The sequence below is a fragment of the Eucyclogobius newberryi genome, unplaced genomic scaffold (genome assembly GCF_026437365.1).
Source record: "Eucyclogobius newberryi isolate DKJ021-1_F unplaced genomic scaffold, fEucNew1.0.hap1 SCAF_2, whole genome shotgun sequence".
Lineage (NCBI taxonomy): Eukaryota > Metazoa > Chordata > Actinopteri > Gobiiformes > Gobiidae > Eucyclogobius > Eucyclogobius newberryi.
In genome coordinates, this window is record NW_027315834.1 from 46,307,573 (window position 1) to 46,364,424 (window position 56,852).

The 56,852-nt window shown below is 43.0% G+C and overlaps 3 protein-coding genes across 3 annotated transcripts; all 3 read right to left on the reverse strand.

Moving 5' to 3' along the window:
* Nucleotides 1–4,689: 4,689 nt before the first annotated feature.
* On the reverse strand, nt 4,690–23,922 carry LOC140366993 (protein mono-ADP-ribosyltransferase PARP12-like). Its single transcript, XM_072453271.1, has 12 exons — nt 23,603–23,922; nt 19,080–19,215; nt 17,564–18,566; nt 17,200–17,250; nt 14,602–14,725; nt 11,267–11,432; nt 10,351–10,471; nt 10,182–10,272; nt 10,033–10,105; nt 8,893–9,023; nt 8,652–8,803; nt 4,690–6,323 (listed from the first exon to the last, which is right to left on the reverse strand). Exons 1-12 carry the CDS (start codon nt 23,869–23,871, stop codon nt 5,920–5,922), a joined length of 2,721 nt encoding a protein of 906 aa, XP_072309372.1. The 5' UTR covers nt 23,872–23,922; the 3' UTR covers nt 4,690–5,919.
* Nucleotides 23,923–25,662: 1,740 nt separating this feature from the next.
* Nucleotides 25,663–40,129, reverse strand: LOC140367184 (protein mono-ADP-ribosyltransferase PARP12-like). Its single transcript, XM_072453539.1, has 11 exons — nt 39,745–40,129; nt 36,952–37,087; nt 34,051–34,519; nt 31,901–31,945; nt 31,054–31,180; nt 29,774–29,933; nt 29,430–29,547; nt 29,210–29,347; nt 26,700–26,909; nt 26,446–26,648; nt 25,663–26,088 (listed from the first exon to the last, which is right to left on the reverse strand). The coding sequence occupies exons 1-11, from the start codon at nt 40,011–40,013 to the stop codon at nt 25,663–25,665; spliced, it is 2,301 nt and encodes a 766-aa protein (XP_072309640.1). The 5' UTR covers nt 40,014–40,129.
* Nucleotides 40,130–41,788: 1,659 nt separating this feature from the next.
* Nucleotides 41,789–49,833, reverse strand: LOC140366994 (troponin I, slow skeletal muscle-like). The gene is made up of 7 exons (XM_072453272.1): nt 49,811–49,833; nt 48,961–49,002; nt 47,168–47,209; nt 46,948–47,079; nt 43,553–43,642; nt 43,304–43,486; nt 41,789–42,447 (listed from the first exon to the last, which is right to left on the reverse strand). Exons 2-7 carry the CDS (start codon nt 48,979–48,981, stop codon nt 42,346–42,348), a joined length of 570 nt encoding a protein of 189 aa, XP_072309373.1. The 5' UTR covers nt 48,982–49,002; nt 49,811–49,833; the 3' UTR covers nt 41,789–42,345.
* Nucleotides 49,834–56,852: the final 7,019 nt, after the last annotated feature.

Sequence of the window (56,852 nt, forward strand, 5' to 3'; positions counted from 1 at the left end):
TCCACGAAATTTAACACCACATTAGAACACTAATGGATGGTGCTTTAATCTGATCAGAATATGGAAATATATGGGTATTTATTTGTTTATTGTATTAACTTTTCAATTCAATTTCAATTCAATTCAATTTATTTTTGTAACGCCCAAAATCACAACAACAGTTGCCTCTGAGGGCCACAGTGAAAAATGAATCAACAATGTCTGTGGTGGCGATGGAGTCAAACAATGTCTGTGGTGGTGAGGGACGATGTCCCAGAGTCCTCTGTCCTTAGACCCTCTCGACCCCTTCTCGGCCAGGAAAAACAAAACAAAAAACCTCCTTGGGGAAAAAAGTAGAAACCTGGAGGAGTTCCAGAGTGAAGGAGCGATCTGACTCCCACAGACGGACAGACGGACGCGAGGGAGACTGGAGCTGGACCCACTCTTCAGGCAGATGAGGGACCGTCCATGCGGGGCAGGGACCACTTCACCAGGAGAGGGGCATCTGGGTCCACAGGTCCTCAGGAGTGAGAAAAAGAAAAAAGAAGGCGGTGAACAGGTTACAAGTGGAATTAAAAATTAAATATTGTTTGATAGAATAAGTAGTCAGAAGAAGAGGATAGTGCTCAAGCTGCCATACTTCCCCCAGCATAGTTGCTTCTAGGGCAGCGTAGCTGAAGCTGTGGGTTTATATTTCTGTTTTTAACTAGTCTGACCATAAGTAACTAGTCTGACCATAACCCATTTCAAAGAGGAACGTTTTAAGCCTGGACTTAAATGAAGAGACTGTGTCAGCATATTTAACATGGGTCGGGAGCTGATTCCATAACACAGGAGCTTGGTAGCTAAACGCTCTACCTCCTACAGTACTTTTAGAGACTCTTGGCACCACCAGAAGGCCGGCATTCTGAGAGCGAAGAGCTCTGTTTGGATGATATGGTTCTATAGCATCTTTGAGGTAGGATGGGGCCATGTCATTTATGGCTTTGTAGGTCAGGAGTAGAATTTTAAATTTGATTCTAAACTTGACGGGGAGCCAGTGAAGAGACTTCAGCACCGGCGTAATGTGCTCTCTTCTTTTAGTTCCTGTTAGTAATCTTGCTGCTGCATTTTGAACCGGTCGAAAGCTTTTTATGGAGCTTTTAGGACACGCTGCGAGCAGGAGTTACAGTCTAATCTAGTCGTTACAAATGCATGGATACGTTTTTCAGCATCACTTTTAGGCAGGATTCTTCTGATTTTGGCTCTTGTTGCGCAAATAAAAATAGGCTGTTTTACAAGCTTGATTTATATGAGCTTTAAATGAGAGCTCCTGGTCAAATAAGACTCCGAGGTTTCTTACAGTAGAACTGGAGGCTACACTGACATTGTCCAGTGTGACTATCTGCTCAGATAAAGTGTCTCGTAGATGTTTAGGGCCAAGCACAATTACCTCGTTTTTTCAGGGTTAAGAAGCAGGTAGTTAAGTGTCATCCAGGTTTTTATCTCCTTCACACAAGTACTAAGTCTGTCTACTTGATCGCTCTGATCAGGTTTCATTGATAAATACAGCTGAGTGTAATCTGCATAGCAGTGGAAGTTAATGCCATGTGACCTGATAATGTATTGATTATCAGAAAGCATATAATGGCAGCATATAAAGAGTAAACAGAATTGGGCCGAGTACTGAACCCTGTGGCACACCGTAAATTAATTAAGAGCTCTGGTTTACATTAATACATTGGTACCTATCAGATAAATAGGGTTTAAACCAGCTGAGGGCTGTTCCTCCAACACCTACCTCACATTTTAACCTCTGCAGTAGAATGTTGTGGTCGATGGTGTCAAACGCTGCGCTGAGGTCCAACAGAAGCAGGATTGAGACCAGTCCATCATCAGCGGCTAATAAATCGTTTGTGACTTTAACCATGGGCGGAGCCAGGCCCTAGCTTTGGGGCTTGAGCCACGGATCTCTGTCCAAAAGCCCCGGATCTTTTAATCTTTTAAAAATGCATCATGATGTCACTACGTGGATAGCGTAACAGGTAGAGGGTTGGGTTGGAACGCAGGTGACCAGGTAATTGTCTTTACCCGTTTCATTGGTTATTTTTGTTGAACTGATGTATGATTGGCTGCATGTAGAAAGTGGGCGGGAGCGTAGAAAGTGCGCTGTGTTTACAGCACGTCACGCAATCTGACCAATTTGGCCTTTTCTATCATTTAACTGAGGTTTTGCAAAAAGTGAAGGGCATAAATAAGAGCAGATCGACTGGAAAAAAGAGACATTCAGAACATGTGCTGAAAAACAAAGTTTATCTAACGTAGAATCGACAACAACAGCACATGATCGTTCAAACCATGAATTCATTGTGGTTGTCGGTGAAGCAGTGGCTCAGGTTTTATTCATCTACAAAGCTAAAGCAGAGAAACTACAGGACAAACAGCTCATGAGGCAGGTGTCTGCTAAAGGTAAGACTTTTGCTTTCAATAAAGATTAGTCTAATTCTAAAACAGCACTTCAGTCTCAAAGGGCTGACTAGTCTAGACAGCAGAGCATCAGCCTGTGGACCTTAGTGTTGTGAGTTCAGGCCCTGTCAGGGGATTGTTTTTCATATTTGTTTTGTCACTGATTGTTTTAAAGAACATCAAGATGTACAATTTCTTGAATAACTAAATGTCACCTCTGCTGTTCTGTTCAACGTTTTTTGGAGGGAGGAGCTCTCTCAGAAGGCAAAAAGTCTGTCTTTGCCATTGAAGGGTTACTGTCTGTAACTGCACTAAAACCACATCATATTGGCCAGAATGAACCCCCTCCCTTTCTTTTTGGGCTAAGCCCCGGATGTTTAGAATGTCTGGCTCCGCCTCTGACTTTAACTAGTGCAGTTTCAGTGCTGTGGTGGGCTCTGAACCCTGACTGGAAAACTTCAAATAAGTTATTGTCCTGCAGGTGGCGACAAGCTGTTTTACTACAACTTTTTCAAGGATTTTAGAGACAAAGGGAATATTTGAAATAGGTCTGTAGTTTACCAATAGGTCGGGATCTAGGTTAGGCTTTTTCAGAAGATATTTAAAACCTGTTACCATCCACCTGTCCGCCGGCGCGCATTTTCCATATCTCAAATATTCTCTTACATCATCACTTTTATTTCCGTGGTCAATACCAGCAAGTTACACATCATTTTAAAGCTTATTTTCTCAACAAAACGAATTTCTCATCGATTTACATTGAATAATATTCCCCAAGAAGCAATTGCCAATAGTTTGTAAGAAAGTCTCAACTTTTACAAACGCATGTCCTTTGCTGTTTATGATGGACGAAACGGCTTTAATTCTGTACATCCTTGTACTCAGTCTGTCCGTAAGGATCCATTGAACAACAATATCCAATTGTATTTTTCCTGAAGTTATCCGAATTCGAGATATTGTCAAGTAGACAAAAGTTTTCTTCGTTGACGATGGTCAGGATTAAGGCTCGTCCGGCGCATTTCTCCGTCCATAACAAATGACCTGTTTGACCTATAAGATAATGTTTGGCATCGATCTTTTCCTCACACTGTTACCTACAGAATGAGACCATCCACCAATGTTTCTGTCCACGGGTTTGTTCTCTACAGCCTCCGGAGGAAAAAAATGCGCCGCTTCTGACGCACAAAGCTAACTTCTTTTTAGCCACATAGTTAACGTTAGCAGGGACTTAGCGGTTTGATTGACATATTATTCTAGCCAATAAGAATTGCTTTAGAATGGTGTGCGGAACTAAGGGTTTATTCACACAGAATCCTCTATATTCACGTGCGTAAGGCTGTCAGAGCCTAGATTTTTCTGCATTTGGCGACTAGATTTTACGCATCACGTTTTCTGATTTTATTAGCCTTTTGGACGCGCATTTTGTTAGATATATGTATTATTATACCAATACAAAAATATATTTTTTTCACCTCAATATGGGAAATTCATGGGTAAACTCATATTTACACATTTTAACATACATTGTTTTTAGCAGTTATAATAGGTATTAGTGGCCTGCAAAACATCAAAATGTATGTTTTATGATCATAGAGGAGCTAAAATTGTAATAAAACAGTTTGGCACAGTTGGCACATATTTGGATCACGTGTTCCGAATATACTTTTTGATACAAAAAGGTCAACAGCACCAAAATGCCTGTTCCTAGAGATCTGAAACTTTACACAGTTGTTGTCAACAAGATAAACATCATGTGCAGTGAACAGCATATGCACACAATGAAATATGTCATGCTCAGAACCATTACAAATTGACAATATTCAGGCGAGACTAAAAAAAGAATGTTTTGTTTATATTTGGGCATCTGTAGTGTAAGTTCTGAAGCCCTGACAGTGTGACATGTGCACATCTGCAGAAACTAGAAGGCCTAAGCTTTTTAATGATGCATCACACTTGTCAACAAGTTATATATAGCAACATATATACTTATATACTTGTCAACAAGTTATATATTTTTATATAACATATATATATATATATATATATATATATACATACATATATATATATATACATACATATATATATATATATATATATATATATATATATATATATACATACATATATATATATATATATATATATGTGTGTGATATTATAGCGTAAACTACAAACTATAGTATATAGGTGATACTTATAATCAAAATCAAAACATGACAAAGTTTTTTTTTTTATTTCATTTTTGCACTGAAGTATAAAGAGATACATTCAAAAACATTGTCTGTTTGAATATTTAAAAATGTTTCTCTCAAATAGTCATTCGGTACACACAGATGTTTTAGGTCAATGTTAAAACATTATAATAGTATTATTCTATAAACTACCAGAACAAATTATTCATGGAGTACAAATGTACCTCCTCAGGCTTCCTCTAGAAATACATGCAAAGTGAGTGAGGTCACCTCTCCACAGATCTGGTCTGTTATGTGGCCAGGTGCTGTCATCTGCGTATCTCCATCGTGATTCATTCATTTAAAGTGCACATTCTCGTGTTTTTTAATTCTCTTTTTCAAGAGTGACCTGGGTTCTAAGAACCCAAACGAGACCAGTTCAATCCAATAAAGTAACACATTAAAATATAAAACAAGCTTTATCTTTGATTCTCGTACCAAAGTGAGACTAAAATAGAGCTCTAGATCTCATAAAAAGCTGTGGTACTTAAAATTGTGAACAAATGCAATAGGTTTACCCTGAGAAGTCGTGATCAGAGTAATACACGTCCAGGAGAGAAAATGTGTTCAGCACTTTACTTCAGGGACAGCACTTTGCCAAAGCCGACTGTAACGACTCGAGGGCCTGTTCAGTGATGCTGAGCAACACTAAAGCACCATCACCAGCATAAAAGTGGTACATGACATTTGACGGATCAACACAAAGATTGTTGAAATAAATGGAGAATAAAATTGGGCCTAAAATCAAACCCTGAGGTGCTCCTTTTGAAATATCCTGAAAAGAAGAAGCCCTAACTAATTCAACACGTTTTGATTTGACAAATAATTGGCAAACCAGTTTAAAGTTGCAATAGGGCCAGATCAAGCCCTAGAAATGATCTGATCCGGCCTATGACTTATCTTCCAAATATTGAAAAAATATATGGCCCGGAGGCCTGGCCCTTGGGAAAATGTTTTTCAAAAACCATTCGATAATGCGAATATATTTTTTTTTTAGATCCAGGTCTTGCAGGAAATTGTTCAGAACCTTAAGAGCAGTTTTTCTAGATTAATAAACAAAAATATAAACAGTACAAAACAAAAAACCAGAGGGGGAACAAACGACTTACATAAAAACACCCATTGGTCGTCCTAATTTACAAGTCTGGATAAAATATCATAAGTCTAAAAAGTGTTTCAATTGAGTACCAGCTTTTCAAGAATTCTGGCTACGACGTAGAGTTTAGAAATAGACTGTGGTTGTTTACGTCACTTGGTCACCTTATGCAATGACACATGAGTTTTGGTTGCTAGGTGATGAGGGTGCAGGGGTCGGGCTTGGCGCCGCTGGTGATGGGGGATAGGTATTGGGAGGGGGTACAGCTCTATACTGAACATTAGTGTGCGTTCGAGTGTAGTGAGTTTGTAGCGAATGTTTGTACTGAAGCAGGTACTCAGGGTAGATCTGCTGCTCCTTAAACACCACAAAAATCGAGGGATTGACGACGTTGTCAACGCAGCTGTCAAACAGGTTCACGTCTCCTCCGTCTTTAGAAGGAGGACGCCTGTAGCCGGCGACGCCTTTGGCGAAGTCTCCCACCAGAACCCGAGACACGAACATGAACCGCGGGTCGAAGTCGCCGGTGTAGTCGTGGGAGTAAGAAGCGTCTCGGGCAAAGTAGCTTCCTGTGAATGGAGACAGAACAAAACATTTTGATATTGCTCATTTCTACCTTTTGCTTGTACTTTACTCAGTGTGCTCATGTGCGTAACTGTTTTAATGGTGCTCAATCTGCTTCAGTCTATATGTAGACAAACTCTCCAGCTACAAAGCTAGATGCTAACACTAAGATCCTGGTCGTGATCGTAAGACTTTATCGTGATCGATGGACTGCACTTGCAAAGAGTCTATAGAACCTTCAGATGCTACGCCATCAGCATGTTCAAAATTACGGAATGGAGGCGACTGGACCCACAATGAAGTAACACATTTCACTGATTAACCAACATCAGACTTAAATAGAAAGAATTTGAAGTATTTCTAAAACAACACCAAAAGCAAGTAATTTACAATTTCCAGATTAGAAATGTTAGTTTGCGTTTCTATTATTATCTGGACAGCAGGTTGAGGTAAATAGACCTACTGACCTTCCAGGCAAATTTAAAGCATGGATTTACAAACATGGTATATTCCCAAGAATACTCTGGCCGCTACTTGTCTATGAGGTTCACATTTCTATTGTGGAGTCCCTGGAGAGGAAGGTTAGCAGCTGTCTCAGGCGATGGTTGGGGCTGGAGGAGGAGTTCAAGGTGACACGGACATGAAATGTACTAATGTACAGGGATTCCAGCAATACGAAGGTGGCCCAAGCAGGAGTCGTAGTGAAGACCGGGAGGAAGTGGAGTGCCCAAGCAGCAGTTCAGGGAACCCTGACCCTGAACCACTCTGAGGGAACCCTGATCCTGAACCACTCTGAGGGAACCCTGAACCACTCTGAGGGAACCCTGACCCTGAACCACTCTGAGGGAACCCTGACCCTGAACCACTCTGAGGGAACCCTGAACCTGAACCACTCTGAGGGAACCCTGACCCTGAACCAATCTGAGGGAACCCAGAACCCTGAACCACTCTGAGGGAACCCTGAACCCTGACCCTGAACCACTCTGAGGGAACCCTGAACTCTGAGCCACTCTGAGGGAACCCTGACCCTGAACCACTCTGAGGGAACCCTGAACCACTCTGAGGGAACCCTGACCCTGAACCACTCTGAGGGAACCCTGACCCTGAACCACTCTGAGGGAACCCTGACCCTGAACCACTCTGAGGGAACCCTGAACCACTCTGAGGGAACCCTGACCCTGAGGCTCGTCTGCGCCACAAGGAATTGGTGGGCGTGGTGGCCTGTGGTAGGGCAGGCAATGTGGGAATGTTTCCAACTCCACCTCACCCAAAGCAGTGCAATAGAAAAGGAGGTTAATCAAAGCAGCAGGTCTGGGACAGCAGGGGGCCTGGACCAGGTGGGAAGGAGCTCTGGCAAAGTGAGCCACATCGTATTACGTTCCTGATTCGGGCAGTGAATGATGTCCTGCCGAGCCCTGCAAACATGTTCACTTGGGGTAAGTAGAAGACTCTCACTTGCCAACTGTGCCCAGCGAGGGGGACTCTAGAGCACGTTTTGAGCTCCTGCCCAATAGCGCTCGGTCAGGGTTGTTATACCTGGCGTCACAACAATGGTTGTGAAGCAGATTGCAGAAGCGATCAGCAAAGCAATCAACAACTGCATGCAAATGCACAACACCAGCCATGACATCGCATTTGTCAAAGCAGGGGAACAGAAAAGGGCAGGGAAGAAGGGGGTAGCAACAGGGACTGGCAGCTCTCTGTAGACCTGGAGAAGCAGCTGAGATTGTCAGAACCACCCTGAGGCCAGATATCCTCCTGGTCTCAGAGAGCACCAAGAAAATTGTAATCATGGAGCTGACGGTGCCTTGGGAGGACCGCTTAGAAGAAGCCCATGAAAGAAAGAGCTCCAAGTACGAACAGCTGGTCATCGACAGCCAAGCTCAGGGCTCGAGGGAAAAAATGCATGCCCATCTAGGTTGGGCTGCAGAGGATTTTTGGGCACTCACTCTACAAGGCCCTCAGTGCGCTGGGCATTGCAGGAACCGTAAGGAGCAGAGCCATCAAGAACGTCACTGAAGCAGCTGAGAAAGCCTCGAGATGGTTCTGGATCCACAGAGGTGAACCATTGGGACAGGCGAGTGCCACCTGAACCGCCGTGGTCTGGTCACCTGGCCAAGGGTGTCTGATGTTTAAAGACCCAAAACACTGACGATGTGTTCACATGCATCTCCAGAGGATGTTTTAAAGATCTCTTTGCCTACATACAAGACACAATACTATTTGATTTATCTATTCCATTTTGTGCAGGGCTGCATTCAAAAATCAATCAATAGCCAATTTTACAAATGAGTGTTTTTAAAGCTCTTTCTCTGAGAATAGTAGACACTGACCTTGCCCATAAACCGTCCCGTTGACTCCACACACTCTCCAGTCAAAGTTAGTTTCACAAATGGTGTTCACAAACTTTGGCTCGGTCCCGTGGAACAGCTTCTTCTCCAACACGGGCTGTCCGCCATTTTTGTGTTTCATGTGAGTCTTGTGCCTGTAATTGAAAACGTCAGAATCACATTTATATTATATTCACTATTTAAATACTGTATAGAAGGTTTAGGTTTATTTTAAAACACATACAACTGAAAGCCCTCCCACACTGCTCTGTTCTGAATCCTTTCAATTTGAAGGACTTCAAAAGCAGGCATGGTCCGCCTGAAAAGCACTTGGATTTCCTGATACTCCGGCGAGGAGGGCTGCAGAAGGACTCTCTAAAAACAAGCACATTAACATTACACTAAATTACATTAAACAATTGTGTCATTGTTAAGCGTATCATCCAAATATAAACGTGTATTCTCTCTAAGGACGTTGCAATAGCACAATTTAATAATTTTACAATTATCCACAATATCACTGGCACTATGACCAAAGAACAGTGAAATCCTGAATTCGCTAATATTGTCACATAAACTACAACAGTTTTGGTCTTATTTGGAATGATTGTATGTACTTTTACACACACAAAACCTCTCAATTTATCATTCAGCTCTAAAGTTCAGCTCTAAGGTTCAGCTCTAAAGTTCAACTTTAAGGCTCAGCTCTAAGGTTCAGCTCTGAGGTTCATTACAGGAGAAGGACACAGAACTGTCACTTATACTAAAGAAGGGTAAGGGTTAGGGTTAGGGTTAGGCTAACCCAAGAACAGCTCTGCATTTGTTGATTTATAAAGCTCTCGTTGAGGTTTCGTCTGATTATTTAACATGTTTGCTGTACATCAGATCAGGAATTTGTCGATTTAGAGTCTCAGGACAGTCTTACTTTGCTCCTGGCTTATGGAACAAAACAGAAACGGAACAATTTTATGACTTTTAATGAATTCAAAGCACTGGTTAGAGACGACCCACAGAACAGTGCTCTCGTTTTACATGATTTGATCCCATTTGTGTGCTTTTAAGTATTTGTTACTTTTATTGATTGTTTTATTGATTGTTTTGTGGACTTTGATCAGGATATCACGTGTTTCTTTGTTTTATATTGTATTTTGTATATTTGACAGGGCAACAATTAAAATGAGATGTTCTCTTATTTAGTTTTCCCCTGTATAAATAAATGAGATTTTAAATAAGCATTTGTGACTTTACTTTGAAATATTTCATGATAAAGTACAACGTAATCAATAGGATCTGGCTCTTTCCCCCCATCTGAGAGTATGACATCATCAAAACAACCAACAGGGCGGAGCTTTATTGATCACGTGGACTGTAAAGCCGCTTCTACCTTAAATCCAATCTGAGGGATGTGCGTTTTGTCCCAGTAGTCCGGCACGGCGGCGGAGCGCGGGGGGCGCTTTCTACGACACAAAACAGCCACTATAACGACATTCGCTTGGCACGGTTCACATTTGCAACACGTGAACGCCGCCGTACCTTCTGGTTTGCACTTCCGCGGCGGAGACGAAGCGCGGCCGTCTCCTCACCAGCCTCTTTGTGCCGTACCGTACGTTTGTCTGAATCATGTCTGAGGAATTCACAGGGCAAATTGAACCCACAGTTAAACAGTGTCATTCATTCATAAGGTTTACCGCTGCACGGTTACCTTGGAAACGGAGTTCATACGACTGTGAGCGTGCCGTAAACCTCACCACGTCCTCGTTGTTGTTCAGATACAGCTCTTCTAGTTCTTTACTGGTGATGGAGGCTGATCCATGCTGGCTAGTCTGCAACGCACAACGCACAATTATCCAAAATCTTAAAAGGTGCACGCTAGTTTTTGATATTTGCGGCAAACGTATTGACATAGAGCACCTTTAACTTGTAATTATGTTTGATCAAAAAAAAAAAAGTGGCAACTTTTTTCATAGTTTGGCCGGGTTATAGCATTATATATATATATATATATATATATATATATATATATATATATATATATATATATATATATATATATATATATATATATATGTATATATATATCATTAACACATTATTATATCATTTTGTTTGTTATTTTCACTCTGATGACCACAAGAGGGCGCTCTAGGCTCTAAGCGGCGCAGAATAAGAATCTGCACTTCCTCTTCCTCTGGAGTTTGTGGAGTTGTTTAGAAGTGACACATAAGAAGAAGAATTCAATGGATTTAGTGATTTGGGGTAAAACTGATGCTTTGGTAAACTTGTTAGCATGTTCTTTATGCTATAGTTATCTGAATAACTGTTCATATGTTACGTTAACATACCAGACACTTACCACAGTTCTGTCTGTGCCTCATGTAGCTGAAGGTGTTAGCGTTAGCATACGTACACCTATTCACCATGTTCTTTATATTATATGAAATTGCATTTCAAGATTAAATATCTGTTCTTAGTCTTGGATTTGATCAAATAAATGTCCCCAAAAAATGCGACTTATACTCCAGTGCGACTTATATATGTTTTTTCTTCTCTGTTATGCATTTTTTGGCTGGTGCGACTTATACTCCGGAGCGAAAATACGGTAAATTGCCAGGGTTTACCACAGCGGCATACTGGTGCCACTCCCCGCTCTCGTCCTCCCAGTACCAGAGCCAGTCCGTCGTGTGGATGAAGTCTGGCTCCAGCACAGAGTTCAGAGTCGAGAGACGCCTCACTTTATCCGACCCTGATGTCATCGTGTCGAAGTGCACAGGAGGACTGGTCGTGCTGCGGGACAAACAATAATCTGTGACTCTTTCGAAAGGAGGAACGACAACGTCAACTGACACAATACGAGAACGACTACAACCTAAAACCTGGAGATCTGGAGACGTTTTCATAGACATAAAGCCAGAAATATAAAACAATTCTCTGAATGGCACTACCAAGAGGATGGGACGAGCCTCAGTTGCCGCCGGAACTAGAGCTTCGACCGGGTAAGGGCGGGTCGACCGGTCCCTCCTCCGATGCGTCAACAGGAGCCGGGCCAGGTGCTGTTGGGGTCTTAGCGTTGACCTGGTGAAGGACCTGTAGGTGCCGGCCCTGACACAAGCTGCAGAGCCTCTCGATGATGCACTGCGCCGCCATATGTAATGGGGCGTAGCGCCAGCACCGTTTGTTGTTCTTTATACACCCGGCCAGCTGTTCTTGGCTGAGCGTGGCAATGCCTGGGCACCGGCTCAGATGATGGCTACGGTCGTCGCAGTAGGACGGCTGTCTAGCTTTGCCTGGGGTGTCGCGCGTTGGCTTGGGCAGACCTTCTGCCCCATAGAGCATGGTAATGGGAGGCTTGAACCCCGCGCGTTCCCCCGGGCGCACGTCAGGCGCCCTCATCATTTCTTCGATCGCGCTTTCAGCCAGCTGATGGGGCTGACCCAGCTCTTTGTTCAGGGCGACCATGGTGGCGCTGTAGGGTGTGGCGGAGTGAACGAAGGCGTTAGCTGTCATCCTCACCCCCTTTGCCTGTAAATGAATCACCAGGACCTGATACTTGAAGGTCTCAGTACTCCCCGGGGGCAGTACGTTCCCCAGGGCGATCTTCAGACGGGCAAAGTCCCCAGGGTCACAGCGTATGAGCTTCGGAACGCTCAAGACAGGCCCCTTGTACGGTTCATCTGCACCCCAGGCCCGGGGGTCTCCCGGACCTGGGGTGCCATTCGCAGCTCGGAACACCGAATCGGCTCGGTCGGAGGTTTCGGTACCACAGGTCTAATAGCATGCGGCGAACGGCCGACATGCCGATAATATATCCGACTCTGCTCTAGCTTGAATGCTCTCTGCAAGTTTCGCAACTGATCGACCATCATACCGGTGCCTGACCCTGGGTTCGGGGCCTCTTCGCTCTTGCTTAGCCCTGGCCCGGATGGGAGTGGGGTAGGACGAATCCGGGGTCTTCCCGGGGGTTCAGGATACGCAGGCCCAGTAGCCTGCCGTGCATGGACCCGAGACTCCTCAAGCACGACCGTTCTCAGCAGGCTTCACAGCTGATCACCCACCGTGGTCCCGGGCCCTGAGTCCGGGACAAGGCCCGGTCCCCTTGTGTTTCCCCTGTCCGGTCTGCCAAGGTTGGGCTGGAGCAGGGAAAGTAGGGACCGGCCCTTGTCCCCCGGCGTAGGACCTGGGTGGGGAGAGGGGAGCCATATTTGGGCTTCCAGGTCAGCCGATCTAGCAGCCAGGCGCTCCTGGAACTGCTGCATCCTGTGCATCCCGACTTTATTCTCCGAATCCAAGGATCAAAGAGAGGAATGCATTGCCATGTGACGTCCTCAAGCCAAGGCTCAAAGACAGAACCCCAGCGCTGTGCAATGACATCAATGGAGATCATAGCAGGGAACGCCGGGACATCACAAGGCACCCAAGCCTCGAAATAACGGGCCGGACACGGTCAATGAAATTGACCAACAAACAAAATCAGTTTTGACCGACTCCAAAATCAATGCTCCGGACATAATGACAGACGCAAATTTTTCGCCGTAATATATATTTTTAATAGGCAAAAACAGCGCGGTGAACATGCCCAAAGGCGCGCTGTACTACAGGCCACGATTATTGCTGTAGTTATACAGCGGAGGAAGGCAGCGGAGCATGTGCGCGCGCATTTCTATCGCTTAAGTTTCGTTTTGACAGACATGCCGCTTCGCAGTCTTCTCGCTTCTCATTGGCCGAGCGGTGTCCGTGATCTAATGTCGATGAAAGCGGGCATCTGATTGGCCGCTGCGTTTGGTTGCGTTCGGTTGTACTCGGAAATGCCCGTCTAATTTTGCGCCAAAAGTGATATCGAGGTTGGCGGGCGTCAATCTCCTCAGTTCGCAATTCAGTCTTTTTAAAGTTGTTTGCAACAAAAGCTGTAATTTTGCACATTAGTGACAATGTCAATGTGGAAGTATCCAAGGGCCCCAAGGGCCCCGCCCCCTTTGGAGTTGTTAGCATCGGGGCAATGTATATATGTTAGTAGTTTATTTTGTAGGCTGTGATTTTATATATTCCACAAGATCTTCTTGTGTCAAATGCTGTAAACAGTATTTATTTTGTATCTAAGAAACATTATTATATTAAATTAAACAGTTTTAAAGATCATGATCTCTGGTTTATATGATTCAGTATTTGTGCTCTTCATATCAAATAACAGATAAAAGTACTTTAAATTGTTTTACATGCTAATAACCAGGTTTAAAACAACACATTTATCTTGTTCTTATGACGCCGTGATGCCGCGCGCGCTTATGGGCCCCTGAAATTGCTGGGGGCCCCCTAACTTTTTTAGGTAGGGGGCCCCCCTGGCCCCTAACTTTGAAAATCTATTTTCAGCCTGTAAATGATAACGAGACATGTTAATAAAAGTTCATTTTTCCTTAATGATGTTATTCTGTTTTCCTTTCCTTGTGACCGATTCAGAATTAGCCATGACAGGTACCAAATGATCGGTACCTGTCATGTTGACAGGGACGTAAAAATAATTATTTCAAGGCCTGGGCACCCCTATGATGCATGCTGTCACACCACTAATTACAAGAGCACAGGATCCACGGGGGCCGCGGGCCTTTTGTACAATTCTATACAGAAGATCTCTCACATATTTTTGTATTAGAGAAGGGCAATACAGGCAAAAAATAAATGAAAGATTTTATATATACAATACTGACGTGTGTAAATGTCTTAACGCCAACGTACACCAGGAGTATTTGGGCATGGCATAGGTATTTGTCATCAAAAATATCAAGTATCAAAAATCAGGCACTAATCAATACTAAAATGTACTGATTAAAAAAAGAAAATGTAGAAGAAATGTATGGTATCAAAAGCTGTATTGAGCCTGTTCCTTAGTATTTTGAACACTACAGGCAAAGAAAAAGCTACAAAAACACAAAAGCTGTTCGTTGACCCGAGGTTACTGTACCTGTAAGTGTTGTCGGGGTCACCATAGTCCCTCTCGATGGTCTCGTTTTCAGCCATAGGAGTCCACTGGCCCTGTTTGATCTCCCATCTGTACGGCATCTTGTCATGAGCTTTGAAACAGCGCTCTGCGATGTACAACAAAAGACAGTAGTTCTGTTACAATCTCACCTTTCAGATACACACACACACACACTTTTCTTTTCTCAATCATCTTTCATCATCGGTGTCACCTTCATCAACAAATGGGTCATGTTTATTTCCTTAATATGTTAAATATGTATTTGAACAAATGGAAACTGAGGGGAGTGGCCTCCTGCCTGAGGGGAGTGGCCTCTAGCCTGAGGGGAGTGGCTCAAATAGTCCGTATCCAGGGTGAGAAGGGTCGGCTGTGATCAGACCTGTTCGTCCCTGCAGAGATGGAAGTTCGCGGCCGGTTCACCTTCTCAGCAGAGCGCACAATGCGCTGTAGTCTCTGTTTGTCCCTGACTGTGGCTCCAGCGTACCACATGGTGATGGAGGAGGTGAGGATGGACTCAATGATGGCCGTGTAGAACTGCACCATCATCTCCGCTGTCAGATTGGCTTTCCTCAGCTGCTGCAGGAAGTACATCCTCTGCTGGGCCTTTTTGATGAGGGAGATGATGGTGGCTCCCACTTGAGGTCCTGGTGATGATGATGCCGAGAAAGCGGAGGGAGTCCACAGTGGAGATGGGGGAGTCTGAGATGGTGAGGGGGGGCTGGGGGGCTATGACTTTCCTGAAGTCCACGATCATCTCCACTGTCTTCTGGGCATTGAACTCCAGGTTGTTACCGCTGCACCAGGACACCAGCCGCTCCACTTCCTGTAGACAGACTCATCCCCGTCCGAGATGAGCCCGATGAGGGTGGTGTCGTCATGGTGATGAGGATGGTGTTGTCCGCAAACTTGATCAGTTTTACGGAGTCGTGGCTGGAGGTGCAGCAGTTTGTGTACAGGGAGAAGAGCAGGGGAGAAACTACACAGCCCTGTGGAGTTCCTGTGCTGATGGTCCCAGTGTCTGAGACATTCTTGCCCAGCTGCCTCCGATTCCGTCAGGAAGTCAGTGCTCCACCTGCAGGTGGAGTCAGGCACGCTGAGCTGGGAGAGCTTGTCCTGGAGCAGAGCAGGAAGATGGTGTTGATGCAGATCTGAAGTCCACAAACAGGATCCTGGCGTAGTTTCCCGGGGAGTCCAGATGCTGCAGGGTGAAGTGGAGTGCCAGGTTGATTGCGTCATCCACAGACCTGTTGGCTCTGTAGGGGAACTGCAGGGGGTCCAGCAGGGGGTCCAGCAGGGGGTCCAGCAGGGGGAGGTGAGGGTCTTAAGGTGGGGGAGGACAAGGCGCTCAAATGACTTCATGACTACAGACGTCAGTGCCACAGGTCTGTAGTTATTAAGTCCAGTGATCCAGGGCTTCTTGGGGACAGGGACGATGATGGACGACTTGAAGCAGGCTGGGACATGGCATGACTCCAGGTGGTGTTAAAAATGTCTGTGAAGACGGGGCCAGCTCACCTGCGCAGTGTCTTAAGGTGGCCGGAGGGACACTGTCTGGCCCAGCAGATTTTCGAGGGTTGGATTTCCGTATTTCCTGCACATCTGTGCTTAGTGGAATGTAAACAGCGGCCAGAATGAATGAGGAGGCAAACTCACGTGGGCACCGAAACACCAGGGCATCCGTCTGCGGTGCCATTGTTAAGATAAGATATGTCTTTATTTGTCCACACATGGGGAAATTTCGAAACTTTGTTGGTAATACAACATTAGCCGCTTTTCCACTAGCCATTGGTCCTCAAGATCGGTTCAATTTGGGGCGTGGAGTCTGCTAGGTGAGCTGCTGACGTTACGCAAACATGACCAATGTTTTCTTATAAATAAAACTGAAATCGTACCTGAATTATACTCTTTCTTCATGAGGCCAATCTCATTAATTCCCAAAAATAAGTTTAGTCATTCCATTTTTGTGGCGCTGGGAGGCGTGGCTAAAGCTGGAGTGAAAAAGGCACAACTTCTATTGTCTATTGTTAGCTTTTTCTGCATTTATTTCACAACTTTGTGCCTCTACGCTGTGTTTTAACAACTCTAAATAGAGAAATAGATTTGTTTTGCTAAGTCTGTCGTTTCAACATGAAGTTATCGTCACTGGAAATATGATGGTTTGTCCCAAGATCCAGTCAGTGTTTGGTGAGGAATGATTATTTTGTGTTTATAGCTAGTTTCACCTGACTCTGCGTTCTTTTTTGTTCCCTCATCAGCCCCTGGAAGCTGGTACCGCCCCCCTTCGGACCCCTCAAATGGGGAAGTATGGTTCACTTATGTCAATGGAGACAATCTCGAACCGAGGATTGTCATTTACATATTTTATTGTTGAAAAATGGCTATGCAACAGTTTTTAACTCAACGTGAGTCTGAAATATTTTAATAATTGTAAGTCCAGGGATGTGGGCGTGGATAAGGGGTAGGTGAGAACTCAAATGAAGACCCATGCAGGACACCGATATGGTCAAACACTCATAAAAGTCGATTTTGTCCCCTTTAAAGTACTTTCAACCTCCATTTTTGCTGCATCCTCTCACTTACCTTCATGTATACAGTGCCCCTTGATGAAGAACATGCAGATTTCAGTTTTATCTAGAAGAGAAACGCACAAACAATTAGGGATGGTTTAGTGTTGATTTTCTTTCCTTTCTTTTTTGAGCCAATACCAATATTCGACATTTGGCTTGCTGCTATGATACACTTATACTGATATTTAAAATCCATAGCAACTTATCTATCATAAGTTGAAGTAAAGATCACAAATTAACTTTTTACGGTAATAACAGAAAGTATTGAGTAAACAGCCATGTCTCCACTATTTCCATTAGTACTCAAGACGTATATATATTGTCCATACAAATGATACCTTATGGATATTCTTTTTTAAACTAGACTGTTGAATTACCTCTTTGCCTTCTTTGCGGTCCAATGCTGCTCCCGTCTGCGTTTTGGACCCGAGAAGCTTGGTATGTCTTTCCCGAAGCTCCGCCGCGACCAACGAAGCTTCCAAAGCTTGACCCTTGCCCGGCGTTTTCATTACTGCTCGGAGTAGGATCTTGACCGGCGTCAGCATCATCTTTCCCTTCTCCTCGCGAGTCGCTTCGGAAAGACGCGCCTTCGGTTTCATTCGACCTGCCACCTCTTTGCCCCCTAGTACCTCTCCCACCTCGACTATTGCCCCTAAAGTTTGCAGCGTTTCCTCGTCTGCTTGCTTCAGATTCATTAGACAACGCATCGAAATGACCGACGGCTTGTCGACTTCCCCGACCTCTTCCGCCTCTTAGCCCCCCGTAACCACCCCTTCCCCTCGCCTTTGCGCCTCGGTAATCTGTACTTTGTCCTGCACCAACTGTGCTGCTCGAATCCGAGTCGCAATCGCCACGCAATTCTCCCTCCGCAGGGTTTCGATCTCGGCCGCCGTCGCTTTCCGCTTCGTCGTTATCGTCGGCGTTCGCGTTATCTCGCGTTTCGCCGCTAGAGGGCGCCCCGTCTTGTCGTTTCCGTCCCCTACCTCTTCTGCCCCGGCCCCCTCGTCCCCCTCGCTTCCCGCGACCACCCGTTTGTCTTGCGCTGACGCCGCTTGAATCGGAGTCGCCGCCCGAACACTCCCCCGCGTCGTCCAACTCGCGGCCGTAGCTAACGTCTGAACTCGCGCGCCTTTCGCCACTATCGCCGCCGCCCCTTCCTTTGTCGGCGATCCTCAGCGCCGCCTTGTTCGCGTACACGTTCTTTATAATCTTGATGAGATCGTCGGGAATGTGTTTTTGGTGCAGGATTCGGAGTGGCTGCGGGGCAGAGAAGTCGTGCGTCCGGTTGCAGTTGCAGTCGCGGGTGAGGTGTCGCTCGCAGACGTGCAGCCACTGACAGTCGTCCTGGCAACCACCACTGTTGTTGTAGTTACGGCAGATCTTGAATAAGAGCAACACGGAGAGGGAAAGCATGAGTATGTCAGCAGTCTTCCTCTTCCTTGTCATTGCCAATCATTGAGTAAATTCTGTTTTCATACTTGAATGATGAACTTCGGTTATATTTCTTCATTTATGACAACTTCATTTACTTAATTAGGATTTTTAAAAATAACTAATGGCTAACATAGGTTATAAATATGTCTGATGGGCCAGGTCCTCAGACATAGGTTAAAGCTATGTTTACTTTATTATGTGTCGCTGAATTAGATTCTCTAGACTAAATATAAGACTAAAAATATGGTCGTTGATTTTAGAAAAAGCCCACACTGTTATGAAGCGGTCAGAGTCAATGGTCAGACTGTGGAGCTGTGGACACCCGACCTAACGGACAGCGCTTTGATCACATTTGGAGCACGCGTCCTCTTGTTGCGTATTGAACGTGCTGCAGACTCTTATGTAATGTCACATGATCATAGATAATGACATGGACCAATAGGATTCTTGTTCCTGTACCTGTGGCAGCAGCGTGTTGTCGCTCTGCAGCAGGAGCAGACGCAGCTCGGTCCTGCTCAGAGACTCCAGACCGAACTTCATGAGGACCTCCACGTTGTACTCGGAGTGCAGGTCGTGGGAGAAAGAACAGCCTCTCCTAAAACATACACCAATCGAGTTATTCCGTTTTTAAAAAAAAAAGCCACTTTCATCATATATTTGCAGCACATGCGCAGTGATTCAAGTCGTTGGTTCTCACATTTCCGCAAAAATCCTAAAACATATCTTTAATTATATATTTGGCAGCAGTACCGTATTTTCTGGACTATAAGTTGCAGTATAAGTCGCACCAGCCAAAAAATGCATAATAGAGAAGACACTGGTTACACTGGAGTATAAAATGCGGTTGCAAGTGTGAAAATAACAAATAATATCACATATAAGTACATAAGTATAAATATAAGTATAAGTCGCACCCCGGCAAAAAACTATGAGTGTTAAAAGTCCCCCGGGAAAGTACTACACATCCCACAATGCAACAGGGTTCATTGTAGTTCCTTAAGCCCGAATTCTGTGTTTTTTTTTCTATTACTGTTTTTGCCATTACTGTGTGAGGAGCAGAGCCTAGTTTCGCTGTCCTTTTTATCCTGCCTTTTTTATCCTACCTTATCCTGTGTGTATCGGTGCCGTGTGCGTCCATATGATGTGAGTATTGTTTGTAATCATGTATGCATGTCCAAGTTCTGTCAGTTAGAGCGCAGATGCTTGTTTGCGTGCCGATGTTTGCTGTTGAAGTGATAGCGCGCGGCTGGGCTCCACCTGTTACTACCTACTAATAGTGCTTCAGTTCTTCACATGTACGTCCATAATTCAATCCCTTATTCTGTATATTTCATTGCAAATAGTCCCTTGTGTATATTTTATACAGTTTACTTTGTATATTTATTACTAGTTTCTTGGGAGAGTTCAGCTTTACCTGTAACTGTACTTGTACGCTTAGGCTCCCTTTCGTGGTCATTTAGTGTAACTATATTAGGGCTCCCTCTGGTGGTCGCCGAATGTCACTACACTATGGCTCCCTCCTGTGGTCGCCGAATGTCCCTACACTATGGCTCCCTCCTGTGGTCGCTACGTGTAACTACATGCCTTTATACATATCCAATGCAACCTGTTTGTTTCCTGACATAGTTTTTATTGTCTTTCCTTACATATAAACACACACACACACACACCTTTCCTCTCAAATCCATCTGTAAATAGACCTCCTCCTTCCAATGTTTTCTCCCTTCAATAAATGTTCAAAGTGTGAACTGGAGTTGTCCGTTCCTTCTGACCGAGGAAGACTCAGTTGAAGATTTATCAGTAATCAGTGCATACCGGACGCACATAGTATCGCACAATGAGAAAGGTGCGACTTATAGTCTGGAAACTACGGTACTTGTAATTGAGTGCATTTTTAGCAGTGATTTAACCATACAATTTGCAGTACTCTTCGCACCACAAGGACGCTCCAGCGACCACATTGTAAACAACGGACCATATAAATGACACGTGATGATTTGACACATACCCGAATAACACTTTTTATTTACTTTGTGAGAGTTTAAACTGTCAGAAAAATGTGTTTGTTTTGTGTAAATTGTGAGTCTTTTTCGCGTTTAGCGGCTTCATTTTGACGATCGATGAAAGTTGAAAGTCCAGTGAGAGCCTCGTGATGACCAGTGGAGTTAAACCCAAAACGATCTACACAATTTTGGCTCATCCCGAGCGCGCCTGGTGTTCCTGCATGTTTTATAGAATGTCGCTTATTGATGACATCACAGAGGGATTCAGGGAACTCAGGTTACTCCCTGTCATTTTCAACTTTTATTTTTCTTCACAGGCTGCAATTAGAAAGACGTAAAACTGGAATAAACATTTCCACAAGTCTATTTAACCAAACTAATTAATCATTTAAAAAACCATGAGAACCTGTCGCGTGCACTTTAACTTTGTTTTGACTCTCATCCAAGAGTCATTCTCAAGCTGTGAGTAAGCCCTGAAACTAATCTTCTCTGTGACTATAAAAGCCCTGTAATGGGCCGTAAAAATCCTATTTTTAGCTGTCAGCAGCTTCCTCATCACTGATGAACCTTAAACCACCATTTATGTTTAAAGAGGATTCTCCTCCTCTAACTCCTCTTTCAAACCATCTTTTCTCCTGCTCAGAATCGTCTCCTCTCTGTCTTTGATAGAGTGGTTAGAGGCTTTAAGATGAAGATGCACGGCGCTCTGTGGTCCTGAACTCCAGTGTCTTCTGTGCTGATAAAGCCTCTTGTGCAGTGGCTGTTTAGTCTCACTATGTGGCGCTCTTTACAACTTTCTTCACTGCATTGGACGGAATAAACTACATTGCTCTGTTTTTGTGTCTTCATCTTGTTCTTAGACGAACAGTTTTTGTCTTTGTGTTGTCTAAAAATCCTTTGTAGTTTTTCAGACACATAAGAGATAGACACTCATGGCCCATGGCAGGGCTGTCGGGGTAACAAAGAAGAAGAGTCGAAATGTCTTGTTTTTTCTAAAAGTGTACAGATGACTACAACGGCCTGGAACACTCGACGAGTAAACAGCAAACAATAAGAAGAGTAAACAGCAAACAATAAGAAGAGTAAACAGTAAACAGCAAACAATAAGAAGAGTAAACAGTAAACAGCAAACAATACGAATAATAAACAGTAAATAAACAGTGAACAGTAAAGAATAAGCAGAGTAAACAGTAAACAATAAGCAGAGTAAAGAGTAAACAATAAGCAGAGTAAAGAGTAAACAATAAGCAAAGTAAACAGTGAAGAATAAGCAGAGTAAACAATAAGAAGAGTAAACTGTAAACAATAAGCAGAGTAAACAGTAAACAATAAGCAGAGTAAACAGTAAACAATAAGCAGAGTAAAGAGTAAACAATAAGCAGAGTAAACAGTAAACAATAAGCAGAGTAAACAATAAGAAGAGTAAACTGTAAACAATAAGCAGAGTAAACAGTAAACAATAAGCAGAGTAAACAGTAAACAATAAGCAGAGTAAAAAGTAAACAATAAGCAGAGTAAACAGTAAACAATAAGCAGAGTAAACAGTAAACAATAAGCAGAGTAAACAGTAAAGAATAAGCAGAGTAAACAGTAAATAAGAAGAGTAAACAGTAAACAATAAGCAGAGTAAACAGTAAAGAATAAGCAGAGTAAACAGTAAAGAATAAGCAGAGTAAACAGTAAATAAGAAGAGTAAAGAGTAAACAATAAGCAAAGTAAACAGTAAAGAATAAGCAGAGTAAACAATAAGAAGAGTAAACTGTAAACAATAAGCAGAGTAAACAGTAAACAATAAGCAGAGTAAAAAGTAAACAATAAGCAGAGTAAACAGTAAACAATAAGCAGAGTAAACAGTAAACAATAAGCAGAGTAAACAGTAAATAAGAAGAGTAAACAGTAAACAATAAGCAGAGTAAACAGTAAACAATAAGCAGAGTAAACAGTAAATAAGAAGAGTAAACAGTAAACAATAAGCAGAGTAAACAGTAAATAAGAAGAGTAAACAGTAAACAATAAGCAGAGTAAACAGTAAACAATAAGCAGAGTAAAAAGTAAACAATAAGCAGAGTAAACAGTAAACAATAAGCAGAGTAAACAGTAAAGAATAAGCAGAGTAAACAGTAAATAAGAAGAGTAAACAGTAAACAATAAGCAGAGTAAAGAGAAAACAATAAGCAGAGTAAACAGTAAAGAATAAGCAGAGTAAACAGTAAACAATAAGCAGAGTAAACAGTAAACAATAAGCAGAGTAAACAGTAAGAAGAGTAAACTGTAAACAATAAGCAGAGTAAACAGTAAACAATAAGCAGAGTAAACAGTAAACAATAAGCAGAGTAAACAGTAAACAATAAGCAGAGTAAAAAGTAAACAATAAGCAGAGTAAACAGTAAACAATAAGCAGAGTAAACAGTAAACAATAAGCAGAGTAAACTGTAAACAATAAGCAGAGTAAAAAGTAAACAATAAGCAGAGTAAACAGTAAACAATAAGCAGAGTAAACTGTAAACAATAAGCAGAGTAAACAGTAAACAATAAGCAGAGTAAACAGTAAATAAGAAGAGTAAACAGTAAACAATAAGCAGAGTAAACAGTAAACAATAAGCAGAGTAAAAAGTAAACAATAAGCAGAGTAAACAGTAAACAATAAGCAGAGTAAACAGTAAACAATAAGCAGAGTAAACAGTAAATAAGAAGAGTAAACAGTAAACAATAAGCAGAATAAACAGTAAACAATAAGCAGAGTAAAGAGTAAACAGAGTAAAGAGTAAACAGTAAACAGAGTAAACAGTAAACAGAGTAAACAGTAAACAGTAAACAGAGTGAACAGTAAACAGAGTAAACAGTAAACAGAGTAAACAGTAAACAGTAAACAGAGTAAACAGTAAACAGAGTAAACAGTAAACAGTAAACAGAGTGAACAGTAAACAGAGTAAACAGTAAACAGAGTAAACAGTAAACAGAGTAAACAGTAAACAGTACCTCCGCTGTGAGAAGTGGCAGGCCCCTGACAGGAGGAAGTGCAGACACAGGTGCAGACCTCCACAGCCCGCACACTCCGGGCCCCGGCACAGTCTCAGCCGGCTCCGGGCCACCACCTTAGGCCTCAGGTCCCTCAGACACGACACCAGCTTGTCACTTCTGCAGATCAGCTCCGTGAGTGAAGAGACGTCGTACAAGTTGAACAGCAGCTCCTCTGTGTCCACGGAGCCCTGGTTCCCCAGAATAAACCGCAGCACTTCGCTCTCCATGATCGTAAAAAGCTTCAACCACCAGGACGAGAAGCGCGTCGTTAGGCCGCGTTTGTGAGGAACGGAAAACGAAACTTATCCACGGGAGCCGCGGGGATGTAGTGGGCCCCGTGCGCCTGTAGGTGGCGCCATTGAGCTGTGGTGGTGGCGGGACGATGAACACGTGTGTCAAATGTTGTTTTTATTTTTTATTTATGGTGATATTTCTGTATTTGTTGTTCTTGAAGTGTAAAAACATAACATTTTGCCAACAAAGAAATTCAAAGTTGGCCATTTTGATTTCATATTTCTACAGTAAATGTTGATATTATTTTAGTTTGACTTTTTCTCTTTTTGTTTTAACGTCATAAAAATGTACTCATAATGTACGTTCATCGACAATTGTTTCTAGTTTTTTTTTGTCATACAATTATCGTGATCTGTATGTGTATGTGCGTAATTTTGACCAAACATTTGTCACATTAACTTAAGGTGGTTATAAAAAAAAAAGACAGTTCCTTAAAATGACACCATATGTTACAGTGACTTTACTTGGATATAATAATATAAGTTCCCAACACACTTAATATCTAGATTTCTTTGGAAAAATGTAATTTTACACTATTATATCCAATTTAAGAGGCAGGGGAGAAACAGGCCTGAAACGTCGCTTTAGGAGTTTATCTTTGTCATTAAATTAAGCTGTAAATAACAATAAATCTTAAAAACGAATCAAAATGAACATTACCTGGAAAGAGTGTTTAAGAGTTTAGATGGCGTGGATTACCTCCTAAATCTGCAATTCACATTCCACCTTCTAATGTGATGTGATCTTGATAAAATAGTTTTAAAAATGCTGTACTCAAACTAATGTGAAGTTGTTGTACACGACAGACTCATTCTCTCACTACTTTATCGATCCTTTATGACCCTGAAATAATCCCACGTTCACACGGAGACGGGTCAAAGTACAGCACCCACTAAACTCCAATAAAACAAGCTCATTGGAATTATTACATAAACGACACATTTCACTAAAACGCACTGAACATAATTATACTTCAGATTTGTCCCCAGTTTGACCGTTTGTGTAAAGTTTATAATGTCACGTCCTGGTTGGGCGTGGGCAGCGTTTATGACAGAAGTAGAGGTTATTCCACCACTGTTACCGAGCAACCAGACTGTAATGACACACAACAGTTATGATTTCACAATAAACATGACCATATAACACCTTTATTTTGTTAAATGATGGTTTGAACTGTCAGAAAACAGAACTCGGCTCTACTTCCTGTATTTTAAACTCTTAATTTCGAAAAATGTCTTCACAAACTGCAACTTGACGGATGTAAAATTTGTTTTGAAAGTACTTTTTTAACAAATAATTTTAAACGGAGTGTGATGGTTAATGTCGTCAAAAATGAGGATATCGACTTCGAAAGACGAGACGTTCAGTTCAGTCCAACCTGTAAAATCTGTTTAAAATATGGAACAGAGAAGAATGTGAACATTTAAAACAGGGATTTAATTAACCTACGCTATATTCTGTAAATGTACATCTCAAAAACAAGCGCTCACTGTACGTATGATATATAAACGTATAATTAAATCATGGCGTTGACTGAAAAGAAAAACGACCAACTCGATACATGTTTTATATATTTATTTGTATTATTATTACTCGTTTGATTTTCTGTTCTATAATTACATCTTTTTCCCCACAAAAACTGCCGATTTGAACAAAACAAGGAATGATTTGAAAACTCTGTTACATAGACTTATCGCTCAATAATACGGTATTGTTATGAAATATTACAGTCTTTGCTTTTTGTGGCGGTTGCGCGCGGGATTGTGGCGCTCGTGGCTGACCCGGTCACAGGCGACGCACTGCGGGCAAACGTTGGGTCGGCTGCGGGCGGCGGAAACGCCTTTGGTGACTTTCCCGCGAGCGTTGACGACGTCGCGGCGCTCGTTGACGACGTCGCGGCGAGCGCTGACGACGTCGCGGCGCTCGTTGACGACGTCGCGGCGCGCGTTGATGACGTCGCGCCGCGCATTGATGACGTCGCGGCGCGCATTGATGACGACGTCGCGGCGCGCATTGATGACGTCGCGGCGTGCGTTGGTACGTCGGCTCCCGGCCTCGGGGCGGAGCTCGTGTGTGATCTCCCGGACGACGTCGCATTTGTAAAGTGCACCACCGTCTGCGGTTTTGTTGCGGCGGTTGTTGTCAGCGATCTCGTGGGAGATGCAGACGCCGCTGTCGACTTCAGTTCAGGTTTCGCCGACGACGATGTTGAAAATGCGTTTGGTGAATTTACTGTAAATTGTGGCGTCGCATCGAATTTTAGTGTCGCTAAGTCTGTTAAAAACGGATTTGACGGTTTTAACTCAGACGTTTTTAGCGCTGGAGATGTGAATTGGGATTGCACGGTATCGGGTGTCATTTTCTGTAAACGATCCGCTGACAAAGTTGTTGAAAACGGATTCAACGACGTTGCGGAATATGTCGTTGCGGGTGGATTTTTAGTCGAAGAAGTTGAAAAGGCATTTGGAGAATTAGACGCCGTTGAAAACGTCATTTGCGATTTTGACGGCGTCGAATCTGTTGAAAGCGGATTCGTCGCTCTCGGTCCAGATGCGGTTAGCGTCGAAGGTGTAAAGTTTGACGTCGGCGTCGCAGTTGCCGCGTGTGCGAGCTGTGATTTTGTGGTCGTTGTTGCGGTCGACGGTTTGGAGAACGCCGAGGGTGAACTTGTTGAAGATGAATGAGAGGATTTCAGTGTAGACGATGTAAACTGCGATTGCACCGCGGCAGAAGTCGTAGGTGTCATTTGCGATCTATCTACGGACAAAGCTGGCGATAATGGATTTGATGACGCGGTTGTGACGGAGACAGTCGTTCGAGACGGCGCGGCCAACGTTGAGCTCGTCGGCGAAGTCAATTTTGACTGGGACGCGTTTGTTAAAACCTGCTCGGGTGATTTTAATCCACACGTTGACGGTGTGATTGAACATTCGTTTGTCAAAGTTGTTCCGGTTGTTGGCGCAGACGTGAACTTTGATGTCAATATGGTGGCCGCAGCCGGCGTTGTGAGTTTAAAATCGGCAGATGTGGTTTGTGTCGTGAATGTAAATTGTGATTTCGTTGTGGGCGGCGTCATTTGCGATATTGCCGTTGCCGAAAACGTATTTACCGAACACGTTGCTGTGCCAGAAGCAGACGTCACGGGCGACGTAAGCTGTGCGTTTGCTGCTTGTTGTGGGGATGTCACTCGAGGCGTCGTCGGTGAAATTGTATTAACCACTTTTGTTGTCTTTCTTTTCAACCTCTTTGATGTTGCAGCGGATGTAAGTTGTGGGGGCGTGGCCGAATTGGCTTCTGGAGCGGTAGAACGTTTTGAAAGTGCATTTACTGTAGTGGCTGTGGCGGTCACTTGTGATCCAGATGATAACAACATTGAAAAAGGATCAGGTTTAGTGTCGAAGAAGATTCCAAATGTCGTTGGCACCAGTTGTCCCATGTTTGACTTGGTTTCAGGTGCTAAGAATGCATTAGGTCCTTTTTGAGCGAGCTGCGTTTTGTCCAAGAAGAACGGTGAGACAGTGAAGTTTGATGAGCGATTCCTACAATAGAGAAAAAGTGGTTATAAAGACGTATAAAGAATATGACGTACGAGCTACGTTCACACTGCAGGTCCAGTCGGATTTGAACATATAACACACACACACACACACACACGAGTGGTGGGCCGTCAGGGCCAGCAAGGCCTTCTCTGCTGGCCTAAACATAATCAGAATATAATAAATATATATTTTCCCACAAATTTTTATGACATTATTCCCCAAAGTAAGAGTTTTACTCTTCATTTCATGGCTTTCCTCTTGTTGCACTGCTTCTGCCCCAGGTTCAGATTTGGAGGCTGGTCTTTATATTAGAGCTTTTATCCAATCATATTCAGCCGTGTGTTGCCAGGGTTCTAAAATCTGCCGAGACCTTCAGACTCAACAGAGGTTGGTGCTTGTAGCTTATAGTAAATGGAAATGATGTGTCAACCAATCAGCTTCAGAGTTGCTCTTGTGCGTCTGCTGCTGTTGCTCAGGAGCAGCAGTAGGTGCATCACGTGCACGTCTTTTGATTGGATCACCAATATTGAGAGGCAGGTCCTATGGGCGGGGCTATGCAGAACTTCAGAATGAGGAAACTGAATTTGACAGACAAGGCAACGCCTGGTTAAACTGCGTTTCTGTCTAAATGTAGAGGTGGATTCACTCGGGTGGGACTGTGTAGGACTGGATTTGACTGGATTTGACTGGATTTGAATCAGATCTTTTGCAAAGTGACTGAACACGATCACATTCTAGATTCTAGTGCTGAAATGCAACAGCTTTTTATTTATTGGAAAAGACGAGAATAAAACAGATTAAACTTTCTCTTCATTTACTTTCCAGCAGGTGAAAATCCATGTAGTGGAAATCCAAGGTGAATAATACACAATAACTGTATTCAAAGGTGGCTCATAAACAAGAACACGCACACCGTCTGATCATAACACACACACAATACTAGAATGATGGACATACTCGGAAATACAAGTACAAGATGATGATGAACACATGTGTTTACGGCGCGTGAACGCCTCACACAAACAAATGCCATAAATAGATACAACACGACAAACTTCTTTTCTTACGTTCAGTCATTCATGATCCAGTAACGACGTGATAATGACATACTCGTGCTCAAACGCTGCACAAAACAACACTGTGGCGGTTTTTCAAGTGTAACAAAGATAAAATACTGGGACGAGCGTGAAAACGTGGCGAGAAACAGGTGTGCTCGTCACGAACAGTTTTTTTTCCCAACAACCAAACTTCCCCGTCGTACAGCTGAGACCACACCCCCCACAAACGTCACGACAACCAGTGCGGCCAAGTTAGAACGCTACAATATCCACAGTAAGACAAACGATAAAGACGATTATCATAGGCCGGTCTTCGTTATAGTCTCGTTCCTGGTTCTTCTCCGCGTCAGGGTCGCCGGGTCACGCCAGGGTCGCCGGGTCACGTCAGGGTCGCCGGGTCACGTCAGGGTCGCCGGGTCACGTCAGGGTCGCCGGGTCACGTCAGGGTCGCCGGGTTCTCGTCAGGGCCGCCGAGTCACGTCAGGGTCGCCGGGTTCACGCGCACGGCAACCGATTCAAGTCACGTTTCATAAACCACGCGAACTGCCGCTCCGAGAAGAATCCGATTTGAGAAAACCACGGGAATTGAGTGCGAGGACCTGCGGCGCGAGGACCTGCGGCGCGAGGACCTGCGGCGCGAGGACCTGCGGCGCGAGGACCTGCGGCGCGAGGACCTGCGGAGCGAGGACCTGCGGCGTGAATGCGAGCGAGCGAGCCGTACCGTTTGGTCCGGACGTCGGCCGCCGACACGAAGCGCGGCCGCCTCCGCACGCGCCGCTCGCCGCCGTCCGTCAGGTTCCTCTCGATCATGTCTGAGAAAAAGGGGAAAAGAGACGATGAAACAATTCCGACCGTCTGACCTTTGACCTTTCCGTCCGGAGCGCTTTCACCCACCTCGGAAACTGAGCCGGTGCAGCTGAGAACCCGCCGTGAACGTCCGCGCGTCCTCCTTCTTCACATACGTCTCTTCCAGTTGTTTGCTGGTGACGCGGATTAATCGATGTTTGCTTTGCTGCGAAATGCAAATATATGAAACGTCTCATGAGTAATAACCACGACCCAAGCGGTTGCCATTAGCGACGCAGATGAGATCATATGAATTTGAACACGGAAATGCTTTGTGGCTGATAAGAATGTCACGGTATGAGGTTTTATTGAGATTATTGTGAGAAGAAACGTGGCAATACCCTAACCCTAAGTACTTACTAAAACACTTTTTTCTTAGTGAAGGTACTCACAGCGTACTGGTGCCACTGCCCGCTGTCGTCCTCCCAGTGCCACAGCCAGTCCGTGGTGTGGCTGTAGTTCGGTTTCACCACAGAGTTTAAGGTCGACAGTCGCCTCACTCTGCTCTGCCCACTCCTCATGGTTTCAAAGCACACCGAAGGGCAAGTGGCACTGCACAGAGGAGAAAACACAGGGATAACAACCAGACTGAAGAGCGAGTGGCACTGCACAGAGGAGAAAACACAGGGATAACAACCAGACTGAAGAGCGAGTGGCACTGCACAGAGGAGAAAACACAGGGATAACAACCAGACTGAAGAGCGAGTGGCACTGCACAGAGGAGAAAACACAGGGATAACAACCAGACTGAAGAGCGAGTGGCACTGCACAGAGGAGAAAACACAGAGATAACAACCAGACTGAAGAGCGAGTGGCACTGCACAGAGGAGAAAACACAGGGATAACAACCAGACCAGGCCATTTCAACCATTTAAAGTGCCTATGACAGGTTTTTATGATTGTCTGATTTTGACTTTATTTGGTGTATTTATACCTGTTGTACTTATAAATGATAGTTTTACACCAGTCGAGCAGGTATTTGTGGAGAAAATGTTGAAAAATCTGCAGAAAATGACAGGAAGTGACATCCTCAGCAACAGAAATAAAAGGTAAAGTTAGTTAAAGGCTGTTAAACCGACCACAGAAGTACTGAAGTATCATATATATTGACTTTTAATAAATCTATTTACCATCAGCTGTTTTTAAGCATTTTTCTATAGTTGTTATTATAGGCAGGACCAATGAAATCTTAATCTTGTCTATAACAGTCATATTATAATTTTTGGACACATTTTTCCATTTTTTTTTGAAAAAAATCAAATCAAATAAATAATAATCCAAGTTATATTTTCTTCTTACTGTATTTTCCGGACTATAAGTTGCGCCTTTTTCATAGTTTTGGCCGGGGAGTGACTTATGTGATATTATTTGTTATTTTCACACTTGCAACTGCATTTCATACTCCAGTGCAACTTTTATATGTTTTTTTCTTCTCTATTATGCATTTTTTGGCTGGTGCGACTTATACTCCGGAAAATACGGTACTTATCCTCTTCTATGTCGACAGCACGCCACATTCATAAATCTCCTCTTTCGTTCCATATATTCACTTTACTCACTCTGGACACATTTGACTTCCAGCTGCAATAAAACCCGTTTCTGCTCACGATAGCTCGTTTACACTTGTTCCTGTCTTTATACTTCACCCTTCACACATGAGTTGACAGAATACCTGGATGTTTTCTGGGGGTCACAGAAGTCTTCCTCGATCCTCTCGTTTTCAGCCATAGAAACCCAAAAGCCTCCGTGTTTGACCTGCCATCTGTACGGCAAGTCGTCGTGCACATTGAGACAACGATCTGTGGATACAAACAAATATAAAGTCAAAAAACAACAACATGTTCATGCTCGTTTCTGGGGACACAGATATTTATGCAAATTCTACATCCTTCAGTAGATTCAGTTGTGCTCATCTGGAAAAACAAGTCTGTGGTTTCCTGCTTGGGCGCTTAACAAAGTAAAGAGAACCAAAAAACAGGAAACAGAACCAAGAAGAAATGTCGAAATCCCTGTTTATTTTAAACACACTTTAAGACAAAAACTGTTTCATCCTAAGGACAAGACGGAGACACAAAAACAGAGCAATGTAGTGTATTCCGTCCAATGCAGTGAAGAAAGATGTAAAGAGCGCCACATAGTGAGACTAAACAGCCACTGCACAAGAGGCTTTATCAGCACAGAAGACACTGGAGTTCAGGACCACAGAGCGCCGTGCATCTTCATCTTAAAGCCTCTAACCACTCTATCAAAGACAGAGAGGAGAAGATTCTGAGCAGGAGAAAAGATGGTTTGAAAGAGGAATTAAAGAGGCCCTGGTCATTATGATGCTAATGAGGCCATCAGTGATGAGTTTGAGTTGAGTTATGAGTTGTCCCAGTTGTCCCTGTTGTCCCTGTTGTCCCTGTCGTCCCTGGACAGGCTGATGTGATTAAGTCCCACTGACATGTCATTGGTTTTGTCTTTTTCTGGCCAAAATATTATACTATAAATACATATGAATCTACAAAATAAAGACTCACCTTCGTGCTGACAGTGTCCTCTGATGAAGAACATGCAGATCACATCTAAAACATCAAAGTTACAGTTTGATCAGTGCCAATATCGAATAGAAAAGAAGATTCAATTTAGAGATATAATTTTAAAACGTATGATTGCTTCTCTTATATTGACCAATGACTGTTTCATTGTTTTATTCTCTAACTTTATGTTGGTTAAATCAACAACTCTTGAACAGCATTAAAGTTCACGAACAGGAATGTGAAAAATCTTATGTATTTTGTATAAAAATAAGGCTTTTTATGTGTAAAAATGTTCAAAATGTCACATATTTGGGACATATACATCAGAAATATGGAGAGAGCCAGTTTGCAGTTACAATGTGCCATATAAATCTATGAATGCAAGTGGTTTAGATGAAATAATAAAGTATAACTAAGTGCAGATTGGACAATGTCGAGAGACCAAACTGACTGTTTTCACCTACCCCCCATCCCCGCCCACTCCCCTGTACATAACTGCAATTATATGAATACATACCACTCCTGGTCATACATGTCTGTCTACTGTAGAAGAGGCTTATCAATTCTACAGTTTTTAACATTTTATTGTTTGTAGTATTAAAGCGCCCCCTACAGGTTGGACGACTCACTGAACTAAAATACAGGTAAGATAAATATATTTATAATTTAGCTAAAAATTATAACATTATGACATTTTTTAGGTTTATAATTTCACTTCCTGTTTGTAATTCATGACATCACACTAGGAAATTACCCAGCAAACACTGGGCCAAAACTCACTTAATGTCACTTTTTTTAGTTTGAGGAACAAAAATATATGAGAGCGACTTTATTTTGTTGAATTAATGTTTAAAAAGTCAAAAAAGTAGTTTCTTTGTGTAAATTCTGCATAAACTTTGACTGGAATGTGTGTCCCTGGTGTGATGTCACTTCCTGTATGAGTGTCCCTGGTGTGATGTCACTTCCTGTATGAGTGTCCCTGGTGTGATGTCACTTCCTGTACGAGTGTCCCTGGTGTCATGTCACTTCCTGTATGAGTGTCCCTGGTGTGATCTCACTTCCTGTATGAGTGTCCCTGGTGTGATCTCACTTCCTGTATGAGTGTCCCTGGTGTCATGTCACTTCCTGTATGAGTGTCCCTGGTGTCATGTCACTTCCTGTATGAGTGTCCCTGGTGTGATGTCACTTCCTGTATGAGTGTCCCTGGTGTGATCTCACTTCCTGTCTGAGTGTCCCTGGTGTGATGTCACTTCCTGTATGAGTGTCCCTGGTGTGATGTCACTTCCTGTATGAGTGTCCCTGGTGTGATGTCACTTCCTGTATGAGTGTCCCTGGTGTCATGTCACTTCCTGTATGAGTGTCCCTGGTGTGATCTCACTTCCTGTATGAGTGTCCCTGGTGTGATCTCACTTCCTGTATGAGTGTCCCTGGTGTCATGTCACTTCCTGTATGAGTGTCCCTGGTGTCATGTCACTTCCTGTATGAGTGTCCCTGGTGTGATGTCACTTCCTGTATGAGTGTCCCTGGTGTGATGTCACTTCCTGTATGAGTGTCCCTGGTGTAATCTCACTTCCTGTCTGAGTGTCCCTGGTGTGATGTCACTTCCTGTATGAGTGTCCCTGGTGTGATGTCACTTCCTGTATGAGTGTCCCTGGTGTGATGTCACTTCCTGTATGAGTGTCCCTGGTGTGATGTCACTTCCTGTATGAGTGTCCCTGGTGTGATGTCACTTCCTGTATGAGTGTCCCTGGTGTGATGTCACTTCCTGTATGAGTGTCCCTGGTGTGATGTCACTTCCTGTACGAGTGCCCCTGGTGTGATCTCACTTCCTGTACGAGTGTCCCTGGTGTGATGTCACTTCCTGTACGAGTGTCCCTGGTGTGATCTCACTTCCTGTACGAGTGTCCCTGGTGTGATGTCACTTCCTGTATGAGTGTCCCTGGTGTGATGTCACTTCCTGTATGAGTGTCCCTGGTGTGATCTCACTTCCTGTATGAGTGCCCCTGGTGTGATGTCACTTCCTGTCATTCTCTACACATTTTTCAACATTTTCTCCACAAATACCTGCTCGATTTGTGTAAAACTATAATGTATATGTACAACAGGTATAAATACACCAAATTAAGTCAAAATTAGAAAATCATAAAAACCTGTCATGGGCGCTTGGCACTCGGGCTCGTCGAGCTCCACGCCGGCGTCAGCCTGTTTGTTGCGCGTTCTGCCTTTCCCTCCCCTCGTCTTCTTCTGACCGCCGCGACGACCGCTCTGATTTTGCGTCGCGCTAACGGTGCTGCTCGAATCCGAATCGCAAGCGCCGGCGCAGTCCGGTGCCGCGTCTCCGATGGCGTCCCGGTCGGTGTCGCTCGAATCGCCGTCGTCGTCGCCTTTCGCTTTGTCGGCGAGCCTCAGGGCCTCTCTGTTGGCGTACACCGACTTCAACACCTTGAACAGGTCGGTGGGGATGTTTTTCTCCCGCAGGAGTCGGAGCGGCTGCGTGGCGGTAAAGTCGTGGGCCCGGGTGCAGCAGCAGGGTCCGCCGCCGCTGAGGTGGCGCTCGCACACGTGCAGCCGCGGGCACTCCACCCAGCAGCCGCAGGGGTTGTTGTAGTCGTGGCAGATCTTGAGAAGACAAAACGCATCGTCACACTTTCCGCCGGATTTAGTCCTATTTTAGACCCGGTTTAGTCATGTTTTAGAGCCGATTTAGTCACATTTTAGACCCAGTATAGTCTTTTTTAGACCCGATTTAGTTCTATTTAAGACAGGGATTTATACTGCTTTAGTCCCGATTTAGTCCTGTTTTAGACCCAGTTTAGTCCTGTATTGGACCCGGTTTAGTCCTGTATTGGACCCGGTTTAGTCCTGTATTGGACCCGGTTTAGTCCACTTTTAGACTCAGTTTAGTCCACTTTTAGACTCAGTTTAGTCCTGTTTTAGACCCGGTTTAGTCCTGTTTTAGACCCGGGTTAGTCCTGTTTTAGACCCGGGTTAGTCCTGTATTGGGCCCGGTTTAGTCCTCGTTTAGACTCAGTTTAGTCCTGTTTTAGACCCGGTTTAGTCCTGTTTTAGACCCGGTTTAGTCCTGTTTTAGACCCGGTTTAGTCCTGTTTTAGACCCGTTTTAGACCCGGTTTAGTCCAGTTTTAGACCTGGTTTACACCCGGTTTAGTCCTGTTTTAGACCCGGTTTAGTCCTGTTTTAGACCCGGTTTAGTCCTGTTTTAGACCCGGTTTAGTCCTGTTTTAGACCCGTTTTAGACCCGGTTTAGTCCAGTTTTAGACCTGGTTTACACCCGGTTTAGTCCTGTTTTAGACCCGTTTTAGACCCGTTTTAGTCCAGTTTTAGACCTGGTTTACACCCGGTTTAGTCCTGTTTTAGACCCGGTTTAGTCCTGTTTTAGACCCGGTTTAGTCCTGTTTTAGACCCGGTTTAGTCCTGTTTTAGACCCGTTTTAGACCCGGTTTAGTCCAGTTTTAGACCCGTTTTAGACCCGTTTTAGTCCAGTTTTAGACCTGGTTTACACCCGGTTTAGTCCTGTTTTAGACCCGGTTTAGTCCTGTTTTAGACCCGGTTTAGTCCTGTTTTAGACCCGGTTTAGTCCTGTTTTAGACCCGTTTTAGACCCGGTTTAGTCCAGTTTTAGACCTGGTTTACACCCGGTTTAGTCCTGTTTTAGACCCGGTTTAGTCCTGTTTTAGACCCGGTTTAGTCCTGTTTTAGACCCGGTTTAGTCCTGTTTTAGACCCGTTTTAGACCCGGTTTAGTCCAGTTTTAGACCTGGTTTACACCCGGTTTAGTCCTGTTTTAGACCCGTTTTAGACCCGTTTTAGTCCAGTTTTAGACCTGGTTTACACCCGGTTTAGTCCTGTTTTAGACCCGGTTTAGTCCTGTTTTAGACCCGGTTTAGTCCTGTTTTAGACCCGGTTTAGTCCTGTTTTAGACCCGTTTTAGACCCGGTTTAGTCCAGTTTTAGACCCGTTTTAGACCCGTTTTAGTCCAGTTTTAGACCTGGTTTACACCCGGTTTAGTCCTGTTTTAGACCCGGTTTAGTCCTTTAGCTATGCTATCTCTATCGAAGTCCACATCCCACAGAGCTCTGGGTCAAATGTAAGCGTGTCCTGGACAGACGGGCAAAACGTCGATATCGATCCTTTCTCAAAAACACACATACATTTTGAAAAGGTCCATATCATAGTGTGAAGAGTTTAGAACGAACGAGTCGGGTCCGCGCGCTCTCGTTTTGTCAGAACAGTTTGTACGAGATAAGACGCAGCGCAACCGGTTTTCCACGACGATTAGACCGAGGCGGCGTTCCAGTCCATGGAGGCTATAAATACTGATAAGTATTAGTACAAACAGAGGCGGGACCGCTCTGCTCCTCAGCGCCTCGTTTTTTGGCGGTACAAGGGTCGTCACGATATATTTAGTGTGATTATAGTGAGAAAAAAACATCACGATTTAACAATTATTCACGATTATTGAGACTGTGACCGTTCCAGCTCTGACATGTGACTGTTCCTCACCTTTGAGAGCGGATTTACTCAATTCAACTTTCCAAAAGACACATTTTTGAATAAATTTGACAAAAACAGCCGGATAAAATGAAAGTTTTTAACATTTACGGTCTATTTTTAGGTCTATAATGAACTAAAAAGACAAAATGAAATTAAATAAGACAAAAACAGCCAGCGAAAATAAAGTTATTTACATTTAAGTCTATTTTTAGGTCTATAATGAACTAAAAAAACAAAATAAAGTTAAAATTTGACAAAAACAGCCAGATAAAATTAAGGTTTTAACTTTTATGGTCTATTTTTAGGTCTATAATGAACTAAAAAGACAAAATTAAATTACATTTGACAAAAACAGCGAGCGAAAATTAAGTTATTTACATTTAAGTCTATTTTTAGGTCTATAATGAACTAAAAATACGTCATTTTGCTTTGAAAATGGTCACGATTGTTTGTTTTTTTTGGTTCCTATGATTATATTGTGACCTGAATACTCCCGATTATGGATGAACCTTGTAACCTTGACAACCCCGGTCCTGTACCTGAGGCAGCAGCGTGTTGTCGCTCTGCAGCAGGAGCAGACGCAGCTCGGTCCTGCTCAGAGACTCCAGACCGAACTTCATGAGGACCTCCACGTTGTACTCGGAGCGCAGGTCGTGGGAGAAAGAACAGCCTCTCCTAGAAACACAAAGGTGAAAACTCAGACGTGTTGGAGCCGCGGTCGCTTCAAAATGCACCAGATCGTAGAAAGTAGAAAGGCACAAATGTTGGAGTTTATGGTTATTCGGCTCCACAAAACGTGCTTAATCTTCTGGTTTAGAGTCGTTCAAAGTGAAATGGCATCGCTTTCTGAGGCTGGAGTGCGGAAAGGTCATTTTATGTTTGTTTACCGTATTTTCTGGACTATAAGTCGCACCAGCCAAAAAGTGCATAATAGAGAAGAAAAAACATATAAGTCGCACTGGAGTATAAGTATATAAGTATAAGTATAAGTCACACCCCGGCCAAAACTATGAAAAAAGGTGCGACTTATAGTCCGGAAAATACGGTATGTGATACAGTTATTTTTTTTACTTTGACTTTATTTTTCTAGAACACAAAAAAATACAAAAAAAAGATAAAACTACAGATAAAATTATAGTACATAAGATTTAAGTTTATGTATACTGTATATTCATAGATTTGTATGTGTGTGTCTCTCTCTCTGTGTGTGTGTGTGTGTGTGTGTGTGTCTCTGTGTGTGTGAGTATGTATGTGTGTGTGTGTGTGTGTAACACTGTGTGTAAGTGTGTGTGTCTCTGTGTGTGTGTGTGTAACACTGTGTGTCTCTGTGTGTGTGTGTGTGTGTGTCTCTGTGTGTGTGTGTGTGTGTAACACTGTGTGTAAGTGTGTGTGTCTCTGTGTGTGTGTGTGTAACACTGTGTGTCTCTGTGTGTGTGTGTGTGTAACACTGTGTGTAAGTGTGTGTGTCTCTGTGTGTGTGTGTGTGTAACACTGTGTGTCTCTGTGTGTGTGTGTGTGTGTGTCTCTGTGTGTGTGTGTGTGTGTGTGTGTAACACTGTGTGTAAGTGTGTGTGTCTCTGTGTGTGTGTGTGTAACACTGTGTGTCTCTGTGTGTGTGTGTGTCTCTGTGTGTGTGTGTGTGTAACACTGTGTGTAAGTGTGTGTGCCTCTGTGTGTGTGTGTGTAACACTGTGTGTCTCTGTGTGTGTGTGTGTGTGTGTGTCTCTGTGTGTGTGTGTGTGTGTGTCTCTGTGTGTGTGTGTGTGTAACACTGTGTGTCTCTCTGTGTGTGTGTGTGTAACACTGTGTGTAAGTGTGTGTGTCTCTGTGTGTGTGTGTGTAACACTGTGTGTCTCTGTGTGTGTGTGTGTGTGTGTGTGTCTCTGTGTGTGTCTCTGTGTGTGTGTGTGTAACACTGTGTGTAAGTGTGTGTGTCTCTGTGTGTGTGTGTGTAACACTGTGTGTCTCTGTGTGTGTGTGTGTGTCTCTGTGTGTGTGTGTGTGTAACACTGTGTGTAAGTGTGTGTGTCTCTGTGTGTGTGTGTGTAACACTGTGTGTCTCTGTGTGTGTGTGTGTCTCTGTGTGTGTGTGTGTGTAACACTGTGTGTAAGTGTGTGTGTCTCTGTGTGTGTGTGTGTAACACTGTGTGTATTTGGTCCTGATTCTTTGTGACATTAAAGACTTTCACATTTCCAGTTCAAAGCTGGACCAGACAGTAACTGATGATCGACCGTTACACGTCTGAGCTGTGATTCTTCTGATCAAAGGCTCATCCCTCTCAGAGACAGAACTCTAGGGGCCCGTGATGGCCCCGTTTACATGAAAGGCCAGGGCCAAACATCCGAGGGTCCGAATGTAAATGTGACGACCTCTGTTCTTTTGTTCTACCTGCCACTCATGTCAGAGGCGGTAACGACGGGCGAAAAGGGCCAATGGAAGACAAGAGAGATTATGTAGTTATGATAAAGTGGATTTTTCACATTTATTTTTATTTTAATTGTCAAAATTCTATATGACAAAACATTTATAACAGAAAATAATCATTTAAAGGAATTACAATTACACATTTTAAAGACACAGTTTTCTTAAGTAGAAATTGATTTTTTGGTTTAAACCTTTGGAAATGGTGAACAAATATGATTCAATTTGTTTAATAAGGACAGAGGGGGAAAAGGGAAACCAACGATTAAAATGTACTTTTATGAATGTAGAATGTGCCAAATAAAAGGATTAGATTAATTGCCATGTTCTTAAAAATGATATGTTCAAATTTGAATCTAAAGTTGGATTCAATGTTTCCTTTTCCACATTTCCCACAAGAACTGCAACACTGTGACTCCCAATCTCACCGTGAACTACATAGACCATGATGCTTTGCCCCATTTCAACATGGACCACGTGAAGATCTGACTCATATTTAGACAATAATGCAGTCGAGTCCAAAACTTCATTAGAGCCGCACTTCTGAACATTCTCCACACAGACGGGCACGTGTCACGTCACACTGTGGAGGCGGGGGACGAATACCAGTAAAGTAAAAGTACTCATTTCATCACAATTACAACACGTTACATTTCATCATCAAGCTTGAATCTGTTTCTAAAAAGGTTTTTCAGTCCCAAAAAGTAAAAAAATACCATACATTCCTAATCATTCTCATGGAAATCGTCCAAATGTTCAACATTCCCAACATTGTGCAACCTAAACGTTACTTACAGTACTTTAACTCGTGTACTTTGTTACTTTTTATATTACTGCGCTGTTTGGGGTTAAATACATGTTTTTGTGTATCTTATGTGAAGGTAATAAAAGTTCATAAATGTGACTTTACCTCGACTGCAGGGAGTGGCAGGCCCCGGACAGGAGCAGGTTCTTGCACAGATGGAGGCCCCCGCAGCCGGGACACTCTTGGGCCCGGCACAGCCTCGCGCGGCTCCGGGCCACGACCCTCGCGGCGCCGCTGGACCAACACGCCACGAGCTGGTCGGTCGCGTCGACGATCTGCGCGATGAGGGACGCGTCGCCAAGGTTACACTCCAGCTCCGCTCTGTCCACGGACCCCTGGGCGCTCAGGATGTGTTTGAGGATGACGGTGTCCATGGTCAAAAAGAGAGAGCTCGCGGGGACAGTCACGCCGGGACACTCGGAGCTCGCGGGGACAGTCACGCCGGGACACTCGGAGCTCGCGGGGACAGTCACGCCGGGACACTCGGAGCTCGCGGGGACAGTCACGAGGGAAGTCAGGATTTCAGCCGAATGGAAAACGAAACTTATTTAAATACTTGCAAAGTGGGTGTAATGTAAAATGTGACCACAAGAGGGAGCTGTCTGTCCGTGTTTTCGTACTATTATTATTATTATTGATTATTTTTTAACTGAAGTCAGAGTAACGTTGACATATGACAGGTAATTTTGACTTATTTGGTGTATGATTTATACCTGTTGTACTTATGCATAATAGTTTTACACCGATCGAGCAGGTGTTTGTGGAGAAAATGTTGAAAAGTCTGAAAAGGAAGTGACATCACACCAGGGACACTCCTACAGGAAGTGACATCACACCAGGGACACTCCTACAGGAAGTGACATCACACCAGGGACACTCATACAGGAAGTGACATCACACCAGGGACACTCATACAGGAAGTGACATCACAGCAGGGACACTCCTACAGGAAGTGACATCACAGCAGGGACACTCATACAGGAAGGGACATCACAGCAGGGACACTCATACAGGAAGGGACATCACAGCAGGGACACTCATACAGGAAGTGACATCACAGCAGGGACACTCCTACAGGAAGTGACATCACAGCAGGGACACTCCTACAGGAAGTGACATCACAGCAGGGACACTCATACAGGAAGTGACATCACAGCAGGGACACTCATACAGGAAGTGACATCACAGCAGGGACACTCCTACAGGAAGTGACATCACAGCAGGGACACTCCTACAGGAAGTGACATCACAGCAGGGACACTCATACAGGAAGTGACATCACAGCAGGGACACTCATACAGGAAGTGACATCACAGCAGGGACACTCCTACAGGAAGTGACATCACAGCAGGGACACTCCTACAGGAAGTGACATCACAGCAGGGACACTCATTCCAGTCAAAGTTTATGCAGAATTTACACAAAGAAACAACGTTTGACTTTTGACTCTTTAAACATTAAATCAACAAAATAAAGTTGCTCTCATGTATTTTTGTCAATTTTTTCAAAAGAATGTGACATTAGATGAGTTTTGGCCCAATGGTTGCTGGGTAATTTTCTAGTGTGATGTCATCAATTACAAAGAGGAAGTGAAATTATAAACCTAAAAAAATGTCTATTCTGTGATAAAAAAAATTTAAGCCAAATTCTAAATATATTTATATCAACTGCAATTTAGTTCGATCAGTCGTACGACCTGCAGGGGGCGCTGTAAAATACAACGACTCAAACACAAGTACAAAGTAGTAATCTCAAATAATTAAGTAATTATGTAAACTCTATTTAAAGCCCCAATAAGTTTTTTTTTAGACAAAGATATAAAAAGAATTAAAACATGTTTTTTTTTATTTATTTTTTTTAATTGGCCTAAAAATTGTTGAAAACTCTTTCCTTGCTCTAAGCGGCTCCACAAACCGAAAATGTTGTTGCTTTGGTTGTAACATTTCACAATACGTCATTAAATGTACCTGTTTCCATGACATCTGGTTTTACCGCTCTGTTCCACCTCCAGAAAGTTACATTCACTAAAAGAAACTATAACTTGATCAATGAGCCACAGTTTGGACGTAAAATGTGTTTGATTCATTTACGATGTACAAATGTAGGCAAACAAACAAACAGAAAATGAAATCATGCTCATATTCAGACATAAAACGTGACAAAAACACATTTTTATTTAATATCATCATTATTAAGCTGTTGTGGACTTGCTCACAGCGGGAAACTTACACTCAAGTCAAAGTACTGTCATTTCAAACATTACTAGAAGTAGAAGTAAAAAGTAACTCATGAAGAAAAAACCTTTGGAGAATATACTTTGGTAACACATTTTCTAATATCCAATGGACAATATACAGTAAATATCCATTCATTCTTTCAAGTTTCTACATCTTTGTCCAGTTCTATTTTGATTATATAAATAAGAACATTTAATATTCTTTACGCAAGTCGATAAACACACTTGACTTTAGTTTATAGCTTTAAAACGGGGCTAATATTATAACGTTCAACACAATTAAAAGAAGTCTTGAAACAGAAAAGCAGCGAAAGCAAAGAATACGAGACAACGTCAGGTCTTTTTGACGAGAGAAACATTTTCGTAACGTGGTAGAACGCTTAAAATAAGGATATTCTGCCCCGGTAAACACGTCGATGATGCTAACGATGCTAACGGCTCCTTTAGCTCTTCGTTTGGCTCTGAGGGTCTCACTGCGCAGCTCCGCCCGTGTCGAACATCTTCTTGCGGCCCTCCATTCCCGACATGGCCTCCACGTTTTTACGCCAGTCCCCGACCTCGGACGTGAGCACCTTCAGGGCAACAGGAACGGGAATGTGTTCAGAAACCTCATGTTCGAAAATGGTCTAAAACGATTCCCAAATGTTGCTGATGTTTAGAGGTGGAAGAAGTGCATTTTGGCATGTATTTGGCACGATTTACTTTTTCCCTAACCTCAAAATAGTTTTAGATCTCCACAAAAAGTGTCATTCCTAGTTAAATAAGTATATAATTACTGTAAAAATGAAAAACGACTGTGTGGTCAACATGTTCCGTAAGTATTTGTCCAGTAAAACATAAAAATGTGGATTGTGTCTTCATCAATATCGTTAAGTTTATGTAGTAATCTCTCTTATCTGTTGTTCTTCATATAAACTTTGTGACATTTAGAGAAAGAAACATGTCCAGAGTTGAAGCGAAAGTTAGTGCAATCATTTACATCAACATTATAGCGTTTCGAAAAAATTAACCTTTGTTCCATTGTCTTCAATTAAGTTTGTGATCTTAAGTTCGGGAGCAGGACCACACCCCTTTCACGCCCCTCCAGCAGCTACACACTTTAAGCATTCAGGTCACACACATCAGTGTTCGTGACTTCGTGCCCCTCCCTCCCACACTCTTCTTCTTATTATTCTAATTTTTCTTGGGGGTATCGAGGCCCAGGAGCCTACAGCCCTCATCACCAGAAGTCCCAAAACCGCATCCATTTCTGTACATTTGTGTTGTTCCTGTTTCTCGTATGTCATTAAACACTTTGCATCGTAAGTATTGAAACATATGAAAGTAACTGATCACACGGGACTGCTTAAAAGGTGCACAAATTACTCCAGAAACGGTCAAACAGAACATATCTGTTTCTATCTCAACAAAGTCTCCACTGCGACGTACCTTGTCCTGTTTGACGTCCTCCTTCTTGACGGACTTGAGGTTGGCGCGCAGGTCCATGGAGCCTTTGTGCTTGGAGCCCAGCAGAGCTCGCATCATCTCGTCCGCGGACACCCTCACCTTCCTCAGGGCGGGCTTCTTGAACTTGCCCCCCAGGTCCTGCACCTTCAGCTTCAGCTCGTGGATCTGGAGAGAAATGATTACGCCATGTACTTTATACGTATTTATTTACACAAACGAATGGATCCTCACGTCTTTGTTGTGCTTGGTGACTTTGGCTTCGCAGTCGTATCGCTCTTCGTCCACGACGTCGATTCTGGCGTGAAGTTGTTTGCAGATGTTCTGGGAAGAAACCGCATGAACGGACCATTAAAAAGATATTTTGCCGCTCTTGGAATATATTTACAGGACAAAATTAGTAATAAACAGTAGTAGTAAACAGTAATAGCGCAGAATGAAGCTAAAGGTGCCGCCTGATTGTCTCCATGGAGATGTTATCGCTGTGTCTGAAATGTTCCCCTGTGTTAAACTGTATGGAAACGAGACGATACCACTATGCTACCAAGTTACAGGTCAGATCTGTGAGGAGGCAAGTCCACCCACTTAAAGTATTATATAGTATTACTTAAGTCAATTAAAAACACTGGTAAATTACAAGAAAATCCGTTTTGCCATACTCTGGGACATGACGGAGTGGCTAACGGCGAGCTAACCAGGAGCCGTTGCGCACAGAGCGAGTTCCTGTTCACGTATTTTGTCACCTTTGTATAAAATTGTTCCAACGTTTTCCCCTCTGCAGTAAAAGTTAGTAGTGCTACTTCATGAGACCCTCCTTCTTATACGTTTAATGCCACACTCTGGGACATACTTTCAGATGCAGGAATCTGTCCCGTGGAGGCAAGAAGGAGGGTCCCATAAAGTAGCTTTGTAACTTCTATTACAAAGATGAAATCTTCGGGACAATTTTATACAAAGGTGACAAAATACGTGAACAGGAAACTGGCTCTGTGCGCGAAAGCTCCTGGCTAGCTCGCCGTTAGCCTAACCACTTCCTGTCCAGTTATATCTCTTTGGTGTTTTTTTGCACTAAAATGAATGAATACAGATCAGGATCGATGAATACTTCACTGGAGGACACTTAAACACTACAGACCTATTTCAAATCTTCCCTTCGTCTCTAAAATCCTTGAAAAAGTTGTAGTAAAACAGCTTTGTCGCCACCTGCAGGACAATAACTTATTTGAAGTTTTCCAGTCAGGGTTCAGAGCCCACCACAGCACTGAAACTGCACTAGTTAAAGTCACAAATGATTTGTTATTAGCCGCTGACGATGGACTGGTCTCAATCCTGGTTCTGTTGGACCTGAGCGCAGCGTTTGACACCATCGACCACAACATTCTACTGCAGAGGTTAGAATGTGATGTAGGTGTTGGAGGAACAGCCCTCAGCTGGTTTAAATCCTATCTATCTGATAGGTTCCAATTTGTTAATGTAAACCAGAGCTCCTCACCAAGCTCTAAAGTAATTTACGGTGTGCCACAGGGTTCGGTACTCGGTCCAATTCTGTTTACTCTTTATATGCTACCATTAGGCAACATTATCAGAAAGCATGGCATTAACTTCCACTGCTATGCAGATGACACTCAGCTGTATTTATCAATGAAACCTGATCAGAGCGATCAAGTAGACAGACTTAGTACTTGTGTGAAGGAGATAAAAACCTGGATGACACTAAACTACCTGCTTCTTAACCCTGAAAAAACCGAGGTCATTGTGCTTGGCCCTAAGCATCTACGAGACGCTCTATCTGAGCAGATAGCCACACTGGACAATGTCAGTGTAGCCTCCAGTTCTACTGTAAGAAACCTTGGAGTCTTATTTGACCAGGAGCTCTCATTTAAAGCTCATATAAATCAAGCTTGTAAAACAGCCTATTTCCATTTGCGCAACATCGCCAAAATCAGAAGAATCCTGCCTAAAAGTGATGCCGAAAAACTTATCCATGCATTTGTAACGACTAGATTAGACTACTGTAACTCCCTGCTTGCAGCGTGTCCTAAAAGCTCCATAAAAAGCTTTCAACTGGTTCAAAATGCAGCAGCAAGATTACTAACAGGAACAAAAAGAAGAGAGCACATTACGCCAGTGCTGAAGTCTCTTCACTGGCTCCCCGTCGAGTCTAGAATCAAATTCAAAATTCTACTCTTGACCTACAAAGCCATAAATGACATGGCCCCATCCTACCTCAAAGATGCTATAGAACCATATCATCCAAACAGAGCTCTTCGCTCTCAGAATGCTGGCCTTCTGGTGGTGCCAAGAGTCTCTAAAAGTACTGTAGGAGGTAGAGCGTTTAGCTACCAAGCTCCTGTGTTATGGAATCAGCTCCCGACCCATGTTAAATATGCTGACACAGTCTCTTCATTTAAGTCCAGGCTTAAAACGTTCCTCTTCGAAATCGCTTATGGTCAGAGTAGTTAGGAACAGAAAGATAAACCTACAGCTTCAGCTACGCTGCCCTAGGAGTAACTATGCTGGGGGAAGTATGACAGCTTGAGCACTATCCTCTTCTTCTTCTGACTACTTATGCTATCAAACAATATTTATTTTTTGATTCCACTTGCAAACTGTTCACCGCCTTCTTTTCTTTCTCTCACTCCTGAGGACCTGTGGACCCAGATGCCCCTCCCCTGGTGAAGTGGTCCCTGCCCTGTGTGGACGGTCCCTCATCTGCCTGAAGAGTGGCTCCAGTTCGCCTCAGTCGGTCCCTCATCTGCCTGAAGAGTGGGTCCAGCTCGCCTCCGACGGTCCCTCATCTGCCTGAAGAGTGGGTCCAGCTCGACTCAGACGGTCCCTCATCTGCCTGAAGAGTGGGTCCAGCTCGACTCAGACGGTCCCTCATCTGCCTGAAGAGTGGGTCCAGCTCGACTCAGACGGTCCCTCATCTGCCTGAAGAGTGGGTCCAGCTCGACTCAGACGGTCCCTCATCTGCCTGAAGAGTGGGTCCAGTTCGCCTCAGTCGGTCCCTCATCTGCCTGAAGAGTGGGTCCAGCTCCAGTCTCCTCGTGTCCGTCTGTCCGTCTGTGAGAGTCGGATCTCTGCTTCACTGGAACTCCTCCAGGTTTCTACGCTTTTTTCCCAAAGAGGTTTTTTTTGTAGTTTTTCCTGGCCGAGAAGGAGAGTCTAAGGACAGAGGACCCTGGGACATCGTCCCTCGCCACCACAGACATTGTCTGACTTCATCGCCACCACAGACACTGTTGATTCATTTCTCCCTGTGGCCCTCAGAGGCAACTGTTGTTGTGATTTTGGGCCTTACAAAAATAAATTGATTTGATTTGATTTGATTTGTTGGTAGCTGTTTATGTCTCAGTGCTAACGCTAATACTAATTTGGATGTGTGAGTAGTAAGAAAAAATAATAAAACAGGCTGAAGTAATCTACATATAAAGACAATTGGGCAGTCTTTACATGGATTAAAAAAAAAAAAAATCATAAGCTATTTTACGTTTTAATAAAATAAACGGTAAGCTAGCCTATTGCTGTTAGCATCGTTTGTTGTTCTAAATAAATGTGTATATATGTGTTTGTACATCGTTTTCTTTCATTCATCCTACTGCGTGTAGAGTCTAAATGTTTGGTCTCACCTGTAGTTCGTCCAGGGACTTGCCGCCCAGCTGTAGAGCATCCATTCTTTCACCCAGGTACTTTTTCTTGTCCACCTCCCTCTGCTGTCTCTCCTGTTGCAGGTCATCGGACGCTCTGGTCAAGAGGAGCATCTGAAAACACCACATCCAGGCATCAGTCTGGTCCCAGCTGTTCGTAAAGACCTTCCGATTGTAAAACGCTCGCCGTCACTGTGCTTACTTTGAGGGAGAGCTTGCGAGAAGCTGATATCTTGCATTTTGGCTGTGGAAAGAAAATGTATGCGGCATTAATTTCAGAGTCTATTCAGTTTTATCTTGCAGGACATGCCGGAACGATAGCAAAGACGCCGGAATCCATACAACATCATGCATCATGACTTATTTTACTCCATAGTTGTACCAAGACATCAAATTCACCGACACTCTGCCAATCACGCTAACACGTAACAGTCTCTCTGAAAACCTAGCGCTCACATGGACAAGGTGAAGCGTCTTGCGTAAGGACACAATAGCAGTGTGTCCAAGTATCCAACGACAACACTGAGAGCTGGCTCCGGAGGGACAGAAGTGATGACACAGCTCTGGCAGTGTCGTATCGAGACCTAACCTTAACCATGGTCCTCGCCCCAGCTAACCCGAGCTTCAAACACATTATTTTTTGTTTTATTTTTTGCTAAATGTCTGTGATTGAACAAAATTCTAATGTTTATGGACACTATAACCCCCAAGTCATATAATGAATACAACAAGTCCCCCCCCCCCCCCCCCCCCCCACAAATCCATTGATGGACTATTTTAATTGTAGTGTTACCTTTCCTTTCATATTAGACCCTATTAAAAACGTTTTGTTTTGTACATATTTAAAATCATTCAAGATAATGGAGAAAAGAAGGCATATCTATTGGTTCCTGTCTGTATCGCAGCTTTAGCATGATCTAAGACAAGAGGCAGGTCATTGGTGAGTATTGAAAACAGCAAAGGCCCTAAACAGCTGCCCTGAGGTACCCCCTTAATCCTGTGAAACTCTACAAAACAGCATTCTTGAAGTGTTTTGAAGCTGAAAGTGTTGTAGCACGTCAGAACCTCGTTAAGGCTCAGTGAATGCTCCCCTCTGTGCTCAGAGGACACCGATCTGTTTGAGGATATTCGAGACAACAACATAACAAATACCATGCACAACACAGACACTCAGCGGGACAAGTTCTTCCTTAAATTACATAATTGGATGCCAAAAACTGCTTCATCAATCCCCTCTGGCAATAACAACTTTAGGTGTTGTTCCGGTCTTGGCTCTGACTGTGAAATCAAAAATATTGAAGTATATTTGCCTAACTCCAGGTTGGAATGGTTTAATCCCTCACTCCTCCTGGAGAAAGTTTCCAGGGCAATCAATGTTTTGGTTTGTAAACAGATTTAAAAAAAAATACCTGGATGGAAGTTATAAACATATAAACATATAATAAACATACAGTATAATTCTGGTTGCTATGCTTCTGTACAGTGTTCCTTATTCAGAGACAACCTTCAGAAGTGGTTATTCCCCCAAAAAAATCCCTATCATTCCTGTGGAAAAATCCCAAATTTGAAAAATCCCAAATTTGAAAAATCCCAAATTTGAAAAATCCTGAAATTTTGCAACTTCAATCAGACTTCCACACTTTGAATGACCAATCACAGTCCGTCGTCCCTCTGGAGCCTCGAGCACCAACCTTCTCGTCAGAAGACAACCACTCTGCCACTCTGACCCACGTATCCATTGTCATCCTTGGACCGTTCCCATATACAGTAATATACGGTTATGTGTCCGTCGTGCCGGGGTCGGGCTGGCACCTCTCCGCGCCCGTCCGAAGATAATGCTTTATAATTAGTCGAAGGTCAAGGGGAAAGCGCTCGACGGGCGATAACAGCTCTGACAGCTCTGATAAGCGCTCTGACGGGTCAGCTCTGTGCCAGGACGGTCCAGAGCGGGGGGGCATTGGAACAGAGTGTACCCCAAAGTCAGGATTAACTCACCTTATCCCACTTCACGTTCATGGCTGCGGGACGATCAGGCTCCTGGAATGACAAACATTACTTTATCAGGCCTTTTGTTGGTTATTAATAGCTTAACTATAAAGTTAAGGGGAAAATATACAGGAAACATGTTAAATAAGTAATATAACGTATGTATGTCACCCTTTTCCCAAGACATAAAGTAAATAAACTTAAAAACAATGTAGAAAATAAAAAAGTATTCATTTCAGATCAACATTTAAAGCAATATATGAAGTAAATAAACTTAAAATCAATGTAAAAACAAAAAAGTATTCATTTCAGATCAGTATTATGAGCAATATTGTCCAAACAATTGAATAAGCTTCAGTTTTACGTTCAGCATTAGGTCATTACTTTGTTTGATTATTGCCAGTTCTATGAATTTGACCAAACGTTAAATTAAACGTTATTTCTGAACTTAAATAACGCAAACATCTTATATCTTAAACAAATCAATCAGTTTTCGTTGACTTAATATAGAATAAAATAAAGCACAAATGAGCCCGTGGATTACGTAAACTCCTTCTGGAAAGCACTGCTCTTCAATTCTAAAGTTTAGAGTAACAGTGTGTAAATTCATCCACATTTTTCCCACTTTAAATTTGGGTGATTACTTTAAGCACTACAGCAACAGTGTAATCCTGTTTTAGACCTGCTTTTAGTTCTAATTTAAACCTGGAATAGTCCAATCACAGAGCCAGAAAAGCCAAAAAAGCATATCTTAAGCGATACATAAAAAGCTGGAGAGTCACTAACTAACAACAACGACATAAATAACAATAAAACACAAATAATTCCCTCTAGTTTCTTCACTAATTAAGAATATTACCTTGGATGGGTCTGTGGAGAGGCACTTTCAAAACGGCGGTGCAGGATAATGGGCGGCTTTTTATGGGGGCGAGTGGAAATGTGCGGTCCTGGCTCCGCTCCAGGCTTTAGTCACCTCCCCTGACTCCGAGGACCATAATCCGGACCGCCGCGGTGTAAGAATAAACCTGCCGCCTCCGGGTGTGACGTCATCGTTCACAAAAAAGCGTTGAAATCAGAATAATACGTACATTTTTGCTGCGTCGTACATCACTAATACACAAGTAGAAGTGTTGAGATGCCAGAAAATAGCTTGTTTGTACCAAGAAAAGTACAATATTTATTCTAAGGGAATTGTCTAGTTGTGGCAATTAAGGTTAAGGAGGCAAAAAGTCATGTATAACACCTTAAAGCGCCCCCTACAGGTCGGACAACTCATTAAACTTAAATTCAGTTAAGATAAATACATTTGGAATTTTGCTAAAAAATTATAATTCACAGAATTGCACATTTTTAGGTTTATAATTTCACTTCCTGTTTGTAATTCATGACATTACACTAGGAAATTATCCAGCAAATACTCGGCCAAAACTCAACTAATGTTTTTTTATTTGATGAATAAAAAACATATGAGAGCGACATTATTCTGTTGAATTAATGTTTAGAGAGTCAGAAAAGTTGTGTAAATTCTGCATAAACTGGAATGAGTGATGGTGTGATGTCACTTTCTGTCATTTTCTACAGATTTGTCCGAGTTTTCTCCACAAATACCTGCTCGATTGTTGTAAAACTATAATGTATATGTACAACAGGTATAAATACACCAAATATAGTCAACATTAGAAAATCTTAAAAACCTGTCATAGGCACTTTAAAGGAGACGTATTGTGCCAAATCAACTGTAATGAGCTTTTAACAGTGTTTTCTCATCATTACTGTACTCAAAGTTGTATTTGGATTGATTCCTGCATGTATTGGTTAATCCTGAAAATTCCTGTTTTCAACTACCCCCTATCCCCGCCCCCATCCCAGCACTTAGTTGCGATTATTTGAAAACGTAACACTGATCATACATATATACATCAACAACACAATTACAATTATTTACATAAAGTAAATACAAATCTGCTGTTTCTTCAGTGAAACGTCTGTATGAAGAGGCGGGACTTATCAGTTCTGCAGTTTTCTACAGGAAGTCAATGAATCTGTTTTTATCGCCAAGCCATTTTAGATCTATATTGTAGTTTTACAATGAACAAAGTGTTAAATGATGATCTACTTATGCTTTAGTTCAATATTAATGACTTGGAAAAAATGGTGCTATGTCTCCTTTAACGTCACTGATAATAAATGGACAGAATTATCCAATGAAATAACTCATCACTAAGGAGAGTAAGTTTGTTTACTGCACCTACCGCCTTCACTCCCAGCACCAAACCCACTTATGTCTTGAATCTGAGGGTTGTCATGGTAATCAAGAGCATGTATATCAGGTTAAAGGCCAAGAAGAAAAGAAGAAAAGCACGATATTTGTCCTTTAAATGAATAAAAACACAATACACAATTGGCTTCACAATGAAATTAAAATCAAGAATATAAATGAATAAATCAATAAACCTGGAAGAACTGATTATATGTATTAAAATCAGGTTTTCAATATACTATAGTAGTGCTGCGTGTACTCTTACAGCGACTACAAATACCATTCATTCTTTTAACCTGTTATACTTGACAATTAGTTTAGAATTAAAGAACTTAATTACATTCTTGTGGCTTTTTATCTGCATGTAATGACATTATTGTATAAGTGGTGCAGTGTTCGGAGACTAAATAATGTGGTGAGGTTTGCTTTGGTACAAACCCGAGTCCATAACAACAGACCAGCATCACGTTCTATTATTAGAGCCTGGGCCTCACTGCAGATAATGTGCCCCATACGGGAGCAATAAAGCCCCAATACGGGAGCAATAAAGCCCCAATATAAGACTTTAAGATGACGATTTCTACTGTTCAAAGGCTTCTCAGACAGAATGGTGTGGACCTGGTTTAGTCCTGGTTTAGTCCTGGTTTGGACCTGGTTTGGACCTGGTTTGGACCTGGTTTAGTCCTGGTTTGGTCCTGGTTTGGTCCTGGTTTGGTCCCGGTTCGGTCCAGGTTCGGTCCTTGTTAGGTCCCTGTTTAGACCTGGTTTAGACCTGGTTTAGACCTGGTTTAGACCTGGTTTAGTCCTGGTTTAGTCCCGGTTCAGCCCGGGTTTACATTTAAAAATCGACTTAAGTGATAGTATTTAAGTATGTATAAAATGGTACTTTTAGAGTAAATTATGCCACGCTGATTTTTCAAATTAATATTTAAAAGTGTGAAATGTGGTGATCTTGATTTGAAATATATCCTCATTTATTTGTGTCGATCAATTTGGTTGTGTTTCTAGACTTTTAATTGTTTAGGGCAAGATGAACCCCTTAAACCATCCAGAAAGTACTTTTTACTTCTCCACTAAATGTGCAGGAGTACGTGTATTTGGTGTAACGTGGAGGAGTACGTGTATTTTGTGTAACGTGGAGGAGTACGTGTATTTGGTGTAACGTGGAGGAGTACGTGTATTTGGTGTAAAGTGGAGGAGTACGTGTATTTGGTGTAAAGTGCAGGAGTACGTGTATTTGGTGTAACGTGGAGGAGTACGTGTATTTGGTGTAAAGTGCAGGAGTACGTGTATTTGGTGTAACGTGGAGGAGTACGTGTATTCGGTGTAACGTGGAGGAGTACGTGTATTTGGTGTAAAGTGGAGGAGTACGTGTATTCGGTGTAACGTGGAGGAGTACGTGTATTTGGTGTAACGTGGAGGAGTACGTGTATTTGGTGTAACGTGGAGGAGTACGTGTATTCGGTGTAACGTGGAGGAGTACGTGTATTTGGTGTAACGTGGAGGAGTACGTGTATTCGGTGTAACGTGGAGGAGTACGTGTATTTGGTGTAACGTGGAGGAGTACGTGTATTCGGTGTAACGTGGAGGAGTACGTGTATTTGGTGTAACGTGGAGGAGTACGTGTATTTGGTGTAACGTGGAGGAGTACGTGTATTCGGTGTAACGTGGAGGAGTACGTGTATTCGGTGTAACGTGGAGGAGTACGTGTATTTGGTGTAACGTGGAGGAGTACGTGTATTTGGTGTAACGTGGAGGAGTACGTGTATTCGGTGTAACGTGGAGGAGTACGTGTATTTGGTGTAACGTGGAGGAGTACGTGTATTTGGTGTAACGTGGAGGAGTACGTGTATTTGGTGTAACGTGGAGGAGTACGTGTATTCGGTGTAACGTGGAGGAGTACGTGTATTCGGTGTAACGTGGAGGAGTACGTGTATTTGGTGTAACGTGGAGGAGTACGTGTATTCGGTGTAACGTGGAGGAGTACGTGTATTTGGTGTAACGTGGAGGAGTATGTGTATTCGGTGTATTTGTGTATTCGTCTCTGGGATTGTAAAAGGCTGAAATGGTACAGTAACGTCTGTCTACTCCGTCTGTTACTTAATTAAAAGTACATTTACTCAAGTGAAAGTAAAAGTATGACATGAAAGCTAAGTAAAGGTTTTCAAGCAATAAAATGTACTTTTAGAGTAAAAAGTATGAGTATTTCAGACAAAAGTAATGCTCTGGATTCAAACATGGCAGATTTTTTTTGGGGTTCAACAGAAACAAATTAATAAATTTTCACTTTTTTCACGTCTTTTTGTTTCTATTTTGTTTTTTTGGTTAACTCAAACTTTAACGTGCTAAAGATAAAGCCCTCGGCCAATTAAGGCAATCTAAAGCAGTAAAAAAAGTACTTTTACTAAAAAATGTGGTGAAGTTGAAAGTGCATAAACTTGGTCTAAAATATAGTGAAGTAAAAGTAAGAGTAAAGAGTATTCACTTAAATAATTCACACGGTATAAATAAAGAAGGGCCAGAATCTTGAAAATACAGAAAAACAGTTTCAAAATTCCTAAGCAGGTTTTTCACAAGAAATTTGTATTTTGTGAGAAACACTTTTAATTTGAGATTAATTTGAGATATAAAACAATAAAGAATGTGAATGTGCTGCAGTGCCACGCCCCCTGCAGCACATACAATTTAAATTGATCATCATAAATGACCTGTATATACCTTCATACACATTATATTTGTCACACTGAAGGACATCAAACTATGTTTAAAGGATTCCAGAAAAGTACAAATATGATAATGACCGTCATCTTAAAGCGCCCCCTACAGGTCGGACGACTCATCGAACTAAAACGCAGTTCAGATAAATATTTTCAGAATTTTGCTAACATTTTTTAAAAATGTCATCACAGAATAGCACATTTTTTAGGTTTACAATTTCACTTCCTGTTTGTAATTGATGACATCACACTAGGAAATTACCCAGCAAACACTGGGCCAAAACTCATCTAATGTCACATTTAACTTGACAAATAAAAATATATGAGAGCGACTTTATTTTTTTGAATTCATGTTGAGAGAGTCCAAAAAGTTGTTTCTTTGTGTAAATTCTGCATAAACTTTGACTGGAATAAGTGTCCCTGGTGTGATGTCACTTCCTGTCATCTTCTCCACAAATACCTGCTCGATCGGTGTAAAACTATGATTTATACTTACAACAGGTATAAATACACCAAATAAAGTCAAAATTAGAACATTGTAAAAACCCGTGATGAGCTCCTTTTGGGTTTTCTGCTTCTTGTCTTTTTTAAACATGTGATTTTTCATATCACACTGCAGCAAACGCTTTGAACTACAGCATTAAACGTCTTATCTTTTTAAATCTGAAGTAGCAATAAACTTGAACCAACAACCGTATCAAATCTCTCTTCTTCTATCAAGAAACATCGTCGTGAAATGTACTACAGTCACACCGCTGGACGTTATTCGGATAAAAATACGAAATGAAACAGTCTGAAACGACATGTAATTTACGGAAGACGTTCCTGTGCACTGTCCAGTTCTGGAGGACGTAAAACAGGAATTAGAAAGTATTGCGACATGTAGAAAAAACGGAAAATCTACAAAGACGACAGAAATCCCGCCACGATTTTCGCCGTGATCCTGAGCAGGTGGACGGCTATTCCTGATGCAACCCAACCCAACCCCCCCCCCCGCTCGACTCCGCATCGAGTATAAATCTCGGACGGGACAATCCCCGCGCCGCCCGTCGTGGTGCACTTTCCCCCGTCCCTGACACTCGCGGGGACGGAAAGGTGCCACATTACGCCCGTGTCTTCCCGTTGTCTCCGTTTGACCCGTGCATTCCTTTGTAGTAACGATGGCCGAGGCAAATGCTTGGGGTGCGGCTGGTGCCCCCCTTTCCCCCCCTTCAGTTGGGATGGTCCAGTCTGTGGTCGGGACATTTTATTGTTTTGTCAGTTGGTGCGCCGTAATCCTCTCAGAACAATGTTGACCCGGGACTCAAAGCTATAGGCTAAAAATGGCACGCTTCTGTGACGTTTCTTCTTCTTCTTCAGTACTTTTGCCACGTATACTTCTATGTACTTAGGCAAGAACAGACGAAGTGGGCCCTGGGGACGCGGCGGGTGCACGAGCCACGTTTCGACCGGCCCCAGTGCCCCAGCCCGGGTCTCTTTGGAGGGATTTGAAAGCTGGCACCGGGCACAGGTCTGGGGCTATCCAAACAGAGCAAATGTTTTCATAAATCATACCTTGATTATTACTTTTAATTGGGAGGCGAATCTGAGCCGTTCACGCTAAGACGTTTAGTAATTCCATGTCCAGAGAAAACAAGAAACTGTTTCCGGTTTATCCTCAGATTTGTCTGCGTTATTTCACGTCTCTGTGTTTAATATATCTTTATGCCATACATCGGGTTTGGATCATGTTAGCTGCTTTATGCAAACGAGTGCTGTGTGTCGATAAACAGGAAACAGCTGATGCTAACGTGCGCTAACTTTGTGCGCTAAGCTGATGCTAACGTGCGCTAACTTTGTTCTTATAAGTTGGCTCAACATCTTTCCTGATGTCGCCAGCTCTCAGAAGCTCAGCAGGACCGGGCGTGGTCAGGACTGGTCAGATGGGAGACTGCTCTAACACCAGGTGCCACAGGGGGGCCAAATGTTGTGTCCTTAGGCAAGACACTTCACCCACGTTGTCTAGTAACGTGCTCTGAGTGCCTTGACGGTGGGAAAGTGCTATATTAATACACATAATAATAATGATTACTGTTGTTATTGTTCTTATAAGTTACATCACTGAAACAAGATCAAGTCTCTGCTTTTTGTCGTCTCTTTCACATGAGCCTGGGTCCTCGCTTACTCAGTCATCTAAACGGGCCAGTGAGGTTCACTTTGGGACCGTCCCAACCTGCTCCAAAGTGGCTCAGTGGCGGCGGATACTCGCTGACTGCATCACACATGAACGTGTTTCAAAAGGGGGCGTGTGTAATGCAGAGGAAACTGTAGTCGAGTCATTGTGCTGTTATTGTGCCAGTTCAAGAATAGGCCTGCAGTCCACTGTGGTCAGATAGCAGCTGACTCCAGACTGAGCCATGACCTTGACCATGAGCCTCTGCTGCTGCCAGCAAGTCACCATCAGCACACGCAACTATGGTACTAGCATAGGCTACCGGTTCAGGTTCCACAGCCCCCAAACGTTATGCATGAAATGATGATTTTACAGCATAAACGTTTTGTATCAAGCTCTGAGTATCGGGATATGTATCATGGACCCTGCATCAGGATACGCATCATATTTTACATCCCATAAGCCACAGCAGATGGATGTCCTGGAATATTGGTGCACTTAGTTTTGTCTCTTTTTGTGTGTAAATGGTTTGTCAACATGCTCTTACACCCGTGAAGAACAGAACAACCGCTCGTAAGGACGTTTTTTTGATAGGATCTGCTGCAGATTTCTGGCCAAAAGAGTGACATGACCCTTACCTTGGATTTTCCTCTGGACTGTTCGTTCGCTCACTCAGCAACAAGATGGATGAACTGGCGCTGCTGAGACGAAACAGAGACTTCTTTGTCTCCTGCTTTGTGCTGGAGGGTTTTCAGCTGCTCCGCGCTGAAAG

What these genes read in the sequence shown, in the direction of transcription:
- LOC140367184 (XM_072453539.1), bottom strand. Translation starts at nt 40,013, where the DNA reads ATGGACACCGTCATCCTCAAACACATCCTGAGCGCCCAGGGGTCCGTG. An exon ending in GTGCCAAGCGCCCATGACAG is followed by an intron (nt 31,946 to 34,050) that starts GTTTTTATGATT and finishes TTGATGTTTTAG; the next exon opens with ATGTGATCTGCATGTTCTTC. An exon ending in CGCAGGTCCTCGCTCCGCAG is followed by an intron (nt 26,910 to 29,209) that starts GTCCTCGCGCCG and finishes TTGACATCAAAG; the next exon opens with TTCACGTCTGCGCCAACAAC.
- LOC140366993 (XM_072453271.1), bottom strand. Translation starts at nt 23,871, where the DNA reads ATGGAGAGCGAAGTGCTGCGGTTTATTCTGGGGAACCAGGGCTCCGTG. An exon ending in ACAACACGCTGCTGCCACAG is followed by an intron (nt 18,567 to 19,079) that starts GTACAGGAACAA and finishes CTCTTATTCAAG; the next exon opens with ATCTGCCGTAACTACAACAA. An exon ending in GGGGCACTGTATACATGAAG is followed by an intron (nt 14,726 to 17,199) that starts GTAAGTGAGAGG and finishes TGTACATCGCAG; the next exon opens with AGCGCTGTTTCAAAGCTCAT.
- LOC140366994 (XM_072453272.1), bottom strand. Translation starts at nt 48,981, where the DNA reads ATGAACGTGAAGTGGGATAAG. An exon ending in AGTCCCTGGACGAACTACAG is followed by an intron (nt 43,643 to 46,947) that starts GTGAGACCAAAC and finishes GTTTCTTCCCAG; the next exon opens with AACATCTGCAAACAACTTCA. An exon ending in AGGACGTCAAACAGGACAAG is followed by an intron (nt 42,448 to 43,303) that starts GTACGTCGCAGT and finishes GTTGCCCTGAAG; the next exon opens with GTGCTCACGTCCGAGGTCGG.